Genomic DNA, 65,397 nt, shown 5'->3' on the forward strand with positions numbered 1-65,397 from the left:
CAAATCGGTTGGCTGCTGAGAAGCGTCCTAGATAAAAATCGCAAACGAAAAAGAAAGAGAAAAACATGGGAAAAAGAAAAAGTATTCAATACAAAGAAATTGAAAAATGCTACAAAATGAATCAAAGTGAAAAACGAATGTGCGAAACGAAACGGCAGCCAAAGAAAATCCGTCTATTCGTCTATGCATGCGAGGAACTCCCCAGACCTCTATCTATGCCTGAGTATGTGAGTGTGTGTATTGCGTCCGCCTAACGAGCAAATCGTGTTCAATAAATATTTGCTAGTCAGCCAAAGAGTTAAACAGAGACAGACTGAGTACAAAGTGAAGCCTGAGCGAGGCAGGACATGCGGGCAGGTGATGCGCAAAGGGCGCATCAGAAGCGTTTGCTGCCAAATCGAAATCCAAACTCAAACTCAAACACGCTCCACGAAACTGTCCGAGCTGCTGAACTGCGCTTGGACTGACTTGGCCTGTTGGCTAATACAGAGCAGAGAGTTTGTGAGGCAAGCAACAGCTTTGGCATCCCTTTAGGAGTGTCTGCATCTGCATCTGGGTCTGAGTCTGGCTACGTATTCGCATCTATGAAATATTCATTCATTTACAACTCCCAGCAGAGAATTGACTCGGCTGCCGTTGTGGTTGCGCGCTCGCAAGTCGCGCTTCAAACTCAATTTATGAGCGCCCGGTGTGTGCTTTAATAGTTCGCAGCTGAATTAATTGACTGCAGCTGCGAGAGGTGGGCGGCGGGCGGTGGGTGGAATGGGATAGCGATGGGACTAGCTCGAAGTGTGGATATGCATGTGTGTATATATTAACCATATATCTCTTACTTACCATTAAAATAATTTAATCAAAATGCTGTTTACCCAACCACAAGCAGCCGACTCACTCCCCGCCACAAAATCAAGTTGAAAGGCGAACTTTCGATAAAAGCGAACGGCTGCTGGTCTATTATAAGTATCTATACAGCATCGCACAGTGGGGTACATTTCTGAAGTATCTTTTGTAATTTAATTAACTACAATTCAAGAGGTTTTTCATGTTAGAAACTATGAAACAAATCTTGAACATCAGAATTTCTACATCAGAATTTCTATTCTATTCCATTTCTAATTCGACAAAAATGACTTTTTACCCCACTGTGCTGAAGTTCGATTATGCCAGTGTATGTATGTGTGTGCGTGCGTCTGAAGAGCAGATAAAGCGCATAAATTTTAATCAATTGTTTACTTACTTTTAGCAGCACTCTTTCGCATTTTATTTTATTTACTGCGTGCAACTTGTGAATTGTTTTTGCACTCTTGCCCAAATACCGAGGGTATTAAACCTTGCTGATGCCACGGGCAACACTCTTGATAAGAAAGTGAAGAAAGTAAAGCTGATTTTAGTAGTCGACGAATTTACATGCAATGTTTTAGTAAATATCAAAGCAGAGATAGTAAAGTACCGACTCGGACTTTGAAGATTATTCCCATTTAAGCTGCAACTTGGCTTATAAGTCAAGCTGATGCTTTCGATGAGCATTCAGGCTTCTGTGTGACCCGAGCGGCATCCAAAGAAGAGACGTGCCCACACATCCCGAACCCAAAGCTTAACTGATTGTAACAAAGGCAGATTAAAACTTATGCACACTACGAATGCGGTGAAGTCTCTGGTTGTCTGGGCTATTCCATAATGTGAGCTATGTTAGTTTTATGGCAGACACCAAATGGGTTAGGGCAACAACAAAAGCGACAACAACGACAACAACAACATTAGCTACAACAACAACAAATACTATATATGACAATAAAAAATGTAACTAACCGCGACTGCTAACGGTCCAAGCATTGTGAATGCTTTATGAGCCTTAGGAGTGCCATAATTTTCACTTAATAATCCGTTGAGTAGCTGCCCGTGATTTGTAGCCCAGCCCCAACCCCAGCACCAGCACCAACTCCACAGTAACAGTTACAGTAACAGTAGCCGTAATGAGCTGCATGATGATGGCAGAAAGGGGCGTGGCGGAAGGTTGTGGCAAAACAATTTCAAAGTTTTTGTCGAAAACATAATGTGTTCCTAATTTTATTTGTCGCCAATTGGGAACAGTTCTACACTCACACACAGACACTCACACACATACGTATTCTCAGTCACAAACACAGCGACAAATTTTTAGTGCGCGGAAAAACACCTGCGCCGAAAAGTATGCAGTATTAGGAATAAGCCCCATCGCTTTGGCTACATATTGGAGCTACTGCCGGAAAGTATGCCAAAATAATAATGCACACAGCAGCTGAAAGGCAATGCCAACAGCAACAGCAAAAGCAACAGCAACACCAACGAGAACAGCAACAACAAGAGCAGCAACAAGATATTTAATGACCGAAATGCACATGAAATTGCGCGCATAAACTAATTACGGTGGATAAAGTTAACAATGGCAGCCACGGCCGGAGTGTGCCTTTAAAAGGTTTAACTGCCAGCAGTTGGGCCAGCCAACCAGCCAGCCCGGCAAGCCAACAATTTTTTGGTAACGCAACGGAACTGAAGCCCGGCGACAGGTCCTGGCAGTGCTGTCAGCTTTGCCAGTCCTGCTGTGGCCACAAGCCGCTCAGCGTCGATGCCGCCGTTTGCCAGCATTACCGGCATTTACAATATTTATTTTAATATTGCACGTTTTTTGGCAGTCACCCAACCAACCTCCCTCCCACCGCCCCTCGGCAATAGCTCAAAACCCCTTTGACTTCCCTTTCACCCTCACTCATTTCACTCTTTCACTCACTCCACTCGCTACATTGTGTGTGTTATTGTGCCAAATTGTTTATGAAAAATTGCGTATGACGACGGCGATGACGACGCCGACGCCGACGCCGACGCCGACGCCGACGACGACAACGATGGAAATGCCGATGCCGTCGGCGGCGCTGTTGCCGCATAAATCAAGTTGCCTTGACTGAGGATTTGGGCCAGTTGGTGGCTCGGTTGGCTCGATGGGTCGCTTGGTAGCTCAACGCTTGGTAATTACAATGTAGCCGCCTGTGAATTTAACGATCCGGGGCCACTGCTAACAGTCGCCAACAAGCAAATGCGGAAACACAACAATTTTAACAGCGCCCCGCTGATGCTGAAGAAGCAAGGGTTGCTGCCCGCCCAGGGTCAGTTGGCCTGGTCAGTTGGCTGGTCAGATTGCCCAGCACAGACCAACCCAGGCAGTTGACCAGTTGGTTGGTCAGTGCGTAAGTGTGGGCGGGCGGAAACTTAACAAAAGTGTGAGCCAAGTGGAAAATAACATTTAAAAACGCCATAACAATAACTAACAAAGACACCAAAAGCAAATGGCAATGGCAAATGGGACAACCGGAGTGGCAAAACAGGCAAGTGGCAAGCTGGCTAACTGGAGCTGAAGCCAAAGCCGTAGCTGAAGCTGAAACTGAAACTGGAGGCTGAAGACCCAAACCCAAAGGCTAGGAGGGCAGGCCGACAGAAATTAAATGGCGCGAGAAAATTGCACGGTCGGCGTGGAGTCAGAGTGAAGCAGGTTTACATAATTGCCAACAGAAAAGGAATAGATGAAGATAGAGAGCAAAGGAGAGTGGGAGGAGGAGAAGAAAGTGAGATAGGGAAACACAGGCAAACTGCTGTTATCCCTTTCAGAGTAATACTCATAAAATTAAAAAAAGCTCGAAAGAAAGCTGAAAGCATTTAAGGAATATTCAGTAAAACTAGTTGTTACCTTGTATAATTCTGCGAGTAGATAAATATTATTTGCATTCCATTAAGAATTCTATGCATTGATTATCATCAACTTATTGTTATGATAACAGCACGGAAGTAAGACAAAAGACAACTCAAAGGTGTGTGTGCCATTGAAACTATTTACTACTTAAACCTAGACATGGTTAGTTAGTGTATTCATCATTCATTTTTGACTACGTTAAACTGGTCTTACAATCTATTGGTTATACAAAATGCAAACAATGCACTTAAATGCTATAATCAATGCTGATGAAGCTGTCCAGCGATCTCTTTCTGTCTCTATCAGCAGTTGTGACACTTGACCAACCCCACCTCGTCGCAGTTCATGCATTTGAGCGCCACAAATTCGGCCGTAAAGTGATTGCGATGCACTGACTTCTTGGAGCCATTGCACGATGGACACGGCAGCAGTCGATAGCCTCCACAGGTCTGGCAGGTATAAGTGCTGGCAATCGTTTTGTAGGGTTTAAGCAGCTGTCGCAGTTCGCCCGACTCGTTCATGCGCTCCACGGTGTCCGCATCACCAATATGCTGACCCTCCACATAGAGTTGGGGCACTCGGATATGTGAGGCATGCATGCGTTGGCGCATCTCGGCCTGATACTCGACGCTCATGAAGACGTCGCGTTCCTCGAATTTAACCAGCAGAGTGCGCAGAATCTGCTTAACGTTGGCACATTTGGTGTAGGTATCTCGTATGACGCCCATACTGGTCGTGTAGAGAACCACCTTGCCTAGATCTTTCTCCTTGTAGCACTGCAAAAATGCCAAATAGTAAAAGAAAAAGATTAGTTGGAGTTGTAGTTGGTTAAGAAGTGGAAGTTCCAGTTCTTCAGCTGCGTTGTGTTGTCTTGTGCTGTGTGTGTCTGTGAGTGCTGGAAAAGCAGGTCACCAAAAAGCTTGAAATTGGCACAGAATTCGCCACATCGAGCAGATTGTTTTTTGGCTTCTGTAACGGTCATGGCAAGACGTGAACTAAAGACTGCATGAAAGAATGGGGCGCGACCAAATGGAGCGAGAGAGAAGTCTGACAAAGTAAATTAAGAACAAATGAGTCTTTAAGCGGGCAACTATAAAACAATACCATGACCAAATCTAATGCTTACAATGTAGCGACATTTTCAGCATTCGTTGCCCCATGAAATGGGTCTTCATGCTTAAATGGGAGAAATCTCTGGATTCGAGAATCACAAAAACAAAAAATAAACAACATTTACAAATCTGTGGAATGTATGTAATCGCTCATGTTAGATGTTGATCGTCAACGACTTCTGAAACTGTACAACCTGTTGGGTTCATTAGCTTTTGTGTCTTTGTCTGCGGCTGTGTCTGTGTCTCACGTAACCGAACAACTCTGCATGTCACTCAAAATCCTATTAATCAATTCAATTAAGCAATAATGGGAAAACTGCTAGGCAATTGACAGCAGCTGTCTCCTCACTCTTTTACCCACACACACACACGCATACACACACAACTACGATTGACGTTTTTCCGACTATTTATGATGGCTTATTTTGTAAGGCCGAAGAGTGAACCGGTTTGGGTTCACTCATTTCATTTGACAATTAACATTTCCGTTAGTTGGCCAACTTTGGTGCCGTCTGCTTTGGCTAATGAACTGCTTTCAGCCAGCCACTGATATCAATGAACTGTGCAAGTGCAACCTGGCTGTTAAAGAGTATTCCCCAGTACTTACTTACTATGACTCTTTTAGAAAGAGACGCCACAAACCGGTGTAGCGAGAATTAGCCAGCCAGCGAAATGCACACCACGTCACTCAAGATTAAAGCTTAGAGTAAAACACACAGCTTACTATTAAAGACGATTGCAGCGAAAAAGATAATAGAGCATTGAAATGCAGTGTCAAAAAAACAAAATGACTTACGATGAAAACATACTTTTAATTTGCCATTGCTATTGTGCAAAATAATAATATGAAAAGTTCAAAGACTCGACTCGAGCAACTAGCCAAATCTACTCCTATACTAGTCGCAGTAGTTGTCAAAGCCAGATGCGGTCAAAAGGAAAGTCAACTTTTCAATGTGCTCCAAGTGAACGTTGTGTCGCCTGGCGGTTTTTCCCAATCCATTGTCCCTGCTGCTGACTGTGTGGAAGAGGGGGGAAAACTCAGGCCTGAGCCTGATTAACGCTCTTCTCTGGCTGCTCGACTCGATGTCAGCACGGGGCCGTCTCAACCTGTGTTTTTCAATTGCCAAACAACAAAAGCAGCACTCACAATTAACACACGTGATTTGCACGGCTAACCTCGCAGCACTTTGATTTGTTGTTGTTTCTATTTTCATTTTATATTTAGTTTTTTATATAGTTTTTTCGGGGTTTTGTCAAGCTGCAACCACAAGAGACGAGACGCAGCAACAACAACATTGCAATAGCAATAGCAGCAGCTGCGGCTGCTGTGGCTGTTGCTGTTGCTGCTGCTGTTGCGGCTGCGGTGGCTGCTGCATGAATTGGTAAAAAGAGAAAGCAGGTCACTTGTATGGCCAGGCAGCAGTCAGTTGGAGTGATTGCCAATCGAACAGTTGAGCAACAAACTTCGAGATAGAGGCTAATGCCAATGCCAACAACAGACGCTTTATATTTGTCGCTTTATATTTTTATTGTTGATGTCGCAGTTGCTGTCGCAGTTGCTGTTGCTGTTGCTGTTGTTATTGCTGTTGCTTCTCGAAGGTGACAAAATGAAGTCAATGTGTTTAGTGCGTTTGCTGTGGAAACACAACCAATTTGGCAGACATCAGCCATCAAAGCAACAGCAACAGATTGCTCTAATTACCGCTGTCGAGGGCAGTCGAAGGGTCGCTAAAGATTCCGATTACAGTCAAAACAATGGCCAAGCATTTTCACTTTCGATTCATACTGATTGCTCTACTCATACGAATTGAGTTGACTGCATTATAATTAGTGGCAGCATCTCACTTTTGTTATTGTTATGCAGATGTTCACAATGCGTCCGCATTGTTAGCCTCGAATTTAAGTTGAAGTTTGAGCTTCGTGTTGGCTTCTTTAGACGGGGCTAATTTGCATGTGGGCCGCTATAAAGCCATAAAACATTTCTTTTCTTTGGCATTTGGCTAAATTATGCTGATCTGTTGCTGCTCTAAACATTCCATCAAATTCATCAAGTCAAGCTCTATGGCTACGAAAGTGAAAAGTAAAAACTACTACAACATTTTGCGGTGCACAAACCACAACAGCAACAACAGCAAACAGCAACAGAGAAGCAGACAAACAAAACAATTAAACTGATCTTAAATCTGAGCATTAAAATAGATAAAGGGAAATTTCCTGGTATTTCTTTTTTTTTTTTGTGGAAGAAGAGAAATGCACGCAGCTGACTAACCTAATAATAAAAGTTAAAGAGCATAAAAAACAACTCTCAAAAATAATATTCATCTGTGCATTGGATATTTACATAAATTGTACGTTATAGATGAGCTGATTTTGATGCATGATAAAACAAATGTAACTGTTGTAGGCCATTACTTTAAGATACTTTTTTTAATGCTCACTCAAGGTGGACAGACAATTTTATACGGAAATAGTTAAAAGTTCTTCCTCTGTTTAAATTCACTCCCAATAAGACCTCTGAACACGCCCCATAGAAATGATTATTTCATTTAACATCGCTCACTTTCTATGATTAACTGTTTCTTCAGTTTTCTAACTGCACAATCTCGAAGCCACCATTAGTCACTTAAGCTGCGAGTATCTCAGGGGAGCAAAAGAAAACCACAAAAAAAAAACGCTACTATCCAATATCTACATAAGTAAGCTAAATAAGCCAAAGCTGCGGCTAAAGCTGAAGCTGGCGAGTGTCGACAAAATAAGCCACTTAACGGTTTTCATTATACATACGAGTGTGTAATTGCTCAAAGAAATACACAGAAAGTAATGGGAACCAATAGAGAAAAGACACTGAACACGGAGGTGGCTGGGAGAGACTTGGAATCGCAGCTCATTAGATTACGAGCAAGGCGAGCACCGAGAGCATACAAGACATAAATACCAAATGTGAAATAAAATGAAAGATATTGAAAAGCAACAACAACTGACTACTGACAGCAGCAACAATTGGCGCTGAAAACGGCAATTGTTTTGCTAGCACTTTCTCCTTCGAAGCGTGCAGGCAATTGTAAACAGTAGAAACAACAACAGCAACAACAACTTGGTAAGCAATTCGCCAAGATGCGCACTCAGATTGCATAAGCAAGTGACTCAATTGGGGGGAGTTTGTGTTGGGGTCTCTATGGGTCTACCACATGTTGGAGTATGTAAGTTAAGTATACGTTTGTCTAGTGCTGCGGGAGAAGCGTGGGAAAGGGCATGCTGCGATTGCTACGTAATCGCAAGCGAAGTTGTAATTGGCTGCTACTTACCTTGGCATTTGGCTGCTGCTGCAGCTGCAAGAATGTGGCTATTCCATTGCGCACACGATTCTTAACGCCGCGCACAGTTCCCTTTGCTGAGCGTATGGTTGACTGTGTCGAACTCGCTGTGCTCCTCACATCCCGATACCCGGCGAACACGTCGTGCTGCTCATGTTCCGTTAGTCGTGCCAACTCCCCGGCTCCCTCATCGCCGTTGCCGTCGCCGTGTCTCGCAAAGCTGCTGAAGTTCTCGTGTTCGTTTATGTGAAAGCTGTAGTATTGATCGTCGGCATATTTGTAGTTGTTGTTGGAGCGGTTGTTGCCGTTGCCGTTGCTGCTGCTGTTGCTGTTGCCGTTAGTGACTGGCAGCGATGAGGCTGTTGCCTCCTCACCGGTTTGCACAAAGTTGGCGCGTTGCACGGCGGCACGCAACTCCTCAATGCTCTCCTCGTTGAGTGATTCGCGCGATAAGCGCAGCGATGTCTGCGACGACTCTGACAACTGTGACAGCTCTGACAACTCCGTCTCTGCCTCCGCCTCCGCTTCTGCGATTCCGCGGCCAGTCGGGTGCCGGTTTAACGGCTTGTCCTTGACCTCCGCGGGGCTGGTGAACTGCACCACATACTCCGAACTGCTGCGTCTGTCGCGTATGTCCCGTAGCAGAGAGTCCGGTAGCAAGGTGCCGAGCATGCGTAATGATTTGTGACGCTGCCTGAGCTGGCCACTTGGCTTGGCTGCCGCCTGACGCACATACTCCGTGGCGCTGCAGTTGAGTTGGTCGCTGTTCAGGGAGGAAGGTTCGCTCTCCTCGCTGTCGTCAGTCATGAGGATCAGGGCTGGCTGCACGGGGCCGCTGTTGCTCTCGAGATCGCTGCCGTTGCCGCTGTCGGCGGTCTCGCAGTGTGTTGCATATTTCTGGTACTGTTGCATGTAACAGTTGGCCGGGCTGTCAGCAACGGCTGCAGCTGGCAGTGTGGGCGTGGCTGCCTTTTGCACAACCATAATGAGTACTTGGCACAGAACTGACGACGAAGCACTTAACTTTAGGTTTAGCACTAAAAAAACACAGTCTGACAACTCGCTCTTATGTCAAGTTTTATTTTTTATTTTAGTTAGCTAGTTGTTTATTTCTTTGTTGAATGCAATGCGTTCACTGACTCTATCGGTTGTTGCACCCGTCCTCGCATGTCTTTATGCTTCAGCTCTTGTCGTTAGACTGCGTCGTGTGTTTTCCCGCAGCTCTAACAAAGCTGCCGCGATCCAAGCAGCCAAACAACTTGGCAGCCAAAGCCAAGTGAAGACAAGCCAAGCTGAGGCAGCTAACCGTCCAGTGATCGTCTCTCGCTCTCTCATTTCTCGCATTTCTTCATTTCACCTAGTTATTGCCATGCGGAGTGGTATTCAGCCACACTCATCGAGTCGAGATGAGATTCAGCAACTACCCGACTACTGCTTTCTTTTCGAGCCAAGAGATTAGAGCTTCGAGCTAGAGGAGAGCAAACGGGTATTCCATTAGGCGCGCATTATTAAATTTTGCAATTTTGCGCCCGTTTCTGTTTTGAAAATTGTTGGCCATTAGCGGCTAAGAAGCTTCGGGCTGCGTTTTCAATGCCGCAGCAGAAAGACTGAAAGACACATCTGCCACAACGCTGCCATCCGCAGCGATATCCGTGGCAATCGTGGCAATGACTTGACAACGATTATGTCAAGACAATACTGACTAAGAATAGACTAGCAGATGGTTTCTGGCTCTTGATAGCGCTCTCAAATCGCCATTATGCCCCAGAAGAGCAATCTGTGCAATCTGTCGATGGGGATTGATGCGATGAAAAAACACTTTTTAGGTTAATGGAAACTTTCTGGATTAGTCGGTGCTTAGCCATCTGAATGTGTTGTCAAATTAGTTGTTCTATTAATAAACTTTAACTAACAAAAATCAACAACGTTACTTTATGACATTAATTTCCGATATAAGGAAAATTACTAATTAATTTATTTCATATTGCTATCTTCTATAAAACACTGAAGAAGTAAATAACAGAGCAGTAGAGTTTTTTGTAGATACTTTTCCTGTTCAAAATAAAGTTATGTGTAACTAAAATAGAAGGTTGATTCTCTCTTTTTAGTAAATATGTAACACAAGTATTTATAAAAACTTATACTTTCTCTTACACTCAGTGATTCCCATCAAATCCAATAATATGTAGTCATAAATTAAACTTCCGGCACTTCCGGCATTTATCATCGAGAGAGATCAAGTGATGCACATGCCCGAAAACAAACTACGCATATCTGAACATCGTTCACGTTTCATGAGTTAAAGACTTGTTAAATCGTTATCAGCAGCGCAGAAGCTTATCTCAGACTGGGGGACGGACAAGCGTGCGAATATTTGGCATTTTTTTCGCTGAATGAACAGTTCGACGGCCACTCATAGTACTCATGGACCGGATATTAGAGAATTTCCACTGACGATGGCACGAAATTCATTGAGCTGTAAAAATGCAGTAAGCAAATTGCGTGGCTCCAACTGCGATGATAGTTTTAAAGGCAGAGCAATGTCAAGCAATGTCGATAAGCAAAGCTGAAAATGCGCATAATCAGTTTATAGAAGTGCGGAAAAGATATTCATACTACACTTTTGCTCGTAACTTATAAACTTTTGCACAAATTGTGCTGCAGCAGCGGCAACCAACAACAACAATGAGAACAACGCCAACCACACAATCAATGCAATTGCTAAGTTTGCTGCAATTGTGATTGTGACTGCGGCTATTGCGACTGTGACAACTGCGAAAGCGACTGCAACAGAGAGAGAGAGAGAGAAAGACGGAGACGGAGACGATTGCGGCGACTGTGCGTCTTATCTCGAATCTCGAATCTAGTGGCGTTGCCGAATTTAGCCAGAAATCACGTAGCAGGTGCCACAGCGAAATTCTTATGAAGCCGCGCATTAGACAATGCAATCAAATTGATTAAGTGAAATGTTCAACTAATATAGAAACATCAATAAGTATATGTTTTTTGACGACTTACGAGATGAACAACCCGATAGTCGCATACCAACACAACTGGCGACAATCGAAGACTTTGCTAGTTTGTTTACTTGTAAGTTCACAAGAGTGATTATCACACGTGTTGTGCTGCTGCTGATAACAAATGGCGAGCGATACAATCTTTGGTATCTGCAGCATTGCATCGCGTCTGATGCTCGTATAAAAGAACCCAACGCATCTCAAGTAGCATTTAGTGTGGGTTTAGTGTTTCAGCATACACAACTATCATCTAGAACATGATGCTTGGCTTTCGAGTGTTGCTGGCTCTGCTCGCTGTTGCGATATCCAACCATGAGGCAGCTGGAGTGGATCACGATACAATGCTCTGCTCCAATGACAACACTCCGATGTGTGCGCAAAGTCAAGGTGAATATCTGCTATTTAAGAACGAGTGCGACTTAAGGAAGGCTCAGCGCGAGAATCTGATGGGTGCCCCACTGTGTAAGTTGAAGATTTCTACCTCATAAATGATAAATTAATAATATTTACCCTTACCTACAGTTGATGTAGCTCTGCACAACTGCGTGCCCAGCTGTGAGTTCGAGTGCCACGATGGCTTCCATCCCATTTGTGGCGTCAGTGTCGCTTCCAACGAGCGAAAGACCTTCAGGAATCGCTGTGAGATGGCGCGCACTTCCTGCAACTCCAAATCCGATTGGTTGGTCTACAAGTGGGGCGCTTGTCCCAGCAGAAAGAGTCAACCCAAGCAACAGACTCAAGCAGCACACACTGTGTTCGTGGGTCAACGCAAGCGTCGTCGTCCTATTCCCTGCACCAATGTCTATCGTCCTGTCTGCGCTGGTTATGCAGGCGTAAAGTCTACTTTCTCCAATGAGTGTCTGGTCAATGCGGAGAACATTAGAACCAGAAGAAGTAAGAGCAGTGTGCCATATCTTGTAGTCCGTTATCTAAGTTTGATTTCATATGCTAGATTGGCGCGTCATTTCCGAAGGCTTGTGTGGCGAAGACAGCACCAAGATGAAGCACAGTCGCAAATACAAACCAAAGTACAAGCCGAAGGTGGAGGTGGAGCGCAGCAAGCGCAGTCACAAGCAACTCAATCAACTAGACGACTTCGAGATCTCTGAGGATGCTGTGCAAATCTTTGCTCCCTCCACATTTCACACGCAGTTCATCAGCAATTCGGGCACCATGGAGAAGAGTTACTCGCTGCCTGCTCGAAAGCCTTACATGGCAACCATGCCCAAGAGCAGGCACATTTATGGCAGTGACCCGGTAAAGCCAGAGGAGAAGCCACAGCTGAAGGCAGAAGAACAACAATCACAGTCGAAGCCATGTGTGTTCAGTAATGAACCCGTTTGTGGCAGCTTTAATGGCGAGAGTCGCACATTTCCCAATGTCTGCGCCCTGATGGAATACAGTCAAGCTGTGGGCCATGGTAAGCACTCTGCGCTGTGCAGGATTAGCTGGCAACAAGCTGTAACGAGTATTTCAATTCCACAGCTTGGACCATTTTGTATGACGGCAGTTGCCGGAGCTGCGATAAGCCCTGTCCAACGGTCTATAGTCCGATTTGCGCCAATCGCAATGGCATTAGCTACACCATCATCAACGAATGCTATTTGGAGCGTGTGCGCTGCAAGGATCCCAACAGTGGTGAGTTTAGAAGCGATTTGTGTGCTAAGCTTGCCTGACTTTTAATCTATCGTTTTGACAGATTGGAAGATCACACATAAGGGCGAGTGCACAGTACTCAACGATGAAGTGTCGCAGAGCATCCCAAAGCCCAGTCCAAAGCCATCGTCCCGCATTCACGATATGCTCTATGCAACCAAGCACCAGGTGGAGAGCAGCAGCACAATTTCACCAACAACAACTCCGAAAGCAATTACAACTTCAACTCCGCGTCGCCAGTTGAGAAAACCTAAAAGTCCCACGCCCACGCCAAAGGATTTGAGCAACCGGAAGATACGTAAAATTGAACTCTTTGGCTTTGATGGCTACGCACCCAAGGAGACGCAGCCCATAAAGATGCCAGTGACTTCCAAACTGTGGTCACCCAAGGACAATTGGCTGTTGCACCAGAGTCTGGACGAAGAGAAGAATAAGTACAACAAGAAGACCAGCCATAAGAAGGCGCACAGTGAAAAGTATCCACTGTACAATTGGGCAAACACTGCAACAACTCCGGCACCGACAACTCAGTTGATGTTCACAACAGCTGCAACCACAACAACTACTGCAACTACTCGTGCCCCAACGACCACAATCACAATCGAAGAAGACATCACCAGTGCAGAGCAGCTAATGAATCTCGAGACGGACTCCGAAATTCTTTTCATGATGGGCACAACTCCGCAAGTAGCGGAATTCTTGGAAACTGAAGCTACCACACGAACAACGTTCACTTTGGCCACCACAGCTGCAACAACGCCAACACCAACAACTTTGTCAACTACCACAACACCACCAAGAACAACTGCGGCTACAACCACGTTGCCACCCATAACCGAACCAGAGGCAGAGAGCACAATTATTGATGATGCAACAACAGAAATTTTTGATGAAACCACAACAAACAGATCTACAAAAACTACAGCAAGTGACACTTCCACAATGTCGAACGAAATATCAACAACTCAAAACTCGGACTATTTGACAGATGAGTCGTTGCAGGATCAAAGTAAACAAACCTCCATATATGGTCTTGATAAAAACTCTCTGATCATGCGTTTGCTACGCGCCAGAAGCAGTAAGAATATGGTACTCTAATTTCATTTGTTAATTAATATTTACATAGTCTAAGCTATCAATTGATTTTATTTTATAGAGCCAGTGATATGAGTGCTCTGTATATTTTGTAGAGTTTTCAAAATAAATTGTTACATTTTTAAATTAGCGCCATCTATTGAAATTAATTTGTTGGTTTTTATCTTAACTGAGAAAACACAATTTTTAACCGTTTGCCATTACCAATATATGGGGTTAAAATCCAAGTTGATAAACAAAGACTATGGCGCCCTCTATTGTTCACGGTTTGGTATTTCGAAATTTAGCGTGAATTTTTACCGAGACACGCACAAACTTGGCAAGCGTGGCTTGCAACCTATTCTCCACGTGAATTGTTGCTCCACACCGGTTAATTTGCTCCTCACTTAGTAACTTCTCAACCTATTCCCCACACGTAATTGTTGCGCCACACCGGTTAATTTGCTCCTCACTCAGTAACCGCTTAATCAGCAAAGACACAGACCACGAATATTTGTCAGCCAACTTTGAGTTCATAGTTTCCTTATTTATTTATAACTATTGTGAAGTGTACTAACTCAGAGTAATTAATTATAGCCTTTAAATATAATGTACGTAATTTCTTTCAAATAATAAATGTGAATAGAATTATAATAAATATTTATTTTGAATAATTCTTTGCATTTTATTTATGACAATTAAGCAACGTTTGATTTGGTTTCAAGTTGCATTCGACTAGTGGAGTAGTAGCTTAACCTAATTAAATATATTTATTAATATACACTCTGACTAAAATAGAACATAGCGAGAAATCAGGATATTTAAAGTTATATTTTTAATTGTTTATTATGATTTAATATTGGTCTGGGTTTACATTATTAATATAAGCGCATACTGTTTCTTTGACCAAAAAGGCGTCTGACCGATTAGATACGTAACACAGTCATTTTTAGGAATTTGACCTTGCCTTTGTATTTAATTGCTGCAATTAATAGTCTAACCAATTAAACGCATATTAACAACAAATTTCACTGCTTTCTGAAGACCAAAATCATTTTTAATGGTCGAAACTGTCAGTTGGCGGAAACAGTAATAAGCCTCTGGCCAGCCTATCTAATAAAGTGTCTATCCGGTTATTGTGTGCTGCTTCAAGTCAGAGTCCAAGTCCAAGTCAAAGTCAAAGCATGTGCATAGTCCTCGCCAGCTTTAATTTGTTTAATCGATGGCATCGCATCGGACGCTCGTAAAAGTAGTTTTGGGCGGTCACAGCAATCCTACTACCCCACACTCACACTCTCTTTCTCTACTCTCTCTATCTCTCTTTCACGTGCCTCTCGGTTGTTGTCTTCTTCGAAATAGTGGCACGCTTGTGTTTGGCTTCGTGATTTAATATTCAGCCATCACAATCGCAATTGAGTTTGATCTGGGGCCAATCATTATTGTTGGCTAAGTTTTGGCCGAACTGCAGACAAGTGGCTCAAATAATTATTTTTGTGGCTAGTTAAAAACAATGTTTACAACAATTGCGGCTAAACTTTCTACACACAGCTGCATCGCGTCTTTAGCCTTGAATATGGAGTAGTTATACCCGCTACCCAAGGGTAAAAGGGTATGTAATGTATGTTATAGGTAGAAGGAGGCATCTCCGACCCAATAAAGTATATATATTCTTGATCAGCGTCAATAGCCGAGACGATCTAGCTATGTCCGTCTGTCCGTCTGTCTGTCTGTGTGTCTGATCGTCTGTCCGTCTGTCCGTATGAACACCTAGATCTCAGAGACTATAAGAGATAGAGCTATATTTTTTTTCGACAGCACTTGTTATGTTTGCCAGCAGATCAAGTTTATTTCAAATTTTTTCCACGCCCCTTTCGCCCAAATCAAAAAATTGAAAAACAAGCGTAATTTTAGTGCTAGAGAATTTATATACATACAATAACAACTATTGTAATTGTGATTCCTGAAAATTTGGTTGCGATCTAATAAAAATTGTAGAAGTTATTAAATAAATACTTTTGTATGGACAAAAACGCCTACTTACACGGGGTCTTACTTGCTTTGGCTGACAATCTGGTATATTGTGTCGTCTATGGTATATTTTGAATGTTGTACTATATCGATATACAAAATATACATTTTGGTATATTTTTAGTATTTTCGGTATATTTTGAGGAAACTACCGCAATAATTTGCTTTTACTCAAAATGGGCAGCGGGTATCTCACAGTCGAGTGTACTCGACTTTCTTACTTGTTTTTATAATGGGTTGATCCATGAATGAAGAATGAGAGTGTGGAGGAGGCTATCAATCAAGGTTCTATTAGTGCATTATGATTACATCATTGTGATTTATGGTTTAGCTAATTAATTAACTGAATGTCGCAGTTGTGGCTTTGTCTGAGAATGCGAGACGCATTGTCCACTTGATGCACGAGATAATGACGAGATAGTTGTTTGCATGACAAGAAGCGAAGTCGACAAAGTGCGCCAATTGTTACTTTCACTGGTCAATAATGCAACAGGGGCAACAATTGCACTGCTGCCACTGCCAACAACAACAACTTTCGCGTGCAACGTTTGCAGCATTGTAATTAAGACGGTCAGAGCACCGACTCCGACTCCGACTTCGACTCCAACTACAACTCCAACACCGAGCAATGCTCACACTTGGACAGAAGCTGGTTATAATTCGCCACAATTCAAAGCACACTTTTTCGTTAAAATATGTAAATTGCACATCATGATCATGAAAACAGATATGTACATTCATGTTGGAGTGTGTATCTATTGATTGATCTGCTCGAACATCGTTCGCTTACATGTGAGACTTAATCTCACCTAAGTGCATTCGCACTTATTCTGATTGGTATCATTTACAAGAGTTTGCATCGCGGTAGCCACAAGCATGGCTCATTCATTGTTAGACAAGGCTTGAATGGCGCCAAGGCGTTTCGTATCTATCAAATACTCGCGTATGCGAATATGGGATTCACTTTCGTTAGCCTCAGCGACAGTATTTTGCACTGCGGCTTTTGCTTTTAGTCACACGCTGCGAGAGTTTGGCCGCTTGATGATCGCTCATAATCCAGTCGACGGACGCGATTCAATTTGCTTGTTGTTCGCTGTTCGCTCGCTTGTTCAATGATCGCTCACCTCAAACTCGCTTTTGCTGTTGCTGATGCTGTGACTGTGACCCAGAAAATAACGCACTTGCATTGACTCACATCGTGGCGCATGCAGCTGCGCCCGAGCAGGAATCGCAATTCCGGTGCATGCTGCATGCTGCATGCTGCATGAGCATTAGATGCCGATGTTGCCGCTGCTATTCGTCGCTGCTGTTGCTTTTGCTTGCGAAGCCAGTAATGCGGTTGCCTCTTTGTGATAAAAGGAGTACACAGGCGCCTTTAGTTTCCATTTGTGTTTCACTCGGCCAACCGTGCGGTGGTGTTGTCAGCTCAGCGAACGCGAGATTCGTTTCTGTCACAGTTTCACAGTGTCAAAGAGTCGTAAAATCAATCCATCAATACAAATCAGCAAAGAAATGCCACTTTGGCGTTGGACTATCGCTGCCTACATGGCATTGGTGCTGATTCTACTGCTTCACTTCAGCAATGCACAGGATCAGATCGCCACAGATGCGCCCACATCAACGGCAACTTCATCTGCTGCTCCCCCCAATAAGAATGTGGAATCGGATCGATCATCGTCACGAGCCGGCGGCTCTTTGGTTGCCCACAGTGATGTCTACATTGCGCGCAATCAGCGGGAATGCTTTGAGACGCGCAATCTGGTGTCCTGCATCAAATACAAGGCATCGAGGCTCATTTGGAAACTGGCCACTAACGGCATGGGCTTCTTCCCCAATGAATACGAGCGGGAGCTGGACAAGCCGCGCTGGCTGAGATTGGTGCAGCTGGGCGAACCAGCCGAAGATATAATGGTATTCAATGATGCCAAGAGCCTGGAAGGTAAATCCAAGATATGGACAGATTGACTGACGCTGACTCTGACTCTGACAACTCTCTGTTCGCTGGTGGTCAAGTGGGAAAGTGACTATCCAAGGCAATTAGCAGCAGCATTTTATGCAGATAGATGCCTGGGGAGGCTTTCTCGATATTGTTCAATCTGAACAATCCAATTGAACGGACGGGTTTCACCTACCACATAGACCACAAGTCACTTATGTACATAGTTGTGTTGTGTTGTTTCATTAACCACTTTTGTTTGCATCGCAAATAGCAGCAGAAGCAACGCAAAGACAGAAGCCAAAAGCCATATTATGCTGCTCTTTTAATTGCGATAAACACTGCTGATATTTACCATACCCATAATTAATTAAATTCGTCGGAAATCTAGATACTTTATGTATATTTTTATAACATAAACAAATAGCGCATAATGTGATTAACAATTTGTACTTTGGCACTAATTGCGTGCCTCGAATTTTGTATCTCTATCCACTATCAGGGGACAGTGAGCTAATGCGAATTTTCAAGTTCCTCAAGCGGTCCGTTGAGACCTTTGGACGCAATCATGGCGTGCAACTGGTGCTGCCCAAGGAGACAGCCGCCAGGGTTTTGGATGAGTCTGGTAAGCTTAATGAAGTCATTAATTTTAGCGAAAGTGTGCTAACAGTCGATGGCATCTCTGCAGAATCGCGTGGCGCTCGAAAGAAGAAGAAGTGGCTCATTCTTCTTCCTCTGATTATATTAATGAAAATTGCCCACTTGAAGATGACCCTGGTCACATTGCTATTGGGAGTTCTGGGCATGAATATATTACTGGTGGGCGGCACAGGTTGGCTCATTCACTATCTGAAGTACAAGACGATGTGCAAGATACATCCACACTTGGTGCAGACACATTCGCATGTCTACGACTCCGATCCAGCAGACTATTCGCAGTTCCTAGGCAGCAGCTTCTCCAACAGCTACAATCCGTCCAGTGCACATGAAGTGAATGCCAATGGCTATAGCAAAGACTGGGCCACGAGTAAGGCGTACAATGGCTATAACTATCTGGACACCATCAGCAAGCGGATTCACTGAGTGAGAGTGGAAAAGAAAAAGATTCGTGCCAGGTTCCAGAGATGAGTCCTAGTAAAAATTGTTATGGTCAACGTTATTGTTTTTTTTGCTTAATTTAAATAACTTATTATAATTTAGGTTACACAATTATTTAATAAACTAAATGTTCGCAACAGTTGATCAAATATTATTTCGCCCACGCACATTTTCCGGATAAAAAGAATATGCTCCATCCCCCGCAGGCATGCGTAAATTGTGACGACGTCTTGGCCGTGTGTGTTTACTTGTACCTTATCAGCAGCACGCTTTTGTTTACCTAACAATTTAACCTGGCCGCACAGAAATAATATATCGGTGTATGCAAAAAGTGCCCCACCAAGAAGTGAATCTACGGCAGCAGCACACGAAAATCAATATGTTTATTATACGTAGTAGTCTCTGTGATTCTCGGCGCCCACCGAAATAAAATGTATATCGTAAATATGAAAGTTCCAGCTAACTGGTTAATAGGCCAACAAGCTAACCAACAGCAACAAGAACAACAACAACAACAACTAGCTATCATCTGGCTACATATGTAAATGATTAAGTTAAGCAAATATGCTTTAGAAGGCGGTGCTATTGATTGGATCACTGTCAGCCACGAACAGAAGCGCAAACCACGTTGCCAGAGCACATCCACTCGCACTCACTCACTTCTGTGGTTCTCTTCTGTTTGCATCCATTTATGGCCCACATGAATAGCAACTCGCTAAGCGTCCAGCAAACATGGGCGATAAGCGCCCATTGGGCCATGCGAACATGTTTAATGATCCAGAGCAGCAGTCAAATTTATTGCCACGGCTGATAGCAAGGGCGAGGCAATGCAGGAATAGGGGCATGTGGCTGCAAATGGGATTGAATTACAGACAATAGATTCCTCAGCTGAAATAAAATTCGCCCCAATTTACACCAAAATTTATCCTTTATTTCCCGCTAAATAAATTACAATGGACTTGTGGTCAGTTATGTAAGCGCTTAATGAAAAGAAAGTGCTGTCATAATTAATGCAAATAAGTAGTGCTTCTAAAAACGCCTTATCATGATGATGTGAGATTTCTATACTGACACCTGTGATGAAATCTTCGCATATACGACACACCATATAGATTGTAGTAAAAAACCGGGGTACACCTCAAGAGATACGATGTAACGTTTAGTGACAAACACTGTAAAGTGACGTTGCTGATAAGTAATTCTAAGTTCAAAGCTATATAAAAAGCCGTCAGCAGACAGAAGTTAGACAGTAACCATAGTCTGAGTACATCAAACGCATCTCAATCTCGTGACAAACTAGATATCAAAATGCAAACCGAAAGAACCTTGCCCGATTGGCTAAACAAGGACTACATGGAGGAAAAGCTTCGTATTTTCCACAAAGATGCAGAGTTAAGTGTCATCAAATTGTGGTCACTCACGGCTTCGGGCAAGGGCGAAAACTTTGTTGGCATCATCACGCGTATTTACGTCGATTTCAAGCTATCGAATGGAGAGCAGCAACAGCGTTCGTATTTGCTAAAGGAAACCTGTCCGGATGATGCACCTCAAGCAGCCATATTTATTGAGTATAATATCTATGAACGCGAGATGGACATGTACGAGTTTGTGTTGCCAACGATGTCGCAGTTATTGTGCGAGGCTGGCATCACGGAAAAACTTCATGCCGATGCACTCAGTGTGGATCGAGAGCACGGTATAATTATACTGGAAGACCTGTCGCCACTCAACTACAAGAATGCAGATCGCGTCAAAAAGTTAGACTTCGAGCACACTCGGTTAACGCTCGAAATGTTGGCTAAATTTCATGCTGCTGCTTTTGTGTTGGACAAATTGTATCCGGAAATGCTCGCAAAGAATTTCAATCGCAGTTTCTACACGCGTGGTGTGAAAGGCTATACAAAAGTATTTACTGGTTTCTTTAAGACTCTTGTTCGTTACGTTGAGTCTCAGCCGAAACTAAAGCAACGTTATCATGACAAACTGGTGCAGTTGACAGATAACGTCATGGAATATGCAGCACGTTGCTTCGATGTTGATGAAGATGATTTCTCTACACTTATTCATGGCGATTGTTGGACTACAAACATCATGTTTCAGTATGACGCTAAGGGAAAGCCAGTCAGCGTGTTGCCAATAGACTTTCAGTTCAGCACTCGCACCTCGTCAACAATGGACTTGCATTATTTCTTCAACACATCGCTGCAGGAGGAAGTCTTCAACCAGGAATTAGAGCTAGTACAGATTTACTACTATGCACTTAAGAGCGCCCTTGAGAAACTTCAGTATAAGGGAAAATTTCCGTCTTTAAATGCATTTCAAATGCAGTTTGAGTGTCGCAGATTTGCTGGTAAGTAGATGACCTAGAGTTTTAATTCTAATTCCAATTTCTTATATTTATTTTATCCATCAGGTCTGCTTGCAATGAACTTCCAACCGATGATGACTTATGTGGGCTCCGATTTTTCAGGATTTAATGATTTCTTTGATAGCAATCCTGAGGCCATTCGTTTTCAGAACTCTTTATACGACAGAGCAGAAATTCAATATATTGTGCATAAAATGTTGCCCATATTCGATGCCAGGGGATTGCTGGATCCCCAATAAATATTTAAGTTCAGAATAAATGCAACGAAATCTTAATTACATATTATCATTCTTTAATGTAAAGCTAAGGTCAGATTTTGAATTGCAATTTGGTTTCACTGTGCTTGGCAGCTGGCAAAAGCTTTTCAGACGTTTCCAACCCCTAGCGATGTTGATAAGAAAGCTTCGCACAGCTGTTGGCCCAAAACAATGTGAAAAGCACTCGTATTTGGCTTGTCAGATTGCGCAGCATGTTTAGTTGAAACTTCGGGCTCACAGCGCGTATACGCAACGAGCTGCCTTTGGTGGGTGCTTCGCAAACGGAACGGACTCAGGGCCATAACTATAAAACATAGGACTGTGGGCCAAAAGCCAACAGATGGTCGCCGGCTGTGCACGCGTCAAGTTATCGGGATCGCAAATTCTTGGATACCGCGCACAACCGTTAAAGTTATTAAAGTGCTCAAATTAATTGAAACACTCGCAAAATATAGAAAACAAATGAGAATTTATTAATTAGAATTATTCAGAATGCTGTCGAATATTTATACAAAATTGTGTTGAGGCGACCGTAGAATGCCGTAAAAGAATCACTTCACAAATCAAAAGGTAACAAACCCGAATGTGTGTGTGGAAAATGCTTTGTTTGTTTTTGCATATGCCGCCATTAAAAATCGAAGGCGTGAAATTTTCATAGCTGCCTGGCAGTGTGCTACGCGGATATCTGCCCATAATGAGCCGGACGCCGCGCCGGCTTTCCATATGTGATTTCAGTTTGTGTATTTGCTTTGACCCAATGCGAAATTCGTAATCAAAGTGCGCTGTAATTCGCTGTGACGTATTCAGAGAGATTGTAACAGTCGAATTGAAGAATAAAATACTACAATTACTAAAAAAAAAAAAAATAAATTCGTAAAGGAAGTTGTAATTTAATCAAAGTAAAAATTTACTGCCAAATTTATTTTGAGTGCTCGCCGAGGGAAGGAAGTACTGAAAGTGTTTGTGTGAGCGACCGAGTGTTGTGGCAATGCGAAAATGCTTTTATTGGCCGGAAATTCAATTTAATAAAAACGGAAAGCAACGAACAGTTATAATAGTTCGGGCAAAGTGTAAAAATAAAGTTGCATTAAATAATCACCCCTTTCGCATGAATCAATATTTAAGCAGAAACAACGTTCATGAAAATCGCATGTTTATTGCTCAAAAATTTGATGAACAAATAGAAATGAAAACCAAAGTCTTATATTTCTCACGCAATTTAAAATAAACGATTTTTTAAAGCTAATTAAAACCATTTTGGGGTAAACATAATTAATATTTTGGCAGATTGTGCTCCTAGCTAAATAAAAAATGTAAATTGCAAACATAAATTTCCTTCTATTAACTACTGATTTAGTGGAGATTCGTAAATTAAATTGACCCCGTCAAAGCTTGCTGCTGAAAATTACTAAAATATGTAAGAGTATTACCACAGAGTATTTATTTTAATTAAAATGGAAATTGCTGGCATAATTACTAAGGCCCCAGTCAACGTTGGAGATTTGAATACGTAAATAAATCTGAAAAAGTATTTATAACTATAATATTCCCGGCAATGATTTCAGGCATCTATGAATGTATGCAAATCTCGTTCTGTGTAAAATGAAACGTATTAAAAAACAGCTACATATTGATTTTGCAGTGTAAATGTTGGAGTATGTGATTTTTATGCAAAATTGATTATTTCCTATTTATTTATTTAATAGCTTGTGCATTAAAATGAAATTTAATATGAGTTTAGTCAAGTAGAACTTTGATAGTAAAATGCAATGGCTGTCCTTGCTTAAAATACACTAAGAAGGATATTTACTGCATGCCAGATAAAAAGTTAAAAGCCATTAAAACAAGAGAATTCCATTGGGTGCATTTTAAGCTGAAAGCTGAACATGCTTACAGTGAGCAGAGTGACTTTCGATATACAATATAAAAAATACACAGTGCGCAATAAAATCATGAAATAAATTAACTTTTATAAAATTGTAAGTTCCCAAAAAATTCTGACGAAAGGGAATTAATATCTTAAAGGCTCTTTTTTAATGTTGTTCGCTTTTTAAGAATATGTTCAATGAGTTCAATTTTATTAGTTTATGTTTTTTACTTTTAAAAAACAAATCAAAATATATTATGAATTTTTTAGTATTTGATTTCTTTTGGTTATAGCTTCATTTCATTCATTATAAAAAATTTTGTTTTGTGTAATAGGATGTACTTTATACGGAATTATAAACAGAACTGTAGGAAAGAATTTAATCAGGAGAAAGATATGTGCAGGCTAATTGCAATATAAATACTGTAAACGTCTCGTCATGCCAAGAAGCCATTACAAAGTAGATGTCAACTCGAAATGAAATTACATTCCGACCGCAACTTTCTTTTAAACAGAAAAGTTTCGTCTTCTGTGTTATTTGTTCGTTTGTTTGTTTACGTGAGATGCGTTTCTTGAAAGGGAATCCTGACAGACTTAACCATATGGCAGTCGAAATCACTTCATTTTACATTTATAGAGCCTCGTCCTCAAATTGACTTAGATTGACAAAAGGGAAGCATCTGGACAGACATTTAATTTAATTATTACACAAAAGGAAAACTGCTAAAAACCTTTTCGAATTCATCCAGTTGATTGAACGTCTGCAGTCTGCGTATTTGACCATTTGCCACTTGATGTTTGTAAAATGCTCAATCATTTGTGCAAAGTTAAATAAACTTTCAATAAAGGAATGTATCTTTCGTTACAATAATGTTCAACATTTTCTGCTCATTCTTCGGGCATCTGGCAAAAACATGTTAGACAGCAGAGTAAGCAAATAAAGCTACGGCTTATGCTGGCAATTAATAAAGCAAATACTCATGCCACCGAGGCATATAAATAAATGTCTAACGTTTCAAATAAAATATTGATTCATTTCTCATATGTCGCCTTTAAGATGCGTAGAGCAATAAAACTCTTTTGGCAATAGAAATGTCGCTGTAAAAAAAACAAGCTCCGCCTAGCGACAGCCCAACGGAGCTCAAATAAATTACAATAAATTACAAAAAATAGCTGTGCCAAGACAGATGGAAATAAAATGGGTTGAAGCTGGTCGTGCGTATTTCGCGGAATGGGGGAGGTATTTATGTTCTTTATCACATGGTTAACCGTGGTAGGTGGAATTTGCAAATGCACCCACGTGGTGAGGCGGACTACGAGTGTATTCGAAGCGAATGTTGACAGTTTGAAAATTATTCAAATTCATGACAAGTTCCCTGAACTTGAGGCTACTTTACATAATTTTCTTGTCGTCAACTTTTGTGCAAAAGTCATTTCGCAAATGCCCAGCCAGAGCTGGAAAAGTAACTGTGATAAATTTATCTAACAACTCGAAGCGCTTCTGACGCTCAACAAAATAAGAACATGAAAACTAAATTTAAACTTTTGTCGCTGCGGAATGTGATTCCCATGTAATGAGTCGAAGCCAACGAATGAATGGATGTGCTTTTAAATAAATTTTTTAGCAGCGATGGGTCAAATTTCCTTCGAACTTTCTTTCACAATTGTAATCTATCTTTTGTGTACAAATTTATTTTTATCTAGCCCAAGAGCATTGAAAAGTTCTACGCTTACCTTTTATTGTTGCGCTTGACTATGGTTAAAATTTGTGAATTGATTTTGAAGTTCTTTCGATTGCAAGTTTTGTTCCAAATTGAAAGCAAAACCATTATTAAAGTTATCTGCTCTTCAAATGAGCAACAATAACTTTCAATACCTTTCAGTATCTATCAATCCTATCTGTTTCCCTTGAGCATCTGTGTGGCATCTGTTCACGAGAGAAGATAGTCCTGATTTATGGTCAACACATTAATTGCAGCAACCGATTGTGAAGCATACTTTGGGGATTCAAATGAATGTTATTTGTGCCCACCTCTGTCTCAGCTCATCGCATTTATTGACACTGACAAGTACGCACCCATTTTGTGCAGAGAATGCGCAATTATTTTAAGCAATTGTCGTCATTTATAAAGCTTCTGCATGTCGAGGAAAAAAGTACATGTTACTCGTAGTATCCAAAACCCAATCTTTCCCTAGAGAAGACTCTCTTCTACGGCTACTGCAATGTAATATTAAAGAAAAGCTGCTTTTTTAAGCTATGGAGCACATCATGTTAAATTCATCAGGGAAAAATATGCTCTTAAAGTACCGCAAAGTGTTTTCCGGCTGTTAAAGGACATAGCAACGCCCCTGTCAAAAGTAGTTACTTGTGTAGGCTTAGCAACTTGGTTTGAATAATACGGCCTTCAAATGAAAAAAACCTTGCGTAATTTACATTACATAGAGCATTGTCAGCTTGCTTACCATCGTAAAGTGAACAAATTTGGAGCCAGTGACCTTTTAATTAAGACTTCGTAAAATTAATTTAGTCTATATTAGTAGCTACGAGTATGTTTAATGCGATGATGGTGTAACATAGCTACGATGTTCTTTTATGTTTTAAACTTTTTATAAATTCCTCGTTAAATTAGCTGCAAGAGTATTAATAGGTCGACTACAGATGGTTTATTTAAATTTTATATTGAGAACAAAAAAGAAGCTCTATTTTAATTTTGTTTTCGTTTTTAAAAATAGAATGATTTAAGTATTTTAATTAAAAACAAGCTTTTCTGTCATGTTTCAAACTCATCTGCAGTGTGGGGAAAATACATTTTAATTGTTTAAATGTGAAGTGAAAGTACTTGAAAGCTTCGGCTGTTTTTTTGACGCACCAAAAAGTATACTGTGCAAATTTCAATGATATTCATATCAACAACATGTTGGGTTGGTAGAAAGTAAAAGCACAGCAAAGTGTTTATCATATACGAGTAGTAGCTCTATCTGGAATTATGGCGTCAAAATTGGAACTCCATTACTACCATAAACAAGTTGGCATAAAAAGATACTTGGTATAAGTCAACCGACTGGCACTGGCACATGATTATAGTCACTTTTTTTTTTTTTTTGGTTGGTTGGTAATGTCATAAGTTTTAGGACGTATATTGAGCTGAATTTAGGGCACTACATCACGCATAAGTATGGATAGCCTATATGCACGCAAATGAAAGTTTTCGCCGACTGTCGGAAATGCGAGTAGTCTAATGAGCAGACAGTTTATTTCTCAACAGAAATCCAACATGAATTGGACAACGCCGAGTGTGGCCACATCGGATGAAATATTTAAGGAAATTGCGAGTAAAACAAATTTTGATTTAATTGGTGAGCGCAGGCATCTGGTAAACTATCCCAAACTGTTCCCCAATAACAACATACACCACAATAACTATCACAACATCAACGACACCGACCACGACAGCAGCAAGATCAATACGATGCTGCTACTCAACAGCACCGGCAACGAGAGTAACGCGATGCCACCGAATATGGATCCATTGCTCATGGAGCAGTATTTACACAATCGTGCCATTGAGAGTCCATGGTATCACTTACTAATCGCAATGTACAGCGTACTGATTGTGTTTGGTGCCATTGGCAACATCATGGTGGTCATTGCCGTAGTGCGCAAGCCAATAATGCGCACTGCCCGCAATCTCTTCATCCTCAATCTGGCCATATCGGGTGAGTGCGCTTTGTGCGTGCGATATTAGAGACGACTTTTGACGTTTATGCTTGCTTTTGCCATTTTTTGGACCATTTACAGACTTGCTGCTGTGCCTAGTTACCATGCCGTTAACTCTAATGGAAATTCTTTCAAAGTTTTGGCCTTACGGTTCATGTGCCATTCTGTGCAAAACGATTGCCATGCTGCAGGCATTGAGCATTTTTGTGTCGACAATATCCATAACAGCCATCGCTTTCGACAGATATCAGGTTGGTATTAAAGCGTAATTACTTATTTTGCATTACTTATAATAGATTTAAGTACACTCATTTCTTACTTAAGGATCTATGCTGTATAAACTAAATTTGTTGACACAAAAAAATATTGTACCATTTAAAACATTAAAGCATAGAGCGGCTTCCACTCTTTACTAACTACGTATACTTTATATTAACTCAAATAATAATTACTCGCCATGGTTCTAAGAGAAATTCAATTGTTTCACTTGGCGAGCTAATAAGAATATTGACACGGATACTTGATATTTATTCAATGATTAATTAATTTCCATCTGAAATTCATTCTTTTCTTCAGGTAATCGTTTATCCCACGAGAGATTGCCTGCAGTTTGTTGGGGCTGTCACAATATTGGCTGGCATTTGGATACTTGCCCTGGTCTTGGCCTCGCCACTATTGATCTACAAAGAGCTGATCAACAGAGATATTCCGCCGGTGCTGCACAAGTTTGGTGTACCACATACGATATCATACTGCATCGAAGACTGGCCCCTAAATGAAGGTCGATTCTATTACTCGATCTTCTCGCTATGCGTACAGTATTTGGTGCCCATTCTCATTGTATCGGTGGCCTATTTTGGCATCTACAACAAGCTGAAGAGTCGCATCACAGTTGTCGCCGTGCAGAGTTCGTCGCAGCGCAAAGTGGAGCGTGGCAGGCGAATGAAACGCACAAATCGTTTGCTGATTAGCATTGCCGTCATATTTGGTGTGTCGTGGTTGCCACTGAATTTTTTCAATTTGTACGCGGACATGCAACATCCGTCGGCTGTAACGCAGAGAATGCTTGTGGCATATGCCATATGCCACATGATTGGCATGAGCTCCGCGTGCTCCAATCCGCTGCTCTATGGATGGCTCAATGATAACTTCCGTAAAGAATTTCAAGAACTATTGTGTCGTTGCACTGAATCCACTAATGTTGCTCTCCCTGGTCATACGACAGGCAGCAACGTGCAGGCAGCGACATCGCGTCGTCGGCGCAAGAATGAAGCCAACATGCTCAAAGGTGAGCTTCAGCTCTTGGGCAACCGAGGCTGTGTCGATGTTGATGGCGGTGTCAGCATCGCGGCAACCGAATTTAACACAAGACAAACTGTAAACGGAACACGCAGCGCCGTCACGGAGTCTGTGGTACTCACCGAGAATCCCATGCCCACAGAGATGACCACCCTGGTGCCGCGGTAAAGCCAATCAAAATACTTCTACTAACTTCTACTACTACCACTACCACTTTGAATCTACAAGTACTATAAACTGAGAGCCATGTGTATTATAGTTTCATAAATATGGAGATTGCAATGTTTTGCAGTCTGTCTTGTGGCTGGACTCCGAGCTCGAAGCTCAGTAGATTTGCATGTTTGAGGGTTGCTCGAATTCAAAGTAGCCTATTACAACTTCAAGTTGCATGCTTTTGATACATTTAAAGTCGTATAATTTGTATTTGTTCAGTCATAAGTAAACGTATTTCATTGTACAAGTGTGTGTGTGTGTGTGTGTGTGTGTGTGTGTGTCGGTGTGAGTGGCTATCTTGATGTATTGTATAACTTTCATATGTCATCGTGTAAAGTAATTGAATATTTATGCACATTTACAGTTTGCAACAATACTAATTGGCAATTTGCATACTTGAACCGAACTTGAATGAAACCTACTCTCTCCTAGGCCCAATGCCACTCGAACATGGCTCTAAGGAACCAAAAAGGAGCAACACGATTCACGATTCACATGAGAACTCTTCAATTATACAGACGCAAAATTTACATTTACATTTAATTTAGAAATTTATGGATTATATATACGAGTAAGCTACAAAGATGACTGAATGAAAGCAAAGCTAAGTTACATTTAAGGTTTAGAAAGGATATTTACATCTAAGTATGTTTGTGGTAATTGCATGTACTTAACACAATACATTACATTAAGCTTATCATTATCATCCCTTCAACTGTATGAGTATTGTAATACTACTTAAGCATTACCGAGTAGCATTAAGTCCTTTCAAGTACTGTGATTTAATTGAATGAGCCCTTCAATTAAATTTCGGGTAATTGATGAACACACAACTCTACTACTGCATTCGAAATATGTTAAATAAATAAATACATTTATAAATCTGCCACTTTGTTCTTACTGAAAGTACGCTACGTAACCTTAAGTCAGAGATTATCTCTTATGCAGTGCAAAGTTCATATTTGTTGCTTGAGTTTTATACTTTGCCTGCAATTCATGAAAGCATTATATATCATGTTAATTAGGTATATTTGTATATATATGTGCAGACTTTTAAAGCAGCATTAAACGTGTCCATAGCTTAAATGTATCTGTGTTTATTATGTGTGTGCAAAATTCTCTTTTAACTTTCCAATAACGAATTCGGTTTTAAGTTTCAACCAAGTTTTTTTGGATACTGTATGTAGGACCTTAAATAAATTATAATAAAAACGAAAAGCAAAGGTTTGACAATGAGTTAAATTGGTTTTACTGGGAATGAAGGTATTTCGTTGCGGACACATCGTTTTATTACGCTGGGTCAAAGATGCTTCCTTCCGTTTACGCACAAATGGATTATAACATTTTATTGCATGACATGGGAGCATGAAATGAAAATATTAATTCCACTTGCAGCAAGTTGACCAGCCGAGTTCGTGACAACACTAGTCACACCTGCTGCACACATAACCTTTAACCTTCGCCAGCTTGTTTCGCCCTTTAAAGATGTTGCTTACTCAACTCAACTCAACTCGACTCGAGCAACCGTGCAACAAAACATGAAGTTAAGAGCAATGGCCCATTAAACGACGCAAATGTGTGCCCACTGTGATTATGCGAACATATAAATACTTACGACCAGACAAGCTCCGTCCATTGAGACTAGCAGAAAAAAGGAGGACAACTGGTTTTATGTTCTATCTTGAGCCTGCATAAAAATGTGATGCCACATACACGGTTTGGGCGCAACTCATCAATCACAATACACCTAAGCCAATGTTTTGCTAAAGGGCACATCTGTATTGACTAGCTGAAATGATTGTTTTTTTGTAACAATTGTATTCGGAGTAATGGCTTAATAATGCTATCAAAGCAGCTTACCACCCAGAGCGAAGGGTCATCATCTTCGCATGAACCTAAAAGGCCTCGTGTGAGTCTCAAATGTGACCGATGACACACTCAAAAAATGTGAGAGGTTCCCACAGCGTGAACAAATTTAATTAATAATTTCCAAGATGATTTTGAAAAGTTACTCACTACTGCTCGAATTGAGAGTATGAACTTTGAGTTGCTAACTATTCACTTTCGCTATAGACTTGCGGCAATTGTTTCTAAGGTATCTTAGCGTCGTACATATTTCTAGACGTAACGCAACTTTGCACTTGTATCATGTGAAAGTGTTTATTTATTTATTTTGGCCCAGGCGTGGTCATGGCATCTGATGTCACTAACGAGGGCTGTCGACCACATGCTAAATATATTTGGGCCTCAAGAGAGTTTTTGGTGTCTTAACAATGGAAAGTAAAAAAAGAAATGTTATTTAACTTTCTTCTTAGACAAATTACGTAACTCAGTCATCATTCAAGACATTCTAAAATTATTTGTTCGCTGGGCGCCCTTAAGTGTTAATCGATTCGATGGAGAAAAAAATATTGAACAAAATGCGAGCGATTTGTTATGGAAATTAAATTGACAATGCCTCAGGCCAAGCAAAGGTCGATGGTTGCGGCCAAAGCGAAGCGTGAGCAAATTCTTAACATATTTATGAGTAAAAGTGAAATTAATAAAAAAACAGAAATAGAAAAAAGGTTCGCAAATATTGACAAAGTACCAAAATTGGCCGGAAGATTCAGATTCAGACTGAGATTCCTCTGCCAACTGCCGAAGCGTTAATGCATACCAAATGTGATATGGCTATAAAATCAAATTGAAATTTATCCCATCACGTAATAAGTCTTTGCTTGCAAAGTGATAAACACATGTCAGTTTCAGTGATGAGGTTTTTTTCATGAGTACTTTCTTTGGGTTGGCAGTTGACAGCTTTTTGGCTAATATACGCTAAATGAATTTTAGACACTTTCACAAGAGTGGGTCACAACGCTTATATCGTTTGTTGTACGTCTCGGCATATTTGTGAAACATTGAACAATTTCAATTTCAATAAGTCGTCGTCCCTCAAAAGATGTTCCCGATTCGGGCAGAAAAACATTGCGCATCTATTGTTGTTGCTGAGCAGTTATTGGGAGCGGGCAGAGCTATTGATTTTGCGGTTCCATTAACTAGCTTTCATTTCGTTTTGCTATTTGATTTTGTTTCTTTTGAATTATTATGGAGAGGAGAAGGCGGACAGCTTGGTTTCTGGTCGTTAGCCACAGCTCAATGACAACGTTTGTCACTTGAAATTAATAACAATGTACCGGTTAGTTGGCCAATTCTAGACGACGACTTTCTCATGCATAAGCCGGCCATAGAAACTCGTTCACAAACCAATGAATAAATAAATAATATCAAATAGTTTATCAAAGTCTTTTGCTCTACTTAGTTGGCTTAATTAAGGGAAAACAATGAAAACAACAAGAAATTCTTGTCTGAACTTTTCAAACTTAAGACATTTGACTTGCGGCAGAAAACATTAATTTTGAGTTGCTGTTATTGAATCTTAAATATAACTAAAGTTTGCTCACTGCAGTTGGAGAAGACTGGATTAAGTTTCTGGAGTCACTTCCAGTTTTTGTTCGTTGCAAATAAAAAACGAAAGTCAGCTTAATGACCAACTTTTGCTGCTGTGCAAGTGCAAGTGCAAGTGCAAGTGCAATATTTCCGTTAACACTACTAAATATGCTGTGCGCTGGCAGACTGACTTGCTTATTGTTTGGTAAGATAAAAAGCGCATTGCAAAAGATTTATATTCCTCGGGCGGTATATGGCGCATTTAGAAATTGACAAGCTAACTATCAGTATTCCGCACAACAACAACAAGAAATTTGTCTCGTCACTTTTTCACACTCAAATTTTTCATTAACGTTCAATTTTCCGAGTAAAAGAGAAAACGCCGCTGTTTTTGTCACTCTGTTTACGACGTCAATGTCACGTCGCGACATTGCTCTTAAGCAGGCAACCAGCCAGTCAGCCCAACAAGTCAGCTAAAGTATATGTTACTAACTAAAGCTCCCGTTTTAGCCATCAGCTGTGAGCCGCGACTCTCTACGAGTCGTAACGTAAGACGCTACGTTGCGGCAAAGCGGTAAAGCGCAAACTGGTTGATCGCACCCGCCATAGACTTCAGAGCCGTTGGCTTTCGCCCGACAGTCGAAATCTTGGCGAGCTACACGTCAGTCGCAGTCGCAGCCGCAGTCGCAATCGCAAATCGGAGGCTGCCTGCCGCTAACGCGAATGAAATTTTTCGAAAGCACATAAAATCAAATGAAACACACACACACACACATTGAAATACAGTGAACCTATTAAAATAAGCGACAAAATTTGTACAAAATCATTGCCATATGCTTCAATGGATTAAAGCGGGCTTTGAATTTGATCTGAAGTGAAAACAAAACGCAACAATTGCATTGACAGTGAGACGCAAGTGATTTATTCAATTAAACTGCCGTGAAGTGAACGGGTTTTCGTCGGGCTTCTCTCTGAGTCAATTGGTCAGTAGTTGTTGGTTGTTCACTCGGCCAGTGCATTTCACCAAAGCAACCAAAAATACGAAAAACGAAAAAGAAATAAAAAAAATCGAATTGCAATTTCAATTTCCAAACAAGAAACACAGCGTCGAATAAATAAAACGAAAGTTGTCGATACACTACGCAAATCGGTGAATTGATAAAAATTCTTTTCATCAAACGGAATTCCGCAAAAAGTTCACGCAATAAAATGTTCACCAAAATTCAATTTTCGAAGAGTTGCAGTACGCTCAACTGATTGCCATTATATAACAGGTAAACCGAAATGTTCATTAAAGATATATGTTCATCATATTGAATGCAACATTTTGGGGTCATAAAACATTACGACTGTACATAATAAGATGAGGAGGTTGTTGTAATGCGACGCATTTATGAAATTTTACGCTCGTCGCTGATAATCATTAACAAATATCACACATAACCGTAATAACACCAATAATGATAATAATAACAACGTAACGAAAATTCAGACAATTGTTAACATTTCCATTTCTATGCGTTAAAGCCTCTCGTTCACTCTCCCTTTCTATCCGCTCTTTCGCCTCTCTCTCTCTCTCTCTCTCCCGCTTACGCTTACTGTTCAATTTAATATGAAAGCCAACGTGTTGATGGGGTCGGGGTTGAGTTGTTGCTCTGGTCGCTTATTAGGTGAGCTGTGGAGCGCGCAGTAATAAGATGTTGAAGACACGCTGTTATATAAGCATTTAACGTTTAACAGATGGCCTACCTCAATTCACAGTTTTTAAGGAGAATCGAGCAGCTATCAAATTCATTTGACACTTTCTTTTCGTGAAATTTTCGTATGCGCGTATGCGTCATTCAATTTTGCCTGTAAGAAAGTCACCAGAGAGACAGACACACACTCATCGTGTTTTGTTTTTGTTAGCTTAAGTATAACAATATTGTGCTTTCCAGGCTGCTGCACCTACATCCATAATTAATAGGGAATATTTCACAGACTATTGATTTCAAAAACTGTAGCTGTAACTGTAACTGTCGCACTGAGCTGGCTCAGTCAGCCGTATAAATGTGGTGCGCGGGCTGGTGAAATGTATATACTATATGTTAGCTTACTATGATGAGTGGCACATCTTAAAGTACAACTCACAGTCAGTTCGAACATCGTACTTTCATTTTACACATATTAACGCATAAATGTCTGTGCGGATTTTCAACTCTCGCTTCGAGGATGGACTGCCGACTGGAAATGAGCAGATGCAACAACTTTCAAAGTTGCCACTGCAACTGCTACAGCCACAGCCACAGCTACTGTCATTACCACGAGTTTGAGTGCGCTTCCGACAGATGCAGGTCATGTGGATATGCATATACAATACTTAAGCATGTTTACCATCTGTACTTAATAAACTTGGTCGATTTCTTAGCCTTAGCTTCTACTGAGATTTAAGGCGACTCTCAAGGCCAACGGCCTTTTAACAAAGTTAACGTCAAACAAAAATATTTATGTGACGCTCTTTTGAGCATGGAATTGAATTGTCTGCAAATGTAATTTGATCAAATTACCTCGCTAGGCACATCGTGAGTGCGCATCGCATAAACAACGATTGCATAATTTGTCGCCAGCTCATTTGGAGGCAAAGCATTTCATTTGACTTTACAGTCTGCAGTACGAAATTGACGGCATTTAATGACCGCACACGACGCCGCGTATGTAGATGTAACTTTCTAAAACTCACTAATGCCAGGCGAAATACAGCATCAAATACTTGACTGTTTTCGATGTGATATCAGCGATTGCAAAACTCAAACACAAGCTCCAACACGCATACAAATCACTCTGTTTGATTGGCAGCCGTCCGGGACGACGCCCCAAACAGAAAATTCCAACCAAAAAAAAAAAAAAATAAAAGGAAAAAACAATCAGTGCTTAATGGCCCCGTGCTGCAGGCCAAATTGGTAACTAATTGGCGAAAACAACATTTCACTTGACGCACAGTGAAATTGCATTACACACAAACAAGGGGCGACGTGACCAGGAAATTGATATAGCATAAAATAAATGAAGCATACGCCGAGTATTACCAAAGAACCTTTCTCAACCGTGTTAGGTGTAAATATTTTAATAAGCATTGGGTTAAGTCTATGCTTAAAGCAGCAACATTTCTTTAAGCAGAATGCATATTGTGCTTACTGAAATTATGATAATAAGAATTGTGTTGATTCTACGGTCAACAACATTACTTTGGGTAGAGTTTCTGTGTGTTGGTTATACAAATTTCCATTATTTTCACAAAATTCAATCATTAACTATTTTTAAATATATTTCTGTTTTCAGATAACTCACTATAACTTAATGTACTTTAGTTATTATTAAAAAGACAGTCGTAAATATTTTAGTAAGTAATTATTTAACGGCACTACATTTTTTTTCTCCAGAACTTTTGTTGTTGGTTGAGGTCATTAATTCTCTTCTTTAAATGTTGCCAACTTATATATTTCTCATCCGAAATTTAGTTGTCTATACTCTAATTATGTTTATATGAGTTCTAATAATAATTATTTTGCTATTACGGTAGTAACATTTTTTTAACCAGAAATTTTGTGAAGCATTTAATTTCATTATTTTTTAAAAACAGAAATTTTGACAGTTTGTGAGATTGAGCTATTGTTGCTAATAAAAAAGGTTATAAACATTTCATTAGCCAAAATATTGTGTATTGATAATAATTCTCATTATTGGCAATTTGTATATTTCTGATACGAGATTAGAGGCTCGAAATATTCGTATTTCTTTTTATATTAATGCTAATGACTTAGCTAGGTCATTGTTCTGCAGGTTACAAGTCCAATTCACATAGTTATTTCAATTGCTTGCTTGCCGGTTCTTGGCCACTTTTGGGTACATTGTTAACAGTTATGTCACCATCCAGCAGACATGTTGTGGCCGAGGCAAATGCGGCTACCAAATGCCTGTTTATGACCATTTTTGACCGCTAACTTGACGCAGTTTGTCAACTGGTTATCCGAACTTGTTCCTGCTGTTGTTTGCTGCTTGTTGGTCTGTGGTATTGTCCAACTTTTGTACTTTGTGCTATTACCGTCAACTGTGCTTGAGCGTGTCGCAAATGGTGACAGCAAAGCTTATTAGCCCCCTTAAAGCCTGAAACTCAATGCTCTTAGACTTTAGCCCTTTGTGCTCTCTTATATAAAATTAATGACATTCATATGCGACGACTATGACGCGACTTATGCTCCAATTCCATCAATTTGCATTAGAGCAACTGAGCAGTGGCTGTCAGAAGTTTCAAAAAGTTTCATGAATTAATTGAGAAACTTACGCTGCCAGGCAGAAGAAGAACAAAATCGAGATGAGCTCAGGCTTCGCACTAAAAGTAAGAGCAAAAACAAAACTGATTAAATACCAACCAAGCAGATAACTCTGCAACAACACACACCAAGTAAGTTTGCTTGATGTCTGCGCGATCATAGTTATAATACCACAGAACATACTATGTTAGCAGGGGGCGTTTTAAATATTAGAGCATGAAGAGTGTCGGAGCACAAATTAAAAAGTTGCAGTCAGGTGGCCCTCAAAGAGAAGAGAGAGAGAGAGAGAGAGAGAAGATATTCTCGACGGCTCATACGAGTACAGCGTGATAATCGCTCGTTAGCTTGTGTTCTGCCACCCAAAATTATTGTTGGAATTTCGAGTTTTATTAGTGGCAGCTCATTTGCATGTACACGCAGTAGCGCGCTCTACATTACCAGTACCTTGAAACGTGCAGACTTTGAATAATTAAAGTTAAGAATAGAACGTTGAAGGTTAGAAGGGAAACTAAAGCTGCTTAGGCGCCATCTGAAATGTGTTTGGGGAAAACTAAACATTTTTTTTGGTTTAAGTTGAAGCTGCAAATGCAATAATGTTTGCAACGACAAATGAATTCAAGTTTGTCTGTGACACATGACTATTTTGTGTAGGAGAGGATTTATCTTCCCACATTTTGTATACATTTGTATTTAGCTATTAGAGATAATAAGTTGGTAAACTGAAAGCAAAGCACGTCGAAGATCTTTAAGCTGCACATACAGCAAAGCAATGTTCATCTTGTAAATAGTTAATAGTAGGGTAACTAGGGATTACTATAATAGAGGTATCTAATAATAACTTAGTCTAATAAACATCTGCAAGGAATTAAAAGTTCCCAGTAAATCGAGCATAATAAATGAATTAAATGATAAACGAGCCTAAGATATTTAAAGTCTTCGAGCGATTTGCTCTGATTTTGTAATATCTGTTTAAAGTATTTGATTATTATGCATCCCATAAGCGCCATTTGTGAAAATGAAAGTGAAAATTCCACATGAATATATCGTGATATATGCGTTGGAGGCGCTAACGCTAACTGCAGACGGCAAACAGCAAATAGCAAGTGGCAAGAGGCAAGCGGCAAATACGACGCTCTCTGCAGCTTAACCGAAATGCTTGGCGTGCAAATATAAACAAACTGTGTACATTTTCACTTTTCGCTCAGAGAGCTGTTCGGTCTGGATACAAGTATGAGTTCGTCCGTCTGTCTGCTCGCTGGTTGTGTGTCAGAAACCTTCGGCTGGAAAAGACAAATAAAAAGTCGACGACGTGCATTGCTTGTTTAAGGCCTAACAAAACGCAGCGTTCACATGGCTTTAAAATTGAACAGGAAGGTGTAAAGAGCAAGAGATGTGGGGGAATTTCGAGTGCGAGCCTCGTTGAATGGCAAATGTTTTAAGCTGGAGATAGACAAGTTGATTAGCGGGTGCGTGGTGTGGCACAGGTCTGCTCTGAGTTTAGGGAGCGGAGCGTCTAACGAAGGTCACAATTGGCAGGCTGTCACGCACGTGCTGTACAATTATTTATTCACGGGTGAACCACAGCACACAGTGGGTAATTGCTCATTCTAGCAGCATCGATGTGGGATGTAAGAATGAAATAAGCAGCAAAATAATTTAAACGTTTTGGATTCCTTTTCAGTGACGAGCAGAACGTGCAGCATTGTAGCAAACGAAACCAGTGAAATTGTGGCATGCAATTGCAGCAGCGACGCGCTAAAGAAAAACAAAAGCAGCAACAATAGCAAGACCAAGACACACAACAACATCACAAAAAAGTTAATGAAAATGTTAAGTAAAGCAAACAAACGCGAAGGCGATGGGAATGGCAGGCGTCAGCCCAAATTAAAAACAAACACGCACAGAAAACGAAGATGCAGTCCGTTGTTATGCAGTCTATTGCTGTTACTTTGCCAGATGGGGCATGCAACGACGACAACGGCAGCAACAAACTCAACAAGGATTATGGCAACTAGCGACACATCCTTCAGCCAACCACTGACAACGATGACAGGCCAAGCGCGTAACGATGACAACACATTTCTGCCCATTTTGCCCATTGACATCAGCCCAGAATTCATCTCTCGCAATGTGTTCACCAAATCCGGTCAATACCGAGTCTTTCAGCCGGTCGAGAGTGAAAGCGATTTGCGCCTGGCCGTTTCAATGAAGCGCAAAGATTACACGCAAAGGGCAGAACACAGCGAGGTGAGCAAAACCAGTACAAAGCCAACAAAAAGGGCAGCGGCAGCCACAATAACAACAACCGTTGCAACAAGCACTGTGAAACCGGTTAAGAGATCAGCCAAAATACCTGTAGGCCAACAACAACAAGAGCAGAGCAATAACGGCACATCCATTGGGCTGCGCAATGAGCTGCAAGGCTTGGAGGACTTGCTTATGGAGTATGTGGAACAGTTTTTTACACAGGGTAAATATGAGCCAATGCCTGGCTTGGTGCTGGCACTGCAAAAAAATCATACGAAAGCTGAAACTGAGAAGTTACAACGAGTAGAACGAAGTGTGCTGGACGATGCCAACGTCGAGCTAAACATACCTCGAGCAATGCAAAGTGCGAGGCTTTTGTTTTTCTCTGGTAAGCGTACGAACATATTTGATTCGATGGTTCTTGCTAATGAATTCACTTCTCTGCAGGCCTAAAGAAGCTTATGTGGCCTCTTTACATGGGATTGCAGGTGCTGAAGAGTCTGCTGTTTGCCTTGTTTTTGCCAACAATCATAGGGAGCGTGAGTAGACTGATTGGCAAGGGTAAGTTAGAGCTTTCTTTCTATCGACTGCTGCTACATCTGCTCATTTAATTAATAGGCATCACCTCGGGCTCGGCCAGTTCAATTCCGCTTTTTGTTCGACCCATGGATCCGCCACAGGAATTGGATTTCAGGGACAACAGCGCCAACTTTGATGATGACAGCAAATTCAGTTTAGCCGACGACAGCAAAACGAATGCGGGCTACGAATACAATGCGGGTTAGTGTACCTAGTATAGCCAAAGGCAATGACCGTGTTGCTCAATCACTTCCAACTACTATATTTCAGAGGCCTCCCAGCAGCAGCCACAATTCACGCCCTTCAACACCAACTCGGTGAGCCAGCAAACACTGTCGCGATACGGCGGACAACAGCAAATGCAGGATACCTATGCCAGTGCAATACAGAGTTTGGGTGCGGCCTCGTTTAAGAATTCGCAAAGCTTGTCAGGCGGTTCTTCTAGCCTTGGCAACGCTGCACCTGGCATGGCCAAGAAGCCACCTTCGCCGGCGAACATGAACACATTCCAGAGCTTCCAAAAGGTGCCGAATTCATCGCTGCTGCTGTCCAACTACGATCCCTTCTACAGTCCGCTGTTGTCGCGACTGGATTCGGTATTTGCACAGCTCAAGCTCAACTCGGAGAGCGAAAGCTGTCGCGAGAAGCTCATTTGCCTGATGTATGCGAATCCCGCAAAGTATGCACCGTACAGTAATCTTGTCTCTGCGCAGCTAAGTCGGTGAGTACCAAAGGACGCCTAAAAGTATGCAAAAGTGCTAGGCGAAAAGAAAACATTGATTTATTTCGGAACTTGCCATCAATTTCCAGAGAACTGAACGAGTTGCGTAAGCCGACCTCGGATAATCCGGATATCTTGCGCTTCTTCAAGTACATGCGAGCTGCGAAGGATGGCCAGGATGGCGTCGACTGCGAGCAGTCGTTTGTGAAATGCAAGGAATTTAAAGATTTCGAGAACCCAGCAATGCTCTCCACCTACAACGACATCAACAAATTGGTTCAAGCTCGCAAATTGGCGTAGGGCAAAGGCAAAGGCAAAGAAAAGTTCGCTAAAGTCACGTCAGCGCACATCAGGTGTTAATGCCTGGAGCTGTAATTATGCAAATTTAACTTAAGATAGTCTAGCCATATATAAATAGGTATACACATACATATACATACATGCTCGTATATGTTGTATGTGTATGTCTATAAATATGTTCATCAAGCGTTCCAGAGACAGCTGTCAGCGGTCGATTGGAGGCGTTTCTTGTGTTGGGACTTTAATTAGTGTGCTGTAAATAGAAAATTGTGTTAAATAGTTTAATTAACAGGCATCAGCATTAGCCTGTTATGTTAGCCATTTAGCTGAGTTACTTAATATACCTAATTTATTTATTTATTTGTTTTATTATTTACGTATTTATTTATTTATTTATTATTGTTATCGCATTAGTCAGCAGAAATGCTTAAAGCTGCGTAAGATCCTAAATAACCATTAAAGTTTAATTAAATTATACATCTAAGTCTACATAACCTGAGTTTTATTTTCTTAAATCCTTTTCAATATAAAATTTCCTTCTCTTGAGCACGTTTCCAAAGTTTTTCCGTGGTTGCGCTCGAACTCGTTTTCATTGGCTTTTAAGTACTTTGCGTATACTTTTGTATAGCTGTCAGCTGGGTATTTCCGCTTTAAAAGTTTTCCAACCCAATCATACCGCTGAAAGGGTTGTCTTGCTTCACACTAACTGAACTCACACGCTCTGTTAATACGAATGCTCCCCTCTCTCTGTAATCTTGAGCTTGCCATTTACCAGTTGGACAAATGGGAGAAGTCGTTAATTGGATTGCAATTGCAACTGTCACATTTGTGCAACCCACATAATCATTTTGACTTTGCAGATGCCAACTTCTGTTGCACATGGTAATTACGGTTTTTGTAAGCAGGGGTTTCCGCTTTTTTTATTATTCGCTCTAGACGCAACCCTCCAAACTGAAACAGGGGAAAACTTGGTAATTTCCACTCGGCAACGGCAACGGCAATGGCAACAGCATTGGATTCTCTATATATGATACTTTTCAGTTGCAACTGCAACACTACAACTACAACACTACAACTACAACAAGTAAAACGTAACCACAGGGAATTTCCAAAATTAAGTTGTGCTTGTGCGGCGCTTTGCATTTCGACATTTCGGGGATTTTCCATGAAAATGGAGTACACTTTGACTGCAGCAACATCAGCAGCAGCAGCATGTGGCATAATCAGGTGGTGGCAATTGTGATGCTGGTAGCACACAGAAACAAAACTATGTATCGAGCTGATCCGGCACCGCGGATGCTACGCTTGAGTTTCTGCAGAAAAAACAGTTTGTTAACATTTTGCCATGACTTTAATGCTTAAACAAAACACATCTCCGCTTTCGTGGGTGATTTTGCAAACCAGTTCAGTTGAACAGTAAAAGTGATTATTACCTCTGTGTTTTGCGTTACATAATCTCATGCAGCCCCAGTGACGTACGTTTTCCCGCTGATCCACAGTACTCAGTATATATGACTCATCCACGTCGTTGGCTCTTTTAATCAAACTCGAATTTAACTCAAGGCCTCGACGTGCGCCACAATAATTTTTGGGATTTTCTCAAGGCGCTCTGAAGTTCGGCTCGCCAGCTAGACAGCCAGCCAGCCGGACGCGCAAACAAGTCGTTGACGCCGCAGCCCACAGACCTACATCGTTTGCTTGGCCAACCCCAACCTACCGCAATCGTGAGCATGTTGACGTCGATCGAACGACACGCGAGTGCCTCTCAGCAATCATCATCATCGTCATCATCATCGCCGTTGTGGGCTGGAGCTACAACTCTGATCTAGCCAGGTCTTGGTTTGGCTTGGGCATTGTCTGTTGAGCTTGAGTTTGTTTTGTTTTGTTTTGTGCGTTGGCTTGGGGCACAACAAAAACAACGTTTTTTGCCTGCCACTCTTTCTCGGCACTTCTCGCATTTCATATAAAATCTTTGCCGGCCAGCAGCAGAGACACAGTCGCTTGTAAGACAGCTGAAGACAAAGTCGTCTTAAGTGAGACGTTAAGGATATACACAACACACACACACCTCAAGCATTTATAGGAAGCAACAAAAGGTAAATAAATAACGCAAAAGTTCAAACAGAGTAATGTGAAATGAAGTGCGACGTGTTGTGTAATATGCACAAAAGAAAAGTGATATAAGAAAAGTTCGTACATTAAAAGTGAAGTAAGCTGTAACGAAATGGCATATATAGACAAATTATTACACACTCATATAATTACATATATTTCGGAATATGGAGTAATGATTTTAAATTAATTGGTCAACAACATAAATTTGCATATATTTATATGCATACACATATTGGGCAATTCCTTCGTTGGCTCATCCACATTTCATTGACCTTCAATGGTCAATGCTAATTTGAAAGCTAAACAAATCCAAAAACGTTAACAATAGTGATAATTTTGCAATCGATCCCAATCGATTAAAACCAAAGTTACGCGAGTCTGTTTTCAACAGAATCATTTCAAATAAAAGCAATTAATTTCCATTTAAAGGCAAACACATTCATTTGAATAATTCGAGTGAATTGAATGGTATTATTTTGCCCTATGTAAACAAGGGTCATTGCCGTGGTCAGCCAACAATATTGTATACTTTGAGGCTGCTACGGAATTTTTTGCATTTAAATTAAATATTTCAATTTTATTGCCGACTTTCAAGCGCCAGCATATTTGCCATAAACATAAACACTTGCCATAATGCGTTGTTTGGAGCATAGCCTGGGGCGTTCCCATGTACTCGTTTCTAGAAAATAAAATCCAATTGTGCTTTTCCCGCTGTGCACAACAACTTTCCTCAACAACAATATCAACAACACAATAACAAATAGTGGCTGTGAAGCCGATAAATGCAGCAATACTAGAAATTGTGCGTTGTAGCGAATAGAAAACCCTAAACTGCCACTCACGTATCTTAAAAATATATTCTAAGAGAGCAGCCATATAAAAATCAAATGTTTCAAATATTTAAATATAGTTTGGTTCAAATTTCAACCGGACATACGACGCAGCCAATTGACCCAAATACCCAAAACACTCTATTGAGTTTTAGTACCATCGACTAAACAGACAGCATCGCATTAGTCAAGCCTCAACGCAAAAAAAGGGACAATAGGGACCACACCATATGAGAGTGAGAGACTGTGAAACCTTTTTTATAGTAGATTAGCTTTGCTTTTTATGCATTTAACACAATTTCAATTACGTGTTTTTGCTTTTGCCGCCTCATTGCGGCCAAAGGGTTAAGCGGCTTTAAACCGGTTCCATTGCATTTCACTTTGGGCAGCCAACTCAGTTTTTTGTTTTTGGTTGAATTTCGGCGCCAAAGCTGCACAACAAAAAAAGCTCGTCTACAGTAAAACAGTTTGGAGCAAACTGTGAGTTTTAGCAGTAAACGCTGCTGTTAACCAGAAAGTGAGAGTTATTACGTGTCCACACAAATAACAAATAATTGCAGATGGCCACAAACGAGGAGGCGGGCAGCCAGCCAGCTAGCAACTGTTGCGTTGCGAAAGCTTGAGCTTTAGCATTGACAATGGCCATACTGCAGCTGCTTTTAATGTATGTCAGTTGTGTGGCGAGCCCATATCTGCTTAAAGCCAATCAGCTTAGCCAATAAACTAAATAAACAATGAGCGGAGCGTAAAAGTTGCCAAAATCCACAGAGGCACACGCAAACTCAAACTCATATTCATACTCATTCATAACGTTACCAACATCCACGCTCAGTTGCTGTGACTCGTGTTGAGAGTCGTTTGCATCTTGAAGCGTGTCTTCAGAGCCGAGACACCAATCGCAGAGAAAACACCACGATTGACGCCGTTTTACTACAGTTGAGCGCCAATTAACCGAAAATCGTTTTTAAATTTTTGTTGTGTTGCTTGTGTTTTTTATGTTGATTTTGTTTGATCTTCCATTCGGATTGGCAGCTAAACGAACGTGTCTACAATTTTCTCTATTGCAGCCATCGCAATGAGAGCGTTTGCCTTGTTAACCGTTATCGCTATTGCCTGTTGCGGCACCGGCCTCGTTGCCGGCGACGGTCTACGTCTACCGGACCAGCAGTCGTCCAACAACATACAGCAGATCTATGCACCGCAACCGCAGCAGCAACAGCAGACGTTGCAGTTCCAGCAATCGCCACAGCAGCAACAAGGTCAACCGGGAGTGGGAGAGGAGCGAGGACGGTCATCCATATTGAGCATCTTTGGGCTGGGCAACGACAATGATCCCTACTTGGCGCGCACCAACAGTAACTGCTTGGGCGGAGATCTCTCCGAATGCTTTAAGACACAGGCCCTCAACACGTTCGATGAGATTTTCTACAAGGATCAGTATCGGTAAGAGAATATGACTTTAATTTCAATGTTGTGTTTACTAAATATCTAATCAATTTTCTATAGTCTTTCGGACTTTGCTCGTGTTGTGCGTCTGCCCGAGACTCAACAGCGTTCGCTGCTGCAGGAGCCCTTCGAGTACTCCGAGGAGCCACGTTCCGAGGACGATGACTGGAATTTGCTGGTGAAATACGCCTTGCGTCGTGCCGAGCGGTAAGTTGAAGCATTAACTCTGTCGCAATTAGGCAAATGATTTTGAGTTTCTTGGCGCGTGGGTCAAGAGAATTAATGTGGGTCGCTTAATTGTCTGGGGGAGTGAGCCTCTAAATTATTCACACACTTCCGCATAAAATATGACAATTTCATTTTTGACACGGTTTCTTTTCTGTCTCTTTTGTGTCTGTCTCCCTGCAGCTTTATCAAGTCCACTGCCTTGGAGGTGGAATGGCCAGAGGAGCTGACTGAGGCTGGTCGCTATGAGGCACGCTTCATTGGCAATGACATTGATGATGAACTGGATGTCATTGAGAACAAGCGTGCTGGACACTTCTGTAAGTACAAAAGTGCTTAACAATGCATGGGATGAAGACTAATAATTTTACATTTTACTTGTAGCTCGCAAGAAGCTAAAGAAGATGATTATTCCTCTGCTGCTGGTACTGAAGATCTTCAAGCTGAAGCTGCTGCTCTTCCTGCCCTTCATTCTGGGCATTGCTGGTCTAAAGAAGATTCTCGGTCTGGCTGCCATCATTCTGCCCGGTCTCTTTGCCTATTTCAAGCTCTGCCGCCCGCCAGGTGGTGTGGGCGGTGCCTTTGGTGGCGGACTGTCTGGCCTCTTTGGCAACAAGAACACATTCCCAGAATACACGCCCCAAGGCGTAGGCGCTGCCACCTACTATCATCATCACGAGCACTATGAGGGAGGACATGGCGGTCCCGGACCCTATTACAACCAGGGCCCATCATTTGCCAAGCCGTACAGCGACTACTACAGCAAGAGCAATGTGGGCCAGCCTCAGCCGCAAGTGGGTGGCAACTCTATTAGCTTTGGCGATGCCCAGGAAGCGGCATACAACGGTTACTATGGCCGCAATACAGGCAAGGACATTGCTGCCGCGCCTGCGACGGAGCAGAAGAGTTAAATGATGATGGTCGTGGCAGGTCGAGACAGTTCGTGTCAGGCTCGCGCTTTTGTTATTGCATTCCTATAAGCATATTTATTACACTAACTGTAAATAAAAGCTCAATGTTAAGTTCAAAGTAAATGTCTTCAAAATTTGATGCAGAAAAAGGGGGAGCTGGTAGCATTTTGGTTTGTCGAGGGGTTTGTTGCTAATTAACAGCACGAGTTTCACTTCTCAATGTGATTTTTTTTCATTATTTTTTTTTTTACCAAATTCTGCATTATGCTACTTTTGCTTGCCTTTGAAGTTTGCTACAAATAAAATGCAGCTTTTAATTAAGGCAATGAAATGCCGAGGCGAGAAATTGACAGCCAATGCAAAGGAAAAGTGGCCTGGCGTGTTCAATCTTGCTTTTCTTCAACGAGGGTTGCTACAACAGTTACCCGAAAATACACATGGAATATGCAACAGTTAATTTCACTAGCATTTTCTATTCTTTGCCATATAGGCATTCTAGTGTCGACCGGAAAGAAAATTTAGATTGCAGAGATTATCTTTGCTTGCTTATTAATTTGAAGTCGGTGTATTCTCAGATAAGACCTCGTTGCAAATACAGTAGTGTTGGCAGTTCAAAGTCAATGCCAAAACAGCAGCGCTGCTGCCTGTCCTGGCCATGGCCATGGCGATGGCGACAGCTTAAAAAGTGTTGACGACAGCGCCAGACTTAGACTATCCGACTGGACCACATTTTCCGAAAGAAAGCTGCACCAGCGGCAGAGCCAGTGGCAGAGCACATGAGAAACTGTTATGACTCTGGCGAGCAAATAGCCAAGTAACTAAGCGACAGCGAGAACGGGAACGGGGACAAGATGATTTTGATTTTGGTGTGTGTGACTTGATTTCGGACAAACGCAATGCAACAAACGAATAGACGCAGGCACAAATACGAGTGTAGCCAACGGTTTATGGTTGGATATCGAAGTAGCGGTTTTGCCGCTTTCGTGGCGTGCCACATTTTGCAGCCAGCACCGTTTGTAGCTGCCACAGCAACCACTCATGTTAGCCTACTTCGGTTTGCTTCGCAAAATTCGCAAAATTCGAGTAGCTCTTGTGGCCAATTGTGGCCAAAATAACTTGCACTTGCCTTGCTATTCCAAATGATTTGATTTACTGGGCCAACTAAAGGCAACATAAAGGCCCTATTTTGCATTTAAGTGAACTAACAATTTGCATGTCAAAATTGAATTCAACATGCAACGACAAGCAAAAGCTGAGCTAAATTGGTTTGTAATATGCGAAATAACGGCACTTGTTACAAACACTACTTTAAATTGTTAAACAATGTTTAATGTTTATAGTTATTGCTGTAGTGGACATATTATCAAATTTAATAGTTTTTAAAATAATGACCAACTTTCCATTTATTTTAAATTGCAATGTACAAAATTTTTTTTTTACGATTTCCGCAGGATATATTTTTATAATATGGCGACTTTCCCTTTGCGAGATTTTACAATCATCGAGACACTGTACCTCTTATGTGTGATGCGTGTCTGTCAAACAGGCTTCTCTTAATTGGAGCAACTAAAAAGTTTTTCATGTTTGAATGCGAGTCGTAGTCGCTGGTAATATCGATGCTCCACCTCCTCCGCCCTTGCTGCATTGCAGAGTGTGTGGGAAATTTGGTCGGCTGCTGTTGCTGCTGTTGTTGTTGTTGTTATTGTTGGGAATTGGGTCTGTTGTTTACTTTCAGCGGCTTTGTTTTCGTAGAGACAAAAGCAAAGCCAGAAAACGCAACAGAACTTGTCGTCAACATAAACAAAAGCCAAAGCCAATTGGTCGACTGTTGTGATGTTGGCTCAAAGACAAGGCCACAAACGTTTTTTTTTCCAGAATTTCCTTAAACTTGCTGAACAAGCTGCGAGCTGTGTGCTGGATGCTCTTGGGCCCACTATGTGGGACCAGTTTGATTCAAAGTAAATTGGCCAGCTGACGTCGACGGAGACGCTGCAAAAACCAACGTCGACAGCGGCAGCGGCAGAAGCAGGCCTGTATTGTGTTTGTGGCGCTTTTAGCCGCTTTTCATATAAAATCGAAAACGTTGGCGGAAAATTCGCATTAGGTTTTCTTATAAGACGACGATGTCAACAGCAGCAGCAGAACAGTCGACGTGACATCTGTGCAGAGCGTAGACGGAAAAGCGACGACGCGGACGTTGAGTGTTGAAGTGTTTGTCCAGCTTGTGTTTGTGTGTGTGTGCCAGGATATTCATGCCATTGTGAAACAGAAATTATCTTAGTGCTTTCAATAACAAACGCGTTCCACAAGACAACGCAACTAATCAACTTATCGAGAGTGCTGCAGAAGCAACGACCAACAAAATGCAAACATTTACTATTTATACGCTACTGGGGATGACCATCGTCATGACGGCGGCACATGCCACACCCACTCTAGGTGGCAGCGACAACTCGGTAAGGTCAAACGAAAGTTCTCGCAATAAAAAAGAAAAGAATAAAGTGTCAACGATAAGAGTGAAAAATTACACACGAATTCAAGCGAAGCGGATATTTCTCTTTGCATTGACCGCGAGACCGGGATCAATGGCCAACCTCACAAATGTCTGAACACTGCCCGTGAGCTATAATTCTAAAGTGTCATCCTTTTGTTGATACTGGACTTAAAGAAGGTCACCGACTATTCGACTTAAGAAGCCAAAAAAAAAAATAATATTCTTATCGCGAAAAAACACTGTTGCTTTTTTAAAGACCTTCGTCTAATTGGTTGACTTTTATTGTTTTTAATCCACAGATAAACAGCGATTATGGCCATCGAAATGATGAGCAGATAATGATCAAGTTGAACGAGAGGTGCATTCAAAATGACAATCATTCGTGCACGATGCTCAAAACCATTGTCTTTATGGATCGTCTGTTAAAGAAATCCAACATTGATCTTAGCGAAAATTTCAGAGTCTCACGCAATAGGTGAATGGGCAGTATGAATTGGTTAGAAAATTAAGCCTCTATAAATTGTACAATTCACAGAGATATTCCTGATGTGCCAGACGATCCTGAAGATGAACTTTTGCTGGCACGTGCCATGGATTCGGATGAGGAATCTTACGGATTACTTATAGCCAATAAATTGTGGCGATTCGTACGCTCTCGCTCGCTGCGCTATAAATTCTCGGATAATGCCGATTTCGTTATGAGCAGCGAGCCGAAAGGCAGCGTCAACATTGGATTCTCTGTGCGTCCAATTGAGGCCCTGGAAGAGGGACGCGGCAAGATGAAGAACATGGGCCCACTGATGATGATGATGGCTGCAAAGACGGGAATGGTGGGAGCTCTTTTGTTGAAAGGACTCTTTTTGCTGGCCGGTAAGGCTCTGATTGTGTCGAAGATTGCACTACTACTGGCCGTCATCATATCGCTGAAGAAATTGCTGTCGCAGAAGAAGACAATTGTGGAAGTACCATCGCATCATGATAGCTATAGCGCCGGCTGGTCACGTGCTTTGGATGGATTCGTCGAAGGCTTGGCCGAAGTGCCTGCCCACATATTATCACAGGACGCGCAGGACATGGCCTACAACGCTCAGCAGCCAACCAAGGTGGTGCAATAAAAGATTGAACTCGAAAATTGAAGAAGCTTCGTGCTTGACAAATGTTGCATTTATTTAATTGGGAACCTTGAGATCCTCAATTTAGTTAAGATAAATACTTTCTCTTTTCGCTGCTCTCTTATACTTTGTTTCCCACGCTCTAACTCTCTCTTCTGTTCTCTGATTATTTTAATTGTTTCGTTTCACTAGATCTCTATTTCTCACATTGTAACCACATTGCGTATACTTGATTTTCACTTAAGCTTAATTTCCGCTTCATATCATTGTACTTTCATTAATTTTATTTATTTATATTAATATTTATTTATATTAATATTTATTACTTATTTATATGATATGTTAATTATGTATCCATTACTTAATAAAAACATAACAAAGACATACAACAACAACTACAATGTTGAGCCATATTTTGCTCACTTCTTTATTTAATTTTTTTTTTTTTAATTTTTGTAGCATTTCATTGCTAATTATTCGGAAAATCTATACTAAATGTGTGTATCAGGTTATTCTAAACTATCAACAAATCAATAAATATTATAAATAAATAAGTTAATTATGTTTATAAGCAGCTCAAAGCATTCCTCGTTTGCCAGACGCGTGCGTCACATCAGATGGTCATATGGCAGCATAACCTCACCTCCTCCTGTCCTCTCAGCGGTCTTTGGTAGCGGTTGGGGCCAAAGCTGCACAAATTGGCTAAGCTTCATTTGAGTTCTATTGGTTTTCATCTTTTTTTTGATTTAGGAGCGGTAGAAGGGCATCTGCGGTTGCACATAATTATAGATGAAAGGTCGTCGAGCCGGTGTGTCTGCAAGGAAAATAGTTGTAAATTTCCACGGGGGGAACTTAACATCAAGTTTCCTTGTGCAACTTATGAAATAGTTCATTAAGAGCAGAAATAAGTTTGCAATCAGTTGGGTAAATGGAAACTTTCGCCTTCTTTTGATAGTCTGCTTGTGTGCTTACTTTACGTGCAGCCGCAAAGTATGCAACGATTTCACATACTCAGCTCAAGAGAGCGCTTAAATGCGGGTAGATTGAGTGTGTGTGTGCTTTTGTTTGAATATAGTATAAGGCACTAATTTATTGGCTGCCTTAAGAGGCCATTAAACTACCAAATTTAGTTTCGTCTATGCGAATTTAGTGTGGTTTGAATGCATATTGCAAATTAATATTTCGGAGATAATAAAACAAAAATATTATGAGTGCGCGTTTTGTTTCGAAGTGACTAGAATAATGTTCGAGAGATCTTAATCTTCTTAAGAGCTTGAAAATATGAGTGAATTTTCATAGTGTGCATTCAATTTAAGCAAACACCAGAGTCACCTATGAGCTATCAGCCAAGCAGTTCTTTTAATATGCACTACTCAGTCATCATCCTCATCATCTGCTGCTACACTCGCCCCAGCAACACCAGCAGCCATGACAAGTTTATTGGTAAGAGCATAGCCTGGATTACGCCACAGTTGGCCAGGCGATCTACCAAAACCAAAACGTAACGGCCTCTTGGCCCTGCCTATCTGAAACAAGGATAAACCTGTTTTATGGCGCCGCACAAAATCCACTTACTCTTTGCTATCCACGAATCCTCACGTTTAATTTTGTGACTCAACCCGCCAATGCCCCCAAGAGCGGCCATTACGTTGGTGTTGTTGTTGCCATCTCCCGATACCTGCGAGTGCAAATGGCTCTCAGCGGTTATGCTCTCCACGCCCGGATGGCCCGAATGCGGCACCTGACCACCGCCCGCCACGGCGAGTTGATGCAATGCGCCCGGATACATTTCCGGTGATAGTTCGGCTGCATGCATGGGATAGTCCATGCCATAGGGCATCATATAGGGAGAGTGCTCCGGAAATTGGTACATCATTCTGTAAATTTTAATTACATTACAATTTACACTGCGGCTGCAATTAATTGTTTGTTGTTGCTCACTTTTCACTAGCGTTGTCCATTAGTTTCTTGATTAGCACTATGGCAGCTACTACAAAGGCTATTTTCGATAGAATGAGAGCTTTTAGCGTCAACAAGCCAACAGCCTTGGCAGCCACCATTGTCCAGCCAAAGGTTGTGGCTGCCAGATACATGGGTATGTACATTTGGAACTGCTTCTTATCCTCTTTCTGGTGACGTCGACGTCCGCCCAATAATCCTCCACCGCCATTATCACCGCCTCCGCCCAGCAGACCTCCGCCGCCGCCGCCACCGCCTCCAAGGAGTCCGCCACCGCCGCCGCCGTTACCCTGAAGGCGTCCTGTTATATATATACATTTGGAAATCAAGACACGTTTAAGGCTTTTTGGCTTTAATGGTGCTACTAAGTCAAGGACTTGGAAACGGGATAAGGATACGGGATTCGAATTGGTTTGAATTGGTGTGATGTGATATGATTGATGTTTTCAACGTCATCATCTCCGCAACGAGCGTCACACCTAATGAATATAAATAATAGCAAACTAGGCCTGGCAAAGTCAAAAAATTTATATGCGTCAGGAGTCCTGTCAGCATTTGGCCAAGAAAGGGAATAACATAACGTGTTATGGAGTCACATTTGACATATGTTGCCAGTGGCCTCTTGTTAAATGTCAATCGCATTAAATCAACTGGCGGTTGAATGTGTGCGGCATGCCAAGCACTACAAGTTAAACTGAACTAGCTTCTGGCACTTCGGGTGTGTGGGTGTGTGTTTTTCAGTTGGGATTTATTAGCTGGATTAGAGTGCCAGCTGCCAGCCAATTAGAGGCAGATCAATCTAATCCAGAATAAGTGCTCTTTCTCTTTCTACCTGTGCCACTCGATGCCTTCTTCAGCAGCGCCACTTCAATGTAATCGCTATCATCTTCAGCACGCTGCACGCTAAACACCATTGGGCCAACGGGCACTCGGATGGCGTTGCCACTGACAAAGTCCATGAAGCTGGAGAGTCCGCGGCCGGTGCCCCATTTATGCTTGTGCGCCTCGTCCAGTGCCGGCAGCTTGACTAAATCGAAGAGCCCCAACTTGATGGTCTCGCCTCGTCGATAGGATGCCGCAATACCATTAGCAACGCCGGCCAAGCAACTGGCGTTGTTAGCGCACTTCCAACTGAGTTTATCCAGCAGGTCGGTGTTCTCCAGACTCGCCGCTGGATTCGTATCCTCTGTGTTGGGCGTTTCAACCTCAGCGCTTTCGACTTCGGGCTCGGTGGCAAGTGCATTGGCTGCTTTGGCTCCACTGCGTCTGTGAATCGCAGCAGATGTTGGCTGTTGGCATAAAAGTGCCAGTAACGCACAGCTGATAGCGATGTATTGCAGCATATTTGTATTTATTAATGTTTATTGTGATTTTGTATTTATTTATTGCAGTCCAAGCAATTGTTTTTTAAATCGAATTCGAACACAACACGACACAGCACAGGGAAAGGACGAACACGCGGCGTATCCTTCATATGGATGTTCTTCAACAAGTTGGCAGCTGCTGCAGTACGTTGCAACACGCCGCTATCAAAGACTAATTACTCGATGTAGCATGCAACTCAGTTTTATTGTTAAGTCGAGCAGCAGCCACAACAATAACAACCATGGCACAGCGATCGCTGCAGCGGCAACCAACATTGGCGTCGACAGCGGCATCGCTGCAACGTCATTTGTATTTTGCAGCGAATCATTTTGATACAGTTTTGATTTCAAGACAACTAGCTGAGTGGCGGCCATCGCTCAACGGGCATCATCATCCAATCGTAACGGCCAATCAAGTTGTTTACAGTGGGCTTAAATTACACAAACCACTTAATTTGCAAATATTCAACAACTATTTCTAAATTATTATATCTTTGAAAAGCACTTTAATCGCATAATGTTGTTTAGTTAAAATAAACAAAATAAACTTAATTAATTAATTATAATAACAAAATATAATAATAATAATTGTATGATCATCTCTTTATGATATTTAATACTTTGAAATTTGTTTTAAAAATCTTTTTTTAGGTTTTAAAAAGTTTTGTATTATTTTCCAACTTTTAGCAAATAAATTCTTTTGTAACACTTAAGTCATGCGCCCACACTAAAATTTGCAATGATAAAGATTGACGAATAATAGCGAGCCTTTCTTAATTCAAAAACTTCATTAAAAAAGATTTTTGGTTTCAGAAAGTAATATAGAGCCAACAAAATAAATCTCTTTTTTTATTAAGTCTAAAGTTTGTACTTCAACTTGGTCTTAAAATATATATATAAAATATGAATTAACTCATAATAATAAAAATAAAATTCATAAATTCATATTATCATTTATATTTGTTATGGCACTGTCATGTGACAATTTGTCCCACTGTGCAGAGGTTGCATCTTTTGCATGTTTGTAATGCGTTTGCTTACCAAGCTTTGATCTCCGCGGGAGTTTAGCGCTGATAAAGGTTCAAGGGCTTAGCCAATTAGATGGCAATGCCAATAGGCACTTGGCAATAAGCCAAATGCCACTTCGCAACGAGGCTGCGTCCTGCTGTGCACCCCGTAATGCCCCGCAATGGGACCAATGCTCTAATGTGGTTAATTTTCTGCTCATTAATTTACGAGTAATTTGAACAAAACAATTTTGCAAGCAAAAGTAAAAGCAAACAAAGCCGACGCTGGCAATTAAGACAACGGCGAACAGATGGAATAGCATTTAAAGCAGTGTGGGGATGATGGTGTAACAAGGGGGGAGGATGGAAGAAGGAGGTTCAGCTAGTGCCTACATGAGGCACGCCTCGTCGCTTCAATTGGTTGGGAGTAGTCAACAAGTGCAACACATAGATAAATGTGAGCGCATAAACATAAATAAATAATAAAAGAAAAGTGAAACGAACTATTAGCTCTCGTTTTTCATAAATAGCCGCAGCATTGGCTGCTGCTGTGCTGTGGCGTCTCAGTTACATTCTGTTGCACACACACCAGACACCAGAAGGGAAAGGAAATGGGTGGGGAGGCGCCGAGGCTTGCATACACACAAGCTTAATATCTAATCGTATCTATGAATGCGTTGAATGTGGCTGCCGCTGCCGTTGCTGCTGCTTCAGCAGCATCTTGGATGGGGCTAATAACAAATTCACTTTAGCAGTCACGCAGGCTTGCTGAGTGCTCGATATAATTGCCACAAGTTTTTGGCCGCACGCACGCCGCTGTTGTCTGCAATTCGGAGGCAATGGCAATCAGACCTCGACCGTTCATTCTGTGGCACCATTTTGCACCTGGTCGACTGTCGTTTTTCTCTATACAACATAATTGCCATAATCCCGCAGCAACAGTTAGTACTCAATCACAGCCCATTGGCTGTGACTCGTTATCGAGTTGGCAACTCAACACCAAAATTTACGCACTATTGTCCTCTTCACGGTCAATGGCAACCAGCCGTTGGCGCATTGGCCACAAAAGCGTTAGTAATGTGAAGCGGTTTGCGTGGTTTCGATTAACAGTAAGAAAGCAATGGCAACAGCACTAGCAACAGCAGCTGCTGCGGCATCAGCAAAGTGCAACAGTGTCCAGGCTCCCAACTCGCCCATGGCCATGAAAGGAAAGTAGCAACAGCATGGCGTGCTGTGGCATGACAAGCTGTTGCGGGCGTTGCCATTGCCACTGAAAGTGGTAATTCAAAACCAATCGCACACTGTGTCAGCTGTGCGTGCGATGTACTAACATAGTCAAAGTCAAAGTCGTACTCTTACCCGTATTGTGTTTAGGTTTGTCTCTCTATGCTATATACATGGTATGGTGGAGTCTGTTGACATGTGCGTGTGCATCGCAAAAGTTTAATGATCCTTGACTCGGTCCACAAACCGCAACCGGATCCAGTTAAAGCAGGGCACACCAACATACGATACGAGTGCGTTAAAATACTAAAAATATCTAGACAACAGTCGCATTTCACACATATCGGCCTATTAAACAACCAATTTTCAGCTGCGTCTAGAGACATGGGTTTTAAAGTATTTTCATTGCACTTAATGGAATTGTGCTTCATAATTTATAACAAAAATAATTTATTTTCTGCAAAAGTTTCGTTTGCTTTGGGCTAACTGCGAAAAAGAGCAGCTTATGACTTGTATCTTTTGTTTTGTTATTGTTCTACTCGCAGTCGCACTTGGCGTGTGTTTCTGATTGCTTTAGAAACAGAAACTCCAAAAACTTGAATTGACCAAGAGCCCCTCTAGGCTTAAGGCAGAAAGCAAGTTGCTCGCTCGCTTATCAAGTGAACAATGAGAGCTGAATAATTAAGTGCCTTAGCAACATCCCAATTAAGAAATCGCTAATTTAGCTGTATTAATTGTTTAGTTCTATGAATGAAAGTCGGAATCTTATACAGAATGCCGAGATATAATGCTTAGCTAAAAGTCTACTTCATATCAAACTGGTTTTTTTTGGCTTTCGTAGTTTATAATTTCCTCTGCATGGCCAAGCAAATGACTGAGAGACATGCAAAAAATGCAAGTATTTTAGACTTGAGTGCCAATTAAAGTAATTTTATATGTTTTTTTTATATTTTTTTTGTTTGCATTTTCTTGAATAACTTTTCTTTTATTTTTCTCTAATCGTTAGCCAGTCAATATGAACGAGTGTAGTTAATGTTGTTTTGTTGTCTCCCCAAAGTTGTTTTCGTTTTATTTTCTCCGGCACGAATTTCGCCACTTGTTTATTGTATTGTATTGTATTTTAGTTTATTTCTTTAGACACTGTTGCGATTTCGTGTTTTGCTTCGTGTTGCTTCTTGTTTATTTTTCTTTCTTGACTGTCTAATCGATTGACTGCGCCCAGCGCTTCGTTTAATTTATTTTAATCTAATTGTTTTCTAATTAAATACGTACGAGTACTCGCGCATTTTCATTAGATTTCACCAGTCTATAGACAGTACGCAGGCAAACACTCATTGTTAACAATATGAGCGGCTCATGTGGCTTCTCCTTTAATACAATTGAAGAGTTGCCAGTCACCACAATTACACTAATTAATTCCAAGTTGATTTCCTAACAGGGTGGATCCATCGTAAGCCTTTTTATTACAATTGTAATTAAAATCTTTGTGGTGTTGCAATGCAACCGAAATTGTCTTTTTCTCGGATATTGCTGCATACTTTTAGGCAGAGATTTTTGTGGCAGCCTTTGGGGCTTTAATGTTAAAGTTGAAAATGTCAGATTCAATTTTACAAAAAGTATTTTCTGGGCAGAGTAGTAGTAAAATAGTAGTAGAAATGCAATAAATTATTTATTAATTTTAATACCTTAGCTGGAGTTAATTATTTTAAATATCTGACTACTCTTACATTCAAATAGACACAATAAATAAAGATGAATGAAAATACAATTAATGTAAGTAGCACAATAGCAAGTTCGCTCTTAAATTAAGAAATGTCACTTACTAACTTATTAAAATGCTTTTGCGACAGCATTTCTCAGTGGCAATAAAACAAAAATGATGTGAGAACAAAACAGAAAACATTGTTTATCGAACAGTGTAGGAAGGGAATGCAAATTTATAGTTAACAAAGGAATACGATAGTAAGTTGAAGTAGACAGATGTTATGGGGGAAACACTTCAAAACAAATACTATTCTGCTGGCATCAGCAATTTTGTTATTAAAAAGAGAAGGCAAAAAATAGAAGGAAATTAATAGATCGAAGAAAGTTCAAATTCATTTCCCAATTTCTAATATTAAAGTTAAACTAATACTTTCCTTTTTTTAATACTTAGTTCATTATCAATCAAAATTGAAAGAAATATATTAAGACATATTCCAATTTAACGTGTAGGTGTTAGTCGCTTAAACGTTATTGTAAATTCAATTAAAGCAATCCGTAAATTACTTCATTGCACATGATTTGCTACTGTTATTATAAATCCATCCATACTATCCAATATAGTGTGCCACAGTGGATACCTCATTAGACACAGATACTTGCCTCACCCCACCCACGATGCGGTTGCAGCTCCACTCAATCAATTGCATACAACAATGCATATTGCAGCTCATTGAAAATAGAGTGGTGCAAAGGCAATCTTTGGGGCTCAAACATAAAGCATAAACCATAATGAGAAGCTTGATGATGCTGCACAACAATCAATTACAACAAGTTGCCGATACAGATCTAGGCAACAACAACAAGAACAACAACAATAGTCTACCTCAATGAAGCCACAATGGTCCCACTCAAATGAAACGAATCGAATTGAACTTTGTGAGCCGAACGCTTTCCATGGAAGAGCGACCGGGGTCCGCTTCCCCGGCTGCTGCCGATGTTGGCTGATGATCTGCTTCTGCTTCTGCTGATGGTTAATGGTAATGGCAATACCAAACAACGGTCGATGCGAGATGGTAGATACTTTCTTTTTATTGCCATCACCGTCGCCGTCGCGTCGCCGTCATCGTCAAAAGGCAAACGTAACGAGTTCAGATCAATTTTGGTTGACTTCACATGATGCGAAGAGCGGGGTTCGAGCGCAGTTCAATAATGTTTCGGCTTGGCTTGTTTTGTTGTTGCGGATACAAAAAATATTTTGTGATGAGAAGCTTCAAATTTCCAGCAATTTTATCTGTATCTGAGTAACTGTGTGAATGTATGTGTGAGTTGAGCTAGTATTGGTTGTGAACAACAATATGTTAAATATAAAAATTAATACATCGAGAGTGAAAGTTATTGCTTTCTGAGCGCGACTACGTCAATGATGATGATGATCATGATGATAATGATTATTATTATTATGATGGCAATGATGATCAATGATCATTATTCGAAGCTCGACGTTCGCTTGATGCTGGATACTGATTTCTTTTGACGTGATATTGAGGCTCACCAACTTAAGTCACGTCAATTTGATTAATACGTTGTGCAGTATTACAAAATAGTCGAAAGGTGTTAGACAGCCAAAGCTTATGAAATGCACAGCGAATAGTGAAGATCCCGTCAGACAGCCAGCTGACGTAGACAGCACACACGAGTTTCGAGTCTTTGGCCACTTGACTTGCTTTGCAAAAGGCTCGACATATTAACCCCGAGACCGGCAACCCTTTTGTACGCTTAAGCGGTTCACTTTTTTTGTTTGGTTTGGTTTCGTTTTTTCTTACTTCTTTGTTTTTGTTGTTTTTTTTTTTATGAGCAGTGCGAACAAAACATGTTGAATGCTTGAAAGAGACTTAGACTCGCATTAGGCGAAGCAATCAAAACTGTTTGGTAACTTTCGCTTTTCTAACCCGACGACTGAGATGGGGACACGCTCATGCTATGCTAATAGAGCCGTTTAAGGTTTCAGGCCTTTCCGTGGAGACAATTGTGCGAACTAAACCAACCATCGGGCCTATAATCTGTAAGGTGTGTGTGTTAGAAATATGCCTGCAGCAGCACTTGGCGTTTGTCTAATTTGTATAATTTTGAGAGCTACCAAGTTGAGCGAGCCAACTTACTGAGATGCAGCGAAGCGGAACCCATGCGGCTGTCTAAACCAACTGACCGTTGAAAATTGAAAATTGCAACGGCCACTGAAGAAGAAAATTGCAACGCAAACTACAAAAAAAAATAGAAAAAACATAAAAACGCAAACCGAAAGCATTTCGAACTTCTTTTCAAAGCCATTGTTTTAATTTTCATTTGTGACAATTTGCTTTTCGGGATGCTTCACTGCCTTGGCCTTGGGAAAGTGCTACAGAATCGAGTTGACTATAAAATATGACCAGGCCATTGTCAAGGCCTTTAGTTGATATTCAAACGCTTTGACGACATGTGCCGCCTGCTGTACTTACTCGGCCTGCTGTGCTGTGCATTCTATTCAACGAATGGCGAATGGTTGGAAAATTGTGACCAGGAGCCAACAACATTGCTGTGTCGAGGCGAGAGAGCAATGAAAAATGTGCTGAGAAATCTCAGTAAAAGTGAAAAACCATTGGTGATAATGCGAGGACTAGAAATTGTGCCGCTGAATGGAAACGAATCGGAGTCCCAGACCGATGCGTCATTACTCGACAATTTGGCTTCGTATTTGCGCACACATGAGGTCAATTTAAAGTTGTCAGATTTGCTGGTGGAGGAGCATAAGGCAGGAGAAATAACAGGTGTGTGGCAAACACAAAACTTTTTAATAGGATTATGACTATTTTTAGTTATACGAGTAGTTGCCCGTAACTTTTGGTGTTTGCTTAAAAAAAAAGATTAAAAATTGTTTGTCCATACTTTCGGTCTAAATTGCAAAATTGCATTTGCAGGCCACTGATTGCAGTCAAGTGACCGACCAAAACTGATTTATGTACCCAAGTGAACAAACATTCATCCCACATGCAGCCACAGACTCATAAATTCCAATGTGTTGTCCATTTCACAGAGGCACGCAAGAAGGACAAAGGCCAGGGACTCATTCTAGCCATGGCATTGATGTTTGGCAAAATGATGGCAGTCCTCGGACTTGGAGGCATCGGAGCACTCGCCATGAAAGCACTGGGCGTGGCAATGGTGGCTCTGATGTTGGCAGGCATGGTGGGTCTAAAAAGTGCTGCGCAGCAGGGACACGAGTCGAGTCACAGCATTTCATATGTCACCGGCGAGGGACATCATCACAAGCGACGTCGTCGAGCAGCGGGACGCATTCAAATTGTCTCCGAGGAGCCTTCACCATATCGAGGATGGACGAACTAAGTAGTGCAAGTTGGTTGCTTGTTCACTATTGGATGTACTTGCTGTTGATTTGTTTGTGCTCGTCGACTAGTTGTAGGTTTAGCTCTAACTTTGATTAATTTATTTGGCGTGGAACAAAGGGGAACGCTTGTCTAATTGCTTAGGGCAGGGCCGTAACTCTCCTCTAGCGCCTGGCGGGTAAACAATTCAACTTCAGCCATTGCTTCCTGTGCAATGGTTCTGTCTTTGTTCATTATTCATAGATGCCACTGCCGCTGCCGCAGTTGCTGCCTCTGACACTGTCGCAATGCTGCTTTGTGTTGCTTGCCTCTGCGGCTGATGCTGCTCTTCGTTTTATGAAATTGGTGAAAGTTTATTTCAGTCCAGCTCGTATTGTGTTGCCAGCAGCAACATCCCAAGCAAAGCAACCTACTCACAGCAGCCGTAACAGCCCAGCTTGTAGTATCTAGATACTGTGGATACCCTTTCAAAAGTTATACATTTTAGTGACAAGAATTCGTTTAACATAATTTTATTACCTATTTTTAAACTAAAATATATTAATATATTTATTTAAATTAAAAGTTTAATTAATATTTCTATATAATATTTAAAGAGCATATAATAGTCGACTTGCCATAGAAAAAGTCTTATTTATTATTCGTCTTTTGTCATTAATTTGTCAGATTGTGGTACGCTGTGTTATCGCTGCAACAGATATGAATGCCATAACAAGATTGTACAATAATTTGCTTGATTCTTGGCGACAAAGACAACGGACAACGACAACGCGAGATGTCTCGGATTTCATCTGGAATTTGATTTTCTGTTGAAATTGGTATATTGAATTTGCATAGAGCATTCGTTGTCTGGCCAACTTTCACTTTATTTTGGCAGCGCAACGGTTCTTTTCAGAGCCTACGTTGCTGCCACTTACTCTTGCTAAGTGCCACAGGCAACATCAACAACAACGGTAACAGAAACAGAAACAGCAGCAACACTCGCAGTAACAGTAACAACAACAAATTACAAGCATGACAGACCTACATTTATTTTGGCCACGCTGCGTTCTGTTACACAATATCAATTAAAGCCACAACCGCAGTCGGAGTCGCACTCGTACTCGCACTCTCAGGCCGGGGTACTTGAAAAACCCGTTAAGCTCTTGCCAGGGATACTAACAGAGCGCAGCAACTTGCTCTACCTCGCACCTCATATCTGGCCAATGGCCACTAACCAATGGCACTGGCATTGGCATCGGCATCGTTGTGGCTTGCTCCAGGTTGGGGCAGCGGCTGCTTGCGTCGCTGTTAACTTTCCCTTTTAAACGGCTTTTTACGAGTCCGTCGTGTGCTCGTCGTGTTGAATTTGTTTTGGACTTTGGGCCAACAGCAGCAGCAGCAACAACAGTGGCGCGTCTGCGTTTAGTAATTAAATTATAAAATAAATTCATAAAAGCGAATTTTGTTGTTTTATAATTTGTATATGATACGATATACGATGATTCCGAGCAACTGTTTTGCAGTTTTTTTTTTTTTTTTTTTTGCTGTTGATGCTCTTTATATAAGTCCGTGTCCAAGTGAAATGAATGTCTCGTGTAACGAAATTGATTTTCTAAGTTTTTCGAGTCTTTGATTTTTATTGCACATAATCTGCCAGTCAACAAACGAACATCAACAGCAAAAAGACAGTCAGCCAGTTGACAATTAAATGCTGCTGCTGATGATGGCAACGTGTCTGAATGCTGCTGACTGCTGCTGCCAGCAGCAGCGGTCCACTGCATAAATGAAAGTTCATAAAGAAATTAGCTGATTAATCGTCGTTCGATGAGCTTGGAAAATGACCGAGCCGAGACGAACCGAACCGAACCGTCCGGCTGACTGAAAGTGTCACGCAGCCTACATTTTAGTCACTGCTTCCACAAAAAATTTCACTTTTCAATGATGCTCTGCGGCTCTGCTGCTGATCCAACTGAGCTCCAACTGCGTTAACAGCTGAGCTTGTCCCAGTGTCCAGCGTCGCCGTTTCACATGTAAATTAATTTTTAACCCAAATACCGCAAATTCTTTATACGGAACGTCGCTGACTTTGTTGCCACAGCATCAGGTCAACTCAGACTCTGAGCTGTCTTCTTATTTCGTTTTCGTTTTAGGTTTTTTTCTTTTGTTTTTCTCGTCTTTTGTATTTCATTACCTTTTCGATTATTATGCAAATTTACTTACAATTCAAATGACCATAAAAGTGGAATAAGATTGCCATTTGCTAAGCATGTTTATGGCTTGTGAGATTTTATTATTATACTTGGAATTCAACTAAATGTGGGTGAATTTTATATTATGTTTTTATTTGGGTGAAATTTAAAGGATTATTATAGCTTCACTGGCTAGAATTAATTTTTGTTTTAGTTTTTTTTTTACAACTAAAGTAAAAAAAAGTTAAATTGTTCGGTTGTTTTAAATCCTTTTTTCATCGCAAAAATTTGATTTAAATTTTTCGTTTTGTTTATTACTTTAATTACGTATCAATGTTTAAATAGAAAAGGGTCTATTTAATCTGGCCCTTCCACCATTAACTATCGCTCACTTGTGTAATTTCCAAATATGTTAATTTTCATATTTTTATGGCAAACAGATGTTACCTTAACCAAATTTACGAAGGAATAATTTGACAGAGTGGATTTTATACGAAGAAGAGGACTATAATTGTTTATTATTGTACTTAGCCAGAAAAAAAAACAATTTAAAAAATTGTATAATCCAAAACAAATTTTTGGAAAAAAATTCTTTATTATTTATTTGAAAACTTAAAATATTTTACACATGTACTTTAATGGATAACTTACTTTGCTTTTTCTATTTTCGATATAATAAGAAATAAGTAAATCCATTTCTAATAACAACGAAAATTTTGTTTAATTTTCAGTCAACTATTTTCTTAGGATTAAGTTGGATTAACGGAGTAAAATCCATATCAAATTCCTTAATTAAAATAATTTTTATTTTTTATTAAGAAATATACTATTAAATGATGTATTACAAATAGTAATAGAATGTTCATAAATTTAATTAGCAATCAATTAAACCAGATAAGAGAAAATCTAACATGAATGTGTTTATTTTATATATTTTCGTCTGAGTCTATTACGAATTGGTTCAGGTGGTATTTGTGGCATTCCATAGAGTCCCTCATTGCATCATCTCCTTTTCACTTTTCATTGAAGTTTGCGGTTCCGCATTGGCAAATTGGCAAACCAAAGCATAGCTTCAGTTGGGGAAGCCAAGCATCAAAGCATCTTACGATGCAAATTGTGTATCAGTTAATCCGAATATGTATTTGTTGTCTGTTATTGTGTATCCGTTGCTATGGCTGCTGTATATGGCTTACTTCTGACCACGACTTTCTCCGTGAAATTGTTGTTATTTATTCATTAAATTTTTGCTTCTGCTATTGTTGCTCCTCCTTTGCTTCGGTTTTGGTTGTTTACACTTTTTTTTTTTGCTTCTTATTTTTGTTGCTGTTCTTATTGCTGAATGTTGAATGTTGTTTTATACAAACACACCTACATAGCGTACATGAAATATTTTTTGCATGAGGCCTCAATAACAACAACAACAACAACAATGCCACAAAAAATTTAATGCAAAATCAACAAGAAATATTTCTGCGCTGTCGTCTGGACACAAATACTGAAAAAAACACACCCACAATGTGGCAATTGATTGTCAAAATACGCGCCAACTGAAGAAAGATGTCAGCAAACAATGTGAAATTGTGCTACCGATTCGATCGCACCTGAAACTATTTACCTGTGCCGTTGCTTAAAGTTGTCTCCGTTTCTGTTGATGTCGCTGTCGGTGATTGTCATTTGGCCACACGGTACATTAACAACACCGTTAACTCAACAGCCTCTGCAGCGGCACCGATAAACATCGACGCCAACTGAAACGAAAATCTTTTCTAATTAGTCGCCAGAGTTCAACGATGCAAAGTTTTTCCCTAGTCTCTTAATGTCGCTTTTGTTGGATATGCAAATTGACTAGCAACAACAGCCACCAACAAAAAAAAAAAAAAACTTTCTCGACCAAAGATTTTAATTTTAATTTAATTCAAATACTTTGGTTGAAACACCAACGGCCTTTTTGTTGTGATAAACAAAACTGTAAAATGTAAAAATTCATGTCACTCTATCTGTTGATAAATGACTTTTCATACGCATTTTGAAGCGAAATGAAAGTGAGAACATTTGCATGACGATCCTAAGCCCCTATCCATAAATAACTGACTTAACTATTTTTAGATCTAGCACACGCAGTTGATAAAACTGCATTCGAAATTGATCAAACACAAACGTTAATGTCAAAACTATTGAAAGCATAAGACATCATCCTTTATCGGAACAACTTAGCATCTCAATAATAATAAATTTAAATCATCCCACTACCCACAACAAAAAAGAGAAACCAATTTGGATTTTTTGAAATAGATTAAAAGTTCTACACAGAAAGCAAAAGAATGTTCAGACCACATAGTAAAAGCTAATTTGTGAATTAAATTTCAAAATTATATTACACTTAATAATAATAAACAAAATACATTAAATAAGTAAAAGCATTATTCGAATTTAAATGCGACTGAGTTGTTTAAATTGTTGCACTTTTTATTAAAACGCTAAAATACATTTTAAAAAGAGTTGTTTGGAAAGGTTCAATAACTAGCTGCTTCCTTAAGCCATAATTTATATGCCAATCCCGTCAAGTGCATCCTCGTAACGATTACTTTGAAGAAAATTTGGAATGCCGAAGTAAATATACTCGCAAGTGTTTTGTTTTTTATTTTTTTTTTTTTTTTGTACAAGTGTAATTTGTGATGTAATGTTATGCTGCACAGAGACGATTTATTGTTATTTCTTTGGCGAGCGCTTAACCATTTGGCAATTTGTTTGCTTTTGCACTGCATTGGCATTGGTCCGGCCATTGCCATGGCCATTGCCGAGTGCCGTGTGTCTGGTGTAGTAAAGCACAACATTCAGCAGTCAACAGGCGGCAGGCAGCAGGCGGCAGGCACAACTTCAACTTCAACGGCGAAATTCATTCATAAAAACGGTCGACACTTGGCCGGCAGCTTTTCGCATGAATGGCCATGGCTTAAGGCTTACAGTGTCGAGCGTGTAGTGCATAGCGTAGATCGTATGACTGTTGGCCGATGGCTGATGTCTGATGGCTGTTGGCCATTGGCACATGGCTGATTGATGGCGTTCAACGCGTGGTTCAACATAAATTTGTAATAAACGGATGCGTCTACTATGTGTGTGGCGCACAGAGCGAACAGCACTGAACTCATTTACATTTGAATGTATGCCGATTGCTGTCCGGTGAAAATCGA

At 40.9% G+C, this 65,397-nt stretch overlaps 10 protein-coding genes across 13 annotated transcripts; 8 read left to right on the forward strand and 2 right to left on the reverse strand.

Annotated features, from left to right (window-relative positions):
- Positions 1–3,792: 3,792 nt before the first annotated feature.
- LOC117575946 (glutaredoxin domain-containing cysteine-rich protein CG31559) lies at positions 3,793–9,387 on the reverse strand. Its single transcript, XM_034260407.2, has 2 exons — positions 8,139–9,387; positions 3,793–4,497 (listed from the first exon to the last, which is right to left on the reverse strand). The coding sequence occupies exons 1-2, from the start codon at positions 9,129–9,131 to the stop codon at positions 4,024–4,026; spliced, it is 1,467 nt and encodes a 488-aa protein (XP_034116298.1). The 5' UTR covers positions 9,132–9,387; the 3' UTR covers positions 3,793–4,023.
- A 930-nt stretch (positions 9,388–10,317) lies between these two features.
- LOC117575945 (uncharacterized) lies at positions 10,318–14,044 on the forward strand. Of its 3 annotated transcripts, none has more exons than XM_052007208.1 (6): positions 10,318–11,237; positions 11,419–11,626; positions 11,687–12,058; positions 12,117–12,584; positions 12,650–12,802; positions 12,864–14,044. In XM_052007208.1, exons 1-6 carry the CDS (start codon positions 11,169–11,171, stop codon positions 13,916–13,918), a joined length of 2,325 nt encoding a protein of 774 aa, XP_051863168.1. In that variant the 5' UTR covers positions 10,318–11,168; the 3' UTR covers positions 13,919–14,044. The 3 variants fall into 3 exon arrangements, with proteins under 3 accessions (XP_051863168.1, XP_034116297.2, XP_051863169.1); XM_034260406.2 differs by having other exon boundaries at positions 11,152–11,237; positions 11,380–11,626; XM_052007209.1 differs by having other exon boundaries at positions 11,152–11,237; positions 11,391–11,626.
- A 3,252-nt stretch (positions 14,045–17,296) lies between these two features.
- LOC117573442 (uncharacterized) lies at positions 17,297–19,093 on the forward strand. The gene is made up of 3 exons (XM_034256662.2): positions 17,297–17,861; positions 18,361–18,483; positions 18,547–19,093. The coding sequence occupies exons 1-3, from the start codon at positions 17,435–17,437 to the stop codon at positions 18,939–18,941; spliced, it is 945 nt and encodes a 314-aa protein (XP_034112553.2). The 5' UTR covers positions 17,297–17,434; the 3' UTR covers positions 18,942–19,093.
- A 1,126-nt stretch (positions 19,094–20,219) lies between these two features.
- On the forward strand, positions 20,220–21,584 carry LOC117574204 (uncharacterized). The gene is made up of 2 exons (XM_034257909.2): positions 20,220–21,306; positions 21,370–21,584. The coding sequence occupies exons 1-2, from the start codon at positions 20,265–20,267 to the stop codon at positions 21,561–21,563; spliced, it is 1,236 nt and encodes a 411-aa protein (XP_034113800.2). The 5' UTR covers positions 20,220–20,264; the 3' UTR covers positions 21,564–21,584.
- A 232-nt stretch (positions 21,585–21,816) lies between these two features.
- Positions 21,817–29,391, forward strand: LOC117576219 (neuropeptide F receptor). 2 transcript variants are annotated; one of them, XM_034260825.2, is made up of 5 exons: positions 21,817–22,151; positions 26,700–27,165; positions 27,248–27,417; positions 27,743–28,629; positions 29,043–29,391. In XM_034260825.2, the coding sequence occupies exons 2-5, from the start codon at positions 26,724–26,726 to the stop codon at positions 29,056–29,058; spliced, it is 1,515 nt and encodes a 504-aa protein (XP_034116716.2). In that variant the 5' UTR covers positions 21,817–22,151; positions 26,700–26,723; the 3' UTR covers positions 29,059–29,391. The 2 variants fall into 2 exon arrangements, with proteins under 2 accessions (XP_034116716.2, XP_051863171.1); XM_052007211.1 differs by having other exon boundaries at positions 26,715–27,165; positions 29,111–29,391.
- Positions 29,392–33,103: 3,712 nt separating this feature from the next.
- LOC117576351 (uncharacterized) lies at positions 33,104–40,752 on the forward strand. The gene is made up of 6 exons (XM_052007073.1): positions 33,104–33,381; positions 38,099–39,052; positions 39,112–39,225; positions 39,283–39,444; positions 39,514–39,964; positions 40,054–40,752. The coding sequence occupies exons 2-6, from the start codon at positions 38,239–38,241 to the stop codon at positions 40,262–40,264; spliced, it is 1,752 nt and encodes a 583-aa protein (XP_051863033.1). The 5' UTR covers positions 33,104–33,381; positions 38,099–38,238; the 3' UTR covers positions 40,265–40,752.
- Positions 40,753–42,242: 1,490 nt separating this feature from the next.
- On the forward strand, positions 42,243–45,908 carry LOC117574749 (uncharacterized). Its single transcript, XM_034258689.2, has 5 exons — positions 42,243–42,360; positions 44,277–44,652; positions 44,716–44,862; positions 45,064–45,200; positions 45,265–45,908. Exons 2-5 carry the CDS (start codon positions 44,285–44,287, stop codon positions 45,789–45,791), a joined length of 1,179 nt encoding a protein of 392 aa, XP_034114580.1. The 5' UTR covers positions 42,243–42,360; positions 44,277–44,284; the 3' UTR covers positions 45,792–45,908.
- Positions 45,909–47,898: 1,990 nt separating this feature from the next.
- Positions 47,899–49,704, forward strand: LOC117575283 (uncharacterized). Its single transcript, XM_034259426.2, has 3 exons — positions 47,899–48,247; positions 48,585–48,760; positions 48,821–49,704. Exons 1-3 carry the CDS (start codon positions 48,155–48,157, stop codon positions 49,398–49,400), a joined length of 849 nt encoding a protein of 282 aa, XP_034115317.1. The 5' UTR covers positions 47,899–48,154; the 3' UTR covers positions 49,401–49,704.
- Positions 49,705–49,793: 89 nt separating this feature from the next.
- LOC117575292 (uncharacterized) lies at positions 49,794–52,890 on the reverse strand. The gene is made up of 4 exons (XM_034259439.2): positions 52,189–52,890; positions 51,339–51,657; positions 50,973–51,274; positions 49,794–50,211 (listed from the first exon to the last, which is right to left on the reverse strand). Exons 1-4 carry the CDS (start codon positions 52,697–52,699, stop codon positions 50,144–50,146), a joined length of 1,200 nt encoding a protein of 399 aa, XP_034115330.2. The 5' UTR covers positions 52,700–52,890; the 3' UTR covers positions 49,794–50,143.
- A 6,225-nt stretch (positions 52,891–59,115) lies between these two features.
- On the forward strand, positions 59,116–60,490 carry LOC117573443 (uncharacterized). The gene is made up of 2 exons (XM_034256664.2): positions 59,116–59,459; positions 59,726–60,490. The coding sequence occupies exons 1-2, from the start codon at positions 59,129–59,131 to the stop codon at positions 60,034–60,036; spliced, it is 642 nt and encodes a 213-aa protein (XP_034112555.2). The 5' UTR covers positions 59,116–59,128; the 3' UTR covers positions 60,037–60,490.
- Positions 60,491–65,397: the final 4,907 nt, after the last annotated feature.

This window comes from Drosophila albomicans, chromosome 2R (genome assembly GCF_009650485.2).
Source record: "Drosophila albomicans strain 15112-1751.03 chromosome 2R, ASM965048v2, whole genome shotgun sequence".
Taxonomy (NCBI): Eukaryota; Metazoa; Arthropoda; class Insecta; order Diptera; family Drosophilidae; genus Drosophila; species Drosophila albomicans.

What these genes read in the sequence shown, in the direction of transcription:
- LOC117575946 (XM_034260407.2), bottom strand. Translation starts at nt 9,131, where the DNA reads ATGGTTGTGCAAAAGGCAGCCACGCCCACACTGCCAGCTGCAGCCGTT. An exon ending in AGCAGCAGCCAAATGCCAAG is followed by an intron (nt 4,498 to 8,138) that starts GTAAGTAGCAGC and finishes GCATTTTTGCAG; the next exon opens with TGCTACAAGGAGAAAGATCT.
- LOC117575945 (XM_052007208.1), top strand. Translation starts at nt 11,169, where the DNA reads ATGAACAACCCGATAGTCGCATACCAACACAACTGGCGACAATCGAAG. An exon ending in TCTGATGGGTGCCCCACTGT is followed by an intron (nt 11,627 to 11,686) that starts GTAAGTTGAAGA and finishes CCTTACCTACAG; the next exon opens with TTGATGTAGCTCTGCACAAC. An exon ending in CAGTCAAGCTGTGGGCCATG is followed by an intron (nt 12,585 to 12,649) that starts GTAAGCACTCTG and finishes TCAATTCCACAG; the next exon opens with CTTGGACCATTTTGTATGAC.
- LOC117573442 (XM_034256662.2), top strand. Translation starts at nt 17,435, where the DNA reads ATGCCACTTTGGCGTTGGACTATCGCTGCCTACATGGCATTGGTGCTG. An exon ending in TGATGCCAAGAGCCTGGAAG is followed by an intron (nt 17,862 to 18,360) that starts GTAAATCCAAGA and finishes ATCCACTATCAG; the next exon opens with GGGACAGTGAGCTAATGCGA. An exon ending in CAGGGTTTTGGATGAGTCTG is followed by an intron (nt 18,484 to 18,546) that starts GTAAGCTTAATG and finishes GCATCTCTGCAG; the next exon opens with AATCGCGTGGCGCTCGAAAG.
- LOC117574204 (XM_034257909.2), top strand. Translation starts at nt 20,265, where the DNA reads ATGCAAACCGAAAGAACCTTGCCCGATTGGCTAAACAAGGACTACATG. An exon ending in TGAGTGTCGCAGATTTGCTG is followed by an intron (nt 21,307 to 21,369) that starts GTAAGTAGATGA and finishes TTTATCCATCAG; the next exon opens with GTCTGCTTGCAATGAACTTC.
- LOC117576219 (XM_052007211.1), top strand. Translation starts at nt 26,724, where the DNA reads ATGAATTGGACAACGCCGAGTGTGGCCACATCGGATGAAATATTTAAG. An exon ending in TCGCTTTCGACAGATATCAG is followed by an intron (nt 27,418 to 27,742) that starts GTTGGTATTAAA and finishes TCTTTTCTTCAG; the next exon opens with GTAATCGTTTATCCCACGAG. An exon ending in ATGACCACCCTGGTGCCGCG is followed by an intron (nt 28,630 to 29,110) that starts GTAAAGCCAATC and finishes ACTCTCTCCTAG; the next exon opens with GCCCAATGCCACTCGAACAT.
- LOC117576351 (XM_052007073.1), top strand. Translation starts at nt 38,239, where the DNA reads ATGAAAATGTTAAGTAAAGCAAACAAACGCGAAGGCGATGGGAATGGC. An exon ending in GAGTAGACTGATTGGCAAGG is followed by an intron (nt 39,226 to 39,282) that starts GTAAGTTAGAGC and finishes TTTAATTAATAG; the next exon opens with GCATCACCTCGGGCTCGGCC. An exon ending in GTCTCTGCGCAGCTAAGTCG is followed by an intron (nt 39,965 to 40,053) that starts GTGAGTACCAAA and finishes ATCAATTTCCAG; the next exon opens with AGAACTGAACGAGTTGCGTA.
- LOC117574749 (XM_034258689.2), top strand. Translation starts at nt 44,285, where the DNA reads ATGAGAGCGTTTGCCTTGTTAACCGTTATCGCTATTGCCTGTTGCGGC. An exon ending in TTCTACAAGGATCAGTATCG is followed by an intron (nt 44,653 to 44,715) that starts GTAAGAGAATAT and finishes AATTTTCTATAG; the next exon opens with TCTTTCGGACTTTGCTCGTG. An exon ending in CAAGCGTGCTGGACACTTCT is followed by an intron (nt 45,201 to 45,264) that starts GTAAGTACAAAA and finishes TTTTACTTGTAG; the next exon opens with CTCGCAAGAAGCTAAAGAAG.
- LOC117575283 (XM_034259426.2), top strand. Translation starts at nt 48,155, where the DNA reads ATGCAAACATTTACTATTTATACGCTACTGGGGATGACCATCGTCATG. An exon ending in TAGGTGGCAGCGACAACTCG is followed by an intron (nt 48,248 to 48,584) that starts GTAAGGTCAAAC and finishes TTTAATCCACAG; the next exon opens with ATAAACAGCGATTATGGCCA. An exon ending in TTCAGAGTCTCACGCAATAG is followed by an intron (nt 48,761 to 48,820) that starts GTGAATGGGCAG and finishes TACAATTCACAG; the next exon opens with AGATATTCCTGATGTGCCAG.
- LOC117575292 (XM_034259439.2), bottom strand. Translation starts at nt 52,699, where the DNA reads ATGCTGCAATACATCGCTATCAGCTGTGCGTTACTGGCACTTTTATGC. An exon ending in GAAGGCATCGAGTGGCACAG is followed by an intron (nt 51,658 to 52,188) that starts GTAGAAAGAGAA and finishes TATATATAACAG; the next exon opens with GACGCCTTCAGGGTAACGGC. An exon ending in GGATTCGTGGATAGCAAAGA is followed by an intron (nt 50,212 to 50,972) that starts GTAAGTGGATTT and finishes TTTTCCTTGCAG; the next exon opens with ACACACCGGCTCGACGACCT.
- LOC117573443 (XM_034256664.2), top strand. Translation starts at nt 59,129, where the DNA reads ATGTGCCGCCTGCTGTACTTACTCGGCCTGCTGTGCTGTGCATTCTAT. An exon ending in TAAGGCAGGAGAAATAACAG is followed by an intron (nt 59,460 to 59,725) that starts GTGTGTGGCAAA and finishes TCCATTTCACAG; the next exon opens with AGGCACGCAAGAAGGACAAA.